This window comes from Amphibalanus amphitrite, unplaced genomic scaffold (genome assembly GCF_019059575.1).
Source record: "Amphibalanus amphitrite isolate SeventyFive unplaced genomic scaffold, NRLGWU_Aamphi_draft 000687F_arrow, whole genome shotgun sequence".
NCBI lineage: Eukaryota > Metazoa > Arthropoda > Thecostraca > Balanomorpha > Balanidae > Amphibalanus > Amphibalanus amphitrite.
The window spans coordinates 244047-314898 of record NW_024882181.1 but is presented as its reverse complement, the minus strand read 5'-3'; the positions used below and the strand labels follow the sequence as shown (position 1 = coordinate 314898).

The 70852-nt window shown below is 49.2% G+C and overlaps 4 protein-coding genes across 6 annotated transcripts in view; 1 reads left to right on the top strand and 3 right to left on the bottom strand.

Moving 5' to 3' along the window:
* The window catches only part of LOC122364631 (trichohyalin-like), a 65894-nt gene extending 65163 nt beyond the window's left edge, over positions 1 to 731 (bottom strand). The window contains exon 1 of the mRNA XM_043335203.1: positions 1 to 731. This exon is cut by the window's left edge and continues 1527 nt beyond it. Within this exon, the coding sequence (XP_043191138.1) occupies positions 1 to 628 (628 nt within the window). The 5' untranslated portion in view covers positions 629 to 731.
* Positions 732 to 17800: 17069 nt separating this feature from the next.
* Positions 17801 to 18604, top strand: LOC122364619. Its single transcript, XM_043335195.1, has one exon. The coding sequence runs from the start codon at positions 17801 to 17803 to the stop codon at positions 18602 to 18604; it is 804 nt and encodes a 267-aa protein (XP_043191130.1).
* A 19939-nt stretch (positions 18605 to 38543) lies between these two features.
* On the bottom strand, positions 38544 to 56205 carry LOC122364630. 3 transcript variants are annotated; one of them, XM_043335199.1, is made up of 4 exons: positions 53929 to 56198; positions 41634 to 42440; positions 41099 to 41452; positions 38544 to 39167 (listed from the first exon to the last, which is right to left on the bottom strand). In XM_043335199.1, exons 1-3 carry the CDS (start codon positions 56081 to 56083, stop codon positions 41109 to 41111), a joined length of 3306 nt encoding a protein of 1101 aa, XP_043191134.1. In that variant the 5' UTR covers positions 56084 to 56198; the 3' UTR covers positions 38544 to 39167; positions 41099 to 41108. The 3 variants fall into 3 exon arrangements, with proteins under 3 accessions (XP_043191134.1, XP_043191135.1, XP_043191137.1); XM_043335200.1 differs by lacking the exon at positions 53929 to 56198 and adding an exon at positions 42702 to 44914; XM_043335202.1 differs by lacking the exons at positions 38544 to 39167; positions 41099 to 41452; positions 41634 to 42440 and adding exons at positions 51554 to 51959; positions 52139 to 52495; positions 52676 to 53398 and having other exon boundaries at positions 53929 to 56205.
* Positions 56206 to 59785: 3580 nt separating this feature from the next.
* Positions 59786 to 66841, bottom strand: LOC122364629 (trichohyalin-like). Its single transcript, XM_043335198.1, has 4 exons — positions 64624 to 66841; positions 62307 to 63023; positions 60767 to 61144; positions 59786 to 59992 (listed from the first exon to the last, which is right to left on the bottom strand). Exons 1-2 carry the CDS (start codon positions 65816 to 65818, stop codon positions 62311 to 62313), a joined length of 1908 nt encoding a protein of 635 aa, XP_043191133.1. The 5' UTR covers positions 65819 to 66841; the 3' UTR covers positions 59786 to 59992; positions 60767 to 61144; positions 62307 to 62310.
* Positions 66842 to 70852: the final 4011 nt, after the last annotated feature.

Genomic DNA, 70852 nt, shown 5'->3' with positions numbered 1-70852 from the left:
TCATAATCCGACATAATTTTACCATTAGCTGGCGGATGGAGTCGGCCGGCAAGGCCTCCAGCGGCTTATCATGGCTGCATTTTGTCGTCTTGACCCAGTGCAGCGTCACAAAGCCAGGGTTTTTGGTCGGTCGAGCCCACAGCTGCGGTGCCGACTGTGGAGTAATAACGGCCGGCTCCTCTCTCTTTCCGAGTGCTGCCCATTGGAATGGTCCGTCGAACTCGAACATCAGATCAAAATCTGACGTTCCACCTACGCCCACTAACCCGTCCGTCAGCCCCTCGGCGCTGCTGCCTGATCTATTGATGGATGCTACTCTGAGGGGCTGGTCGGACTGACAGTGCCGACAACGGGCGGCGGAGGCGTCATTGATATCCTGCAGGGCTGCCATGAGTGGATAATCTACCTGCGTGGTGACAGTGTGTCTTACCTCAGCCTCGGTACAATAGGCCTGCCACCTGGTGGAGTGCTTGTCCCTAATGTCGGCTGCCAACAGCAGAGTGTCGGGGATGAGATGTGCACACGATCCATACTTGTCTGCTAGCTTCCTCACTCTCCAGTCAAAGCACCGTTCCAACCTCCTCTTCCGCTCCTCCTTCCCCGCACCGAACAAGTCAGCTCGTGACATGGCTGCCCGCTGCTCTGACTCTCCCGGACTGACTGAGGTCGGCCGACGCCGCTGTAGATATATACCAACCCCGACAGGAACACAGATAAGAGGGAACGCTCTGTGGCCGTGTCCGTCCAGTGACAGCGACTGACGCGATGCAGTGGAGAAGTCGGTGGCAGCGCTGTTGTTGGGGATATAGTTTGATGTAAATCCACATGTCCTTGTGTTGTCACTAGCACTGAGAGGTCTAATAACGTAATATTTCTCGGATTTAGGGCATACCGTTCATAACCAGCGTTCAAATCTCCAACTGTACATAGCCCGCGCCCTGGTGTGGGTCTGAGCCACCTTCGCCCTGGTGGGGGGGGGGCCAAAATGACCCCCCCCCGTCTAACTCGAAAACGAAGAGGGCTAGGAAGACGCGGAAAAAAGCAAACGAAAGCCCATAACAAGTACGTTCGAAAGTATTTCGGTCATTTTTTCGCTAAGGTCAATATTGAGGTCGCTAGAGGTCATCATAGGTCAAATTTCAGTGTTTTCGGTGTTGCCGGACATATTCCGCTGTAGCTCGGAAACTAGAAGAGCTAGAGAGCCGCAGAAAAAAGCAATCGATAGCTCTTTTCAAGCTCTTTCGCCAAGGTTCGTCAGATTTGACCTCAGCTCAACGGTTTGGCCTACAGAGGTCATGCAAGGTCAACTTGGCAAATTTCGTTGAAAATGTTTTTAACTATAGCATGCATTCACGAGAAAATAGAGAAACGATTCATGCACCATCGTGCTTGGCTCGTCGAGACGCGTCGAATGATATATAGTTTGACCTCGAAAGGTCATTTTGAAAATTTGACCTCAGGTCAAGGTCATGACCTTACCGAAATAGGTCATGCTGCATATCATTCGATCCGCATTGACGAGACAAACACGATAAACGTCGAACGGAGTCTCTATCTCTATTCAATAACAAGTAAGTGCAGAAAAACCGCTGGTGACCTCTGGTGACCAGGGAGATGACCTAGCGTGACCTCAGCGAGGTCACAAGCAAATGGTTTCACATGGGCTGTGATTTGCTGACCCAAGACACTTCAATAACGAAATATAGGAACAATCACGTCCGATTTAGCTGAAAAACAACTACTTTTCGATTCTCCCATTGACTTATAATGGGGAGCAGCGATGACCTGACCTGACCTTAGGTCACATTTATAAAAAATCCGAGATAGCCATTTTGTAGAGCTGGGCGACATCTTCAAGTACTGTAAATTTTACATCGATCGGATAAAAGCTGTGCCTTTGAGAGAGCTTTGAACTTTTTTAGAGGTGGTGTCAGTTTTGGTGACCTTGTGACCTGACCTGACCTGACCCGAACCCCCCAAAAAAGGACATGATGTAAAAATGTTGAATAAACAGCTATACAAAGTTTCAGGGCGCTAACTCAAGTGGTTTCTGAGTTATCGCTGAAAAACCACAGGGGGGGGGGGCCAAAATGGCCCCCCCACCAGGGCGAAGGATAGGGTCGACTGGTTCTAGGCCCTGGCCTAGGGTGTACAGTAAGCGTTAATTGAAACCCAAACACCGGTTCCTTTACACCGCTTCCGTAGATCGTCCGTTACATCCATTGTCATACTGCTAAGTGCTAACGACGACACCCGTTTTGAAGTATGGCCCAGAATGATGTTCACGTGATAAGGACACAGACCGAGCCCCGGAAATAACCGCTATGATTCACGAAAAAAAATGACTTGATTACCATAGCCCTAAGGAAATCACAATTTTGCCTTCTCCTCCGAGAAATTTAAACGAACAGTGATCCTTCCGTTGTCGTACGCACTACGCACACATCACGCAATTTTTCCCGCACCACATCGACAACTGGCCTTGTGTCCGGTCATCGAAAGATGGGGATGGGGACGGCTGCTTATATAGTATTTACAGAGCTTCACAACACTGCACAATACATGTGTCATGAAAAACAGCCCATAACCAATGTAAACGCCGGAAGCGTTTATTGTCTCCATTTGGTTTTGGTTTATATTCTCCTGTCCTTTCCTGTCCCATTGTGAGCCCATCGGCCCGTCTTGTTGAGCGAGCTGTAGGAAACGGAGAGCCAGTAGAAGGCTCTGCTGTCTGGTTGCAGCCAGAGGTAGGGGGCAGCACGGAGCACGGGTTGAGACGCTGATTGGTACTTTGGTACTTGCAGGGCACTAAAGAGTTGGTACTTGTGTAACGTCATGTGGAGGGGAACAAGGAACAAGGCAGTGTATGATGGGAATGTGGAATTGCGTCGTGTCGAATGGTTAGCCAAATACTCATGTTAAAATACGTTAAATTTGTGATTCGCGTGACATCTCATGTGATGCATAGGAGCCTTTTGCATTCAGAGAAAGACCTATTATAATGGACACGGTACTTAGTGTGGTACTGGAAATAGTGCTGGTACTCATACGCCAACACGTCAGATTTGGTAACCGCCCATTTCATGCCGCATTTTGGTTCTTGGAAAGCGTTTGAAGTATAAGAAGGCGATAGCGTTCAGGCGTGAAGAATATGTCTGCAGGTGGATAATGTTGGTGAGTGTTATCGTCTCTAGCAATAAAGAGACGCTTAATTGTTATCAATATTAGTATTCATTGCGCTGCATTGTTACAAACTGGATCTGAGAAATGCGCCGATTTGTGTCCATTTTTGCGTATGTGTTTAATCGCGAATATTCTGCAGGATTGCAGTGCAGCACTGAATAAGTTTGTCTGTTATAAGGCCAGAAACATTATCTCAGTGTTCAGGCCATTTAAGGCTATTTGATTGCAGTGGGAGAGCGACACTCGTACGACCTTGACCTTGGCCGCGCCATATTCGTCTTGAGCTCTGTGTTTGGCCCCCCATTGCCCTGTTTGTCTTTCGTTTCTGCTTTATTAATTTTGATGTATCCTTTCAGAAACCTTGCTTATTTGCTTACTTTGGCCTACTTGGATGCTTGTGAAGCTGGAGTCACAATACAGAGGCCAACTATCAAGTTGCACGAGTTTTGCACCACCAGACTGCAGAGTTTTGGAGACGCCTGGAGGCGACAGTTTCAACATCACCTTCATCTTCAGTTGAGTTCGGAGCAGCACGCCCAGCCAAGCTGACCTGCAGCAAGTTCGTCTCGCACACTGAGGTCAGGCCACTGTGCTGCCATATGGTTTCTTGGGGTCAGCCAGTGGACTATTGTGGTGTGTGATGGCTTGATGCAGTGGTCAGCAGGTTTGAGGCCCTGTTTTGATTGGATAGTAGCAGTTTGGTCAGACTGAACAAGTTGTAATATGTCATCATCATCATCATCACGTTTATTAAGAAACAAAAGAATACACAAGATCAAGATAAGTAAGAACTGGTGCAAAAGCACTCGAAAGTGCTTAATTCAAGGCACCAGCTCTGTTAACCCGCGCCCGGCTGGGGGTCCTGGATTTCCACGCCCTGCTGGGGGGGGGGGTGTTTGAACACCCCCCCTTCTAACTCGGCTCCTGGGCCACGTAGCGACACGCGGAAGGCGGCGTTCGAAAGAGCGTCAAAAATAATGGCGAAATCACTTCGGTCAATTTTTTGGTCAGGTCAAAGGTCAGGTCACCAGAGGTCATTGAAGGCAAAATTTCGCCGATTTCAAGGTCGAATGTCGACAATTTCCAAGAAGCCAACGTATAACTCGGGAACCAATAGAGCTACAGCGGCGCGGAAAAGCGCATTCGATAGCCCTATTAACGCCCTTTCTGAGTGATTCTCTCAGATTTGACCTAACGTCAACGGTTTTGCCTGCAGGGGGCAAAAACTGCAAAAATAGCCGATTTTTTCGGAAACAGTTTTTCTGCAATAACTTTTGACTCAAGCCTTGTACGAGCTTACTTTTACCGGCATCGTGTTCCTCTCGTCAAGACGCATCGAATGAACTATAACTTGACCTTGAAAGGTCAACTTGAAAATTTGACCTCAGGTCAAGGTCATGACCTGACCGGAAAGGGTCGTGTTGCATATCAGTCGATCCGTATCGTCGAGCTGAACACATCTAAGGCGTTTTCATCGCTCTAGCATGCCTCTATCAAAAGTTATTTGCGAAAAACTGTTAGATACTATTCGTGACCTTAGATGACCTCAGGGCATAAACAGGGGTCACGGACACCATTTTCATGTTCAGTGTGTCTAAACCACTTGTAATTCAGTGTTTGGGAGTGTTTATAATGTCTTTCGTCCAAAAGAGGCGCATTTGAATTTTCTCCCATTGACTTATAATTGGGAGGTCGCAAAATTGACCTGACCTTAGGTCATCGATATCAAAATTCTGAGATATACATTTTGTACATGCTATTGCTCTTAGCAATCGCTGAAAGTTTCAAAGCAATCGGTCACTCGGTGTAGCTATGACAGACATTGCATATTTTTATGAGGTGAGGTCACTTCAAGTGACCTGGTGACCTGACCTTGAATGACCTTGGTCTGAAATTTTTACAACATGTGTAGAATTGATGTATGATAAGGTATACCAAAAACGGCGGCGCTCCGCGCCGCCGTTTTTGAGATATTCGCGAAAAACCACAGGGGGGGGGGGTGTTCAAACACCCCCCCCCAGCAGGGCGCGGGTTAAAGAACATACAAGCAAATAAACACATACACACATATACAAGAACTTAAAATGGATTCAAACAAACTAAATCGCCGGTCGCCGCCACCAAGCCGAACGCGTCGCGCATTAGAGGTTGTCCAGAGAGCCCCGTTGCCGACGCCACCCCACCGAGACACGCCCATCCCGCCTCGTAATTAAATAGTCAGAGTGTTGGGATTGTAAAGCGCCCAGAATTAAGTAAGAACGTTTGGAAGTGTTGAGCCACCGCCCGGCCGTCGCCACTATTTAGGTTGGTGCCATGAAGAAGGATTTCCAATTTTTTATTAGTTTGGTATTCATGAAAGTTAGTATGGAGTGTTTGCGATACTTTTTGGTAAAGGATGCGTCTTTGAGGTAAAAACAATGGACATGCTGTGATGAAATGACGAACGCTTTCTATGCTGTGACCACAAGGGCATGCCGGAGAATCTTGTTTTTGAATGTTAAATTGTTGTGAATTTAAATCGGACATTCCATTTCTTAGTCGCGAATGTAGGATGTTGCCTGTCTTTGACCCAAACGAGTAGTATTTTGGTGGCTGGGGGGAGCCAATATGGTGTACAATGTGTTTTTTGAATTCTACTATGGATAAGGATTTAAATGTTGCCGGTAGTTCGTTGTACTCTTTGCTTGTGGTGATAAAGAATGATCGTTGATATGATGATGTTTTCGGACGTTGGATCGTGTGGTCATGGGCATTTCTTAAAACCAACTGTGTATCTGTCACCCTTGTGTTTGTTATAAGTTCTTGTATGTACTTCGGTAAAATTGGTTTCGATTTAACGAGTTTGTGATATAGTGACAATCTATGAATGCGTCTTCTTGTCGTTAGTCTGTCCCATCCTGTCTCGAGTCGTAATTTGTCGGAGGGTGTTCTAAAGAGTGCTCCTGTCGTCAGTCTAGCCGCTCTGTTTTGCAATGTCTCCAGTCGTGTCGTGTCCTGTACTGTGATATGTCCGTCGTAAACAGTGTCACAATAGTCAAAGTGTGGTCTTACATAGGTAGTATATATTTGGTGAAGGATGGGTCTTGGCAAATGTTGTGCAATAGGATACAATGGACTGAGGGATATGTTAACTTTTTTGCATATTTCGTTAATATGACAATGAAAGCGAAGATCGTCAGAGAAAATTAAACCGAGATGTTTGTGTGATTTTGCTAGTGGTATTGCTTTCCCTCCGAACGAAAGAGTCGGTGGCATTTTGGAATGTTGTCTGTGAGTGAATGTTTGTTGCACTGTTTTGTCGGCGTTGAAAGTGATAGCCCAATTTCTTCCGTATTCGAAAATAGAGTCCAGGTCTTTTTGGAGCTGATTGTTCTGTTTCGCGTAAGTCAGTTTCTGAGTGTGAGGCATAAAGTGATGTGTCGTCAGCGAAAAATAAAATATTGTGCTGTGTCTGCTTTGAAAGGCCGTCAAGATAGATAAGAGCTAAAAGTGGTCCGAGGACGGAGCCCTGCGGGCATCCTGCATTTATGGTCTGTGGTTCTGACAGTGTGTTGTTTATGCGTACCATTTGAATACGGTTTTTGAGATATGACTCCAACCATTCTAAAAGTTTTCCAGTTATTCCAAAATCATGTTCGCATTTGAATAACAAGCCTTTATGCCAAATTTTGTCAAAGTACTTTGCAATGTCCAAAAAGATAGCTGTGAATTGTTTTCCTGTGTCTAACGATTTATACATGTTGTTTGTTAGATAAAGAAGTTGTTGTTCAGTGCTGTGATTTTCTCTATAACCACTTTGTTTTTCCGTGAGGAGTGAGTTTTCTATAAAGTGAGAATACATTTTTCTGTAAACTGTTTTTTCGAATACCTTTGAAAGAGCTGATAAGATACTAATTGGTCTATAACAAGTAAAATCTGAGGGGGATCCTTTATTCTTGTAGATAGGTGTTATGTGGGCAGCTTTAAATGTTGATGGAAATTTGCCTTCTGCAAGTGATTTGTTAAATAAACGAGACAAAGGTTCTGCAATTAAAAGAGCTGTCATTTTCAATAATCTCACAGGAATTTCATCTGGGCCAGTTGATTTGTTGACGTTAACCCGCGCACCGACGGGGGTCTGCGCCAACTTAGTACCGACGGGGGGGGGCGGATGACCGCCCCCCCCCCTGAGATTTAGAGAACGAAGCAAGATAGCGACAAGCGGTAAACGGCATCGGATACGCACGGACAAGGTCTACAATTTTTACTAAGGTCATTTTCAGGTCAGGTCAAAGATGACGTCACAGGGGTCGAAAAAGTCAAAATGGCGGCGCTAGATATGGAGGTTTTTCTCGAATAACTTTCGAAGTAGTCAAGATAGGAACAAACTAAGGGCAGCATCGTGATCCTCTCGTCAATCCGCATCGAATGATATATATGTTGACCTCAAAAGGTCAAGGTCAAAGGTTGACCTCAGGTCACGTGACCTCGAGGTCATCATGTATATCATTCGATGCGTCTTGACGAGCTGAACACAATGAGACCATCCGCGCGGCTGTATCTTGTTCCTGTAAGGAGTTATTGGCAAAAAACCTTTGGTGACCTTTGATGACGTCACATGACCTTACAGCTGCCCAACAGCAAAACAGACCTCAAAGTAGTGAAGGTTGATCGTATGTGAAGTCATGTATGGTATATGGGGCCATTCCGACCCGTTTTAGTGGTAAAAACAGGGAGCTGATTTTTCCCCCATTGACTTATAATGGGGAGGTCGCGAAATTGACCTGACCTTAGGTCACCGACATCAAAATTCCGAGATATACAAATTGTAGCTACTAATGACCTAATAACATCCTGCGACTTTCAAAGGCCTCCGACATCTACTGTAGCTCTGGCACGGTGACAAAGTTGCAAAAAAGTGACTTGAGGTTGGGTCATTCAAAGTGACCTGGTGACCTGACCTTAAAAGTTAGGAGGTTCAAACTTGCACACCATGTGTAAAATTGATGAGAGAATAGTCATACCAAATTTCGCGGCGCTACGCGCCGCGGTTTTCCCGCTATCCGCGAAAAACCTCAGGGGGGCGGATATCCGCCCCCCCCGTCGGTGCGCGGGTTAAGACTGTTCAACAGTTGTAATACCTCCCTTTCACTTGTCCGGATGTTTTCGAGATTAGGTGTGGCTATTTGTTCGGGTGTAATATCTGGAAGCTGCTGCGAGTCTGAAATGTTGAGTGTCGATTGGGCGGCAAAGTGGTTGTTAAGTATTGCTGCTTTTTCGGGGTCCGTTATGATAATGTCGCCATTTGGTGTTTCTAGCGGTGGAATTATGTCAGTTCTGGATTTTCCCATTAGCTTACGCAATGTCTGGTGATATTTTAACGGATTGGGCTTCAACACCAGTAGTTTTTTAACTTCGTTCTGCATGTATGCATTTTTTAACCGTCTATTAAGCTGCGTTACTTTGTTTCGCTGGTATCTCCATCTGTCCCAGTGGTAGTCCAGATTTGTGTTCTTGGCTTTCTTGAATAGTCTATCCCGTTTCCTTATATTCCTCTTCAACTCAGAAGTGACCCATGATTTTTTGTTGGACTGTATTTTCACGCGTTTAGTCGGTATTGAGGCAACAGCTGCGTCGTATATTGTTTTCGTAAAATTTGTTGTCGCTGTGTCTACGTCACTGTCAAGTAAACGATCCCAGTCAGTGTCCATTAAAAGATTTGTAAGACGAGTTGTGTCCATATTTGTGTAGTCCCATATCAGTCTGGTGTCCGCTTGATTTTGTAAGGGCAACATGAAGTTTAACGTCTACGAAGTTAAGTTTAATGTCTGTGAATTTGGTTGACAAAGCTGTTGGTGATTTGTTTTGTAGTCAATGGAAGCAGTACTTTGACCTGGAATAGGCAGGTTGAATTTGATTGCGTATTGATGTTTTTGGATTAGGCTGTAAACTGTGCACGCTTGGTTTGAAGGTTGCGCAGCACTGAGCTGATTGGTTGCGTTGAGGATTTTTGGTTTATGTGGCTAAGGTTTTTGGTTTTTTAAGATTCCTTCACAATCCTTGCCTGAGATTTGGAATTGCCTATCCTATTTTCCTGTACATTACCATGGCCCTACCACTGCTAGCAGCTATTCAAGGTCTTCGAATCTCAGAACTGAAGGTTGAGCTTGAGAATCGTAACCTAGACAGCAGGGGAAACAAAGCTGCTTTGGTTGATCGTCTTTATGTTGCTATGGAGAAGGAAGGTGTACAGCCAGAACAGGTTATGCAACTGAAGAAGGGTCTATCTGTGGAGACGAGGACCAAAGAGGATGGGGCTGAACCACAAGATGAGACCAAGTCACAGGAAAATGCAGCCAAACTTCAAGATGTGACCGGAGCACAAGAAGATGTAACCACAGCACAGAATGTGATTACAAAACCTGAACATGCAACAGAGACACCAGAAAAGCTGGCCAGACAAGCTGATGGTGTGACCTTACCACTGCCAGACGTCCGTCCAGAAGACAGTGTCTCACAGCAAGGATCCAGGACATCTCGTCGTTCAAACCGGTCCAGCACTGTAAGATCAGTTCGGAGTGCTGCCAAAGAGGAACACATGAAGTCAGCCGCAAGAAAGGCAGGAATCTTACCCAAGATGGAAGTCCTAAAGGAACAAGCTACCCAGGAAGCTAAACTACAAAAGCTTATCAAAGAAATGGAGTTCAACAAGCAGCAAGGCCTGTTGATGGCGCAGTTGGCAGAGGAGGAAGCTCAGCAGCAGGTTTACGAGCAGTGTGGAAGGAGTGAGGTTGGGTCACTTCACAGTTCCCAGGGTCTGCCAACCCGACCCTCACCTCAGGTGTTGAATCCATAGGCCTCCGTCTTCCAGCCTCAGGGAAACCACGCAGAAGCGAGCCAGAAAGGCCAAGTGTTGGAGGAAAGGTACAAGGAGTCTGAAGCGCACTGGCAGACGGCTCATCTACCCCCAGCGGAAATCATCAAGTTTCAGGGCGATTCAAGCGAGTATTTTTCCTTCATCCGCTCATTTGACAGCCGTATTGGAAAGAAGGCTATATCTGAGGAGGAAAAGCTGTTCTACCTCCAGCAGTTTACTGAAGGTCGGCCGAGGGAGTTGGTCCGTGGTTGTCTCCACATGCCGCCCAGCAAGGCCTATCAAGAGGCGAGAAGACTGTTGCACAAGAAGTATGGAAACGAGGACAAAATCAGTGCAGCCCACGTAGAATTGTAGAAAAGCTTTTGTCGTGGCCAAACATAAAACAAGACAACCTGGAAAGCCTTGAGAACTTCTCTGTCGCGCTAATGGTATGTGAGAGCGTGATGTCAGACATGCCCGCCGGCATGCGGGAAACGGACCACCCGCGAACTCTTCGCAAGCTGGTTGAAAAGCTGCCCTTCCCGATGCACGACCGTTGGAGAAGACTGGCCGACTCAGTCATGGAAAACCAGCATCGGCGAGTGACGTTCTCAGACCTGGTGGCGTTTGTTGATAAGGAGACCAGGGTGGCAACAAACTCACTCTTCGGACGACAAGTGATGAACACATCGAAGGTGATTCCAAAGGAAACCAAGATGACTCCTAAGGATACTCAGCGTCAGAAGCCGAAGTACGGACTAGCGACTGCTGTACAAGTTCCCGCTGGCTGCGCTTTCTGCAAGGAAGGACACTCTTTGGAAGACTGTGAAGCACTCAAGCAGAAGGACCTAAATTCCCGAAGAGACTTCATCAAAGAAAATAGGCTATGCTTCGGATGCCTGAAGAGAGGACATGTCGCGAAGAAATGTCAGCAAAGAAGTACCTGTAAGGTCTGTGGTGGAAGACACGTCACGTTGCTGCACGAGGAAAGAAGCCAGAAAGATCCTCAGCACCGACAGACTCCTGAAAAACCTCAGGAAGCCCCATCTGTGAAGACGTGCCGAGTACAGCACTCCAAATGGAACACAGGCTTGGCAGTCGTACCTGTGATAGTCAAGTCAGGAAAGAAATCAGTAACTACACATGCTCTTCTAGACAGTGGCAGCACTGCGTGCTTCTGCCAGGAATCTCTGCTGCAGAAGCTGGGACTCGAGAACAAGAGTAAGAAGAAGCTGTCCCTGACAACAGTTTGCAAGGATCAAGTCGAGATTGAGAGTCAGATCATCACTGGGCTCGAAGTAGGTGACATCGATGGACAGCATACCCTCCAGCTGCCAGCAGTCTACAGCCTAGAGAAGGTACCGGTCGATGTGAACGACATACCAAGACAAGAAGATGTCAGCCGTTGGCCGTACCTGAGTGGTGTGAATCTGTCGAGCTTGGATGCACCAGTCGAATTGATGATAGGCAACAATGTCCCACTGGCGATGGAGCCGTGGGAGGTGATCCATAGCCAGGGAGGAGGGCCTTTTGCCACCAGGACACTCTTGGGATGGGCTATCAACGGTCCTGTTCGACATGAAGGAAGAGGTCTGGTGAAGGCAAATCGAATCAAAGTAGAAAACGTTGAAGACATCGAGGACATGATGATCCAGATGTACAACGCAGAGTTTACTGAGAAACTCTCAGACAGCTCGAAAGGACCTTCGATTGAAGACAAGATGTGGCAGAAAAAGGTAGAGGAGACCATCACGTTCACGAAAGGACACTACGAGATAGGTCTTCCTCTGCGAGACAAGGACACTCAGATGCCAAACAACAGGAACATGGCGCTGCGGCGACTCTCCACCATCCAGAAGAAGATGGAGAAGCAGCCGAAGTTCAGAGAGGACTACACTACTTTCATGAACAACGTGCTAGAAGAGGGCTACGCCGAGGAGGTGCCCGAGGAGAGCCGAGGAAGAGCGGATGGGCTGGTATGGTACATGCCCCACCATGGAGTCTACCACCCTCACAAACCTGACAAGATTAGGGTTGTGTTTGATTGTGCGGCTAAGTCTGACGGTGTGTCGTTGAACGACAAGCTTTTGCAAGGCCCAGATCTGGCAAACTCCTTAGTTGGAGTCCTACTACGCTTCCGCGAAGAACCAGTAGCCTTCATGGCAGATGTGAAGTCCATGTTCTACCAAGTAAAGGTCCCAGAGTCTGAAAGAGATCTGTTGAGGTTTCTATGGTGGCCTGGGGGCGAGATCAACGAGGAACCAAAGGAGTTCCGCATGACCGTCCACATATTTGGAGCTGTTTCATCCCCAAGCTGCTCCAACTTCGCGCTAAGACGGACTCAAAGGTCATAAAAGTGGGCGGGTGGCTACCCACGACGCTCCTGTTGTTACCCCGCGAGTTGCTGGGGGGGGGGGGCGTTAAACGCCCCCACTTTTTTCGCCGGGCCATAGCATAAAAACGGCGCGCCGCAGGCGCGCCAAATTCTGGGTACCTGTAGGGAATCGATTGAAGTTTATTGTGACAAAGTTTCAAAAAAATCGGTCGGAAAATTTTTGAGATATCGAGGTTTTAGTGACGTCATGATTTCTGAGTTTTCGACAAAAAAGGGTATATGTTCAAAAAATCATATAAAATCACAGAATAGACATACAGACATGCCGTAAACGCCATTAGACTGCCAATACCATGGTTAATCAAATGGCTATCTTCGATTATTGATTATCGTTCCGCATTTTCCATAATCTTGAACTGAATCTTGGCAATTTTTCGTGACTACTTCACGACCATGATACATGAATTTCTTAAATTGAACTTTTTGAGCCAAACACGTACACATATGATAAAATGAATGTCACCATCGTGTTCTACGCCCCAAATTACCTATAAAACATGTGTCATGGGCTGCGAATATCAGTTTTGATTTTCGGGGATATGTGCCTACCCGGTTGACCTGACCTTGACCCTGACCTATGCTTGACTGACCCCTACATGGAGCTGACACTCTTGTAGGCCTTATAAGATGGATTGTGCACCGTTTTGACAGAGTTTATGGCGAGAGGCGCCCATTGCGAAGTCCTGAAGTCCATACTATTGAAAGCCCGATTTCAGGTGTTTGACCTGACCTTGACCCGACCTGTGACCTCAAAATTCAACTTAAAAGTACTCATCTGAAGTGTCTCGTCGCGCTCTTTCGTTTGCCGCCTCGTGCGTTTCGCTGCGCCTATTGGTTCTCGAGTTATCGGCTGGGGGCGTTTAACGCCCCCCCCCCCAGCAAACGGTGGGTGGCGAAATACCCCAGCAACTGCCGGGTTACCAGGTGGCTACCTGAGCCTTTGTGTTATTGAAGCTATTGAAGCAAAACAGTTCGTAAAAACGGCTTCTTTACTCATTTGCCCTCTAGAGACTAAATCTTGACGTGGGGTCAACTATGAGGACACATTACGGATCGAGCGTTAAAAGGGTTATCGAATGCGATTTCCCGCAGCGCTGTAGCTCTACTGGTTCCCAAGTTATGCACCGGATTTTCGAAGAATGTTGAAGTAGGCAACATTTTACCTTTGATGGCCTCTGGTGACCAGACCTTTGACCTGACCTAAAGATGACCGAAATGTTTCGTCTTGCTTTTTGACGTTCTTTCGAATGCCACTCAACCCTCGCCGGTATTGGTGTCTTGCCAACAGCGAAGGTAGGGGGGGAGGGGGCCCGTTGGATCCCGCCTTGCCGTTTGGCCCTTGATCGAGCTAGAGCTTTGCGGTATAAACGAACGTGTTGCCCGTGACAAAAGGAAGCCGATGCTACCTGATTTTTAAGGTCCAAGGTCATTGGTTGACATTCCGGGTCAGAACAATGACGGCCAAACGACGGTAAAGTCGGGACCTGTTAGAACGTCGTTGAGTGAGAATATTACTTTTTTAGGGTTGCTGATCACGAATATCCTGTAAGTTTTGATAATCAATGATGTCTTCATCGACTTAGGTCAGGTCAGGTCAGGTCAGATCAACCAATAGCGGTCCTGCCAGGTATTCGCAGTAGGTGGCAACGGCCTCTGACAGCTGCGTAGCATGTTACGCACCAAAACTACCTCGTAAATGTTCAAATGGTTGCTCAATTCGAAATTAGCACCAAAAACTAGATTAGAAACAAGTAAAACTCGCGAGAAGTGAAACGAGGTCATCAAAAGTCAATGACCTGACCTGACCTCTGGGTCACCTTGACAGCTGACACCCACCATAATGCATGGGACCAGCATCATATCACATGTTTGTACTTACGCGTGAAAGTTGAAACCACGAAAGGACTGCAAGCGCGCGGCTAATGCGAGCCGTCATACGCCGAATCGCAATGCCGACCAAACATGGTCTAGATAAATAGATCACAGGTCAAAGGTCATTTGGGTCAGGGTAATGAAATCTTAAGAGAAGGTGCAGAATTGATTAACCTGAGGGCACGGAAAGTTTCGTCGCAATCGGCCACTGTTTACGCCAATTATTTGTGAAAAACCGAGGGGATCCATTCGACTGCCCCTTCGCCCACGTCGTATCGTGGCACAGGAGCCGAGTTTAGACGAGGGGTGTTCAGACGGCCTACCCCCCCTCCCCCCGGCCCGGCTCGGGCTAGAAACTAGAAAGTCCTTTTGTATGATTTCCGTCAGCAGTGTTTTAGTCAGATATAAAATGTCAATCTGTTTTGATTCCTGGAAAGCGTTGATTTGTTCCAATTTCGCAGTCATCGACCATATTATGTTCAGATGGCAGATGATCATTTTGGGACGGACCAGAACCCCGGCCGTCCGCGTCTGCTCCGTTGACAGCCGTGTTGGACGGCTCAAAGTCCTGCTGTGGGCGGACGGTCATAGTAGACGTTCTACACGGCGGTAGGTCCCCAGCAGCGTCCGGAGCGGTCAGCTGGTCACCATTCGCACTCCCTTGGCACGGCGGGTGAGCCGGCGCGCCGACCCACGCGCACCCGCGTCCCTGTCGCCTCTGAAGTGCCCGGAATGTTGACTTTAGCCGCCGGCGCCCGGCAGCGTCCCCCTGACCGTTGGGCCTCCCTCCGACGGCTCCGGTTGTCATGGTTACTGGTAGGGGAGACGACGGATTCTAGAAGCTACTCCGCGCGGTACCATGCGTAGGAAATAAATTAGTTTAAATAAAATTGTGCAGAACTTGCGGTAGAAATGTAGAAAAAACGCATAGGTATCCTATATTCACCTACTACAAAAATAATATTATGTTGCTAAAATTAAGTTCTTAACATGATATGGAAACTTCGGTTGGTATGGTACTATTGCTTCCAAATTAAGCTTGATTCGCGTCTGGCTCTAGTACTGCATTGAATACCCTCCCGAGCCCCTCCCGTATCGCCAGGGTAGCTGTCCCGGTGAGGTGCGTGTCAGACTGAAGCAGTGTGTCGCCCTTGTGACTGTCAGTCCGCGCCTGGGGCGGGGACACGGGTGTGACCTGTGATAATGGCGGGCACGTGAGCGTGACGCATAGCTGGGTCACATTCTAGCCAATCAGGGACGATGAGAGCGCCACAGTGCAGTGGCCAGGCCGATGACCGGGTGGGGAGCGCTGGTTGGGCTTGTTGTGGGCTAGAAAATATTGGGCACGCTTGGTAACTTGAGTTCTACACGGACTTACGCTTAGACTTTTCACATTTTTTGAAGCGAGGAATCAATTTATGTCTAAGCCGTCGCTGGCCGAGGAGAGTGCCTTTCCCGACATTTTTTTTTTTTTAATTGCACGAAGCATGCAGACAATAGTTTTTCAGATTTTCGGGCTCTTTCGAATGCCGCTTACCACGTGTCGCACACGTGGCCCAGGAGCCTAGTTAGTGTGGGGATGGGGTGGGGGGTGGGGGGTGCGACGTGGTTGGCGCCGAGCACCTGCCTGGCGCGGGTAAATAATTATCTGATAAATATTTATAATATATGTTACGATTATATTTGCATTATTGTTTTAAATAAAACTGTGGATATGATTATTAAACGCAATATTAAAACTAGCGCAGTCAAAGCACCCCGCAGCAGGAAAAAAAAAACATTCAGACACCGTCCAGGCCCGGGCCGGGATCGGATCACTGCCCTCGCCTCACAGCGACTTCTGTTTCGACCGCTGGTCTCGCCCGCCGGCCACATGTGCCCTTGACCTTTGACCTACGATGCGTGTCCTGGCTGAATTCCGTTCCGATCGCGCGTCCAGCTGCACCACGGTTGCGGCCCGTCTCTCGCCGGGCGCTACGCCCGAGTGCCGGGTCATGCCTCTGACGTCAGAGGCGCCCGAGGCCAAAATCGCCGAACGCTGACCGACCACAGGTCACGTCCGCACCCCTACCCGCGTGTTTGAAACTCCCGGATGTCACAAGGCCCCGGATGTTAAACCTCTGGCCTATCGTGCACGGCTCGCCGAGCCGGGTATCTCGGTAAAACTCGGGCTTCGGTAAGGTATTCACCAGGGGTGGAGAATTGTGCCGAGTTGGGGTAGCACGAGCCATCCCAATTCCACGCCGGCTGCGCCGGCTTGGCTTTGGAGCCGCACTAGACTGCGGAGGTCAAGGTCACCGCCAGGGCGGCGGCGGATTTGCTGCGCCCGTGCAACCCCAACTCGGCATGTTTCTCCACCCCTGGTATTCACTACAGTACTGGAGCGAAGTGAGGATCAAGCTTAATTTGGAAGCAATAATACCTACATAGGTAGGTCTAAGTTGAAGTGGCAGGCACCTGAATTGTATTCGACACATTATGTCTCCTCTCAATGAATTTACTTTAACACTCACCTGGTTTCCTGGACAACAATGAGCATGAGCCTTTCCTGAAGCAAATCCAGATCCAGCAACCCGCGTGTCACTAGCAGTCAAAATATAAGGATTTTTCTGTGCACCAATTGATGATGCCTCTTCGAATTCACGCCATAAAACTGCAGACCTTCCATGGTTTCGCAAGATCTGGAAGGCAGCACTTTATTTCCGCTCGTTGCATAGTCATACTTCAACTTTGGCGTCCACTCCTTGCACTTATTTGCACATATCCAATCACTCTCAAATGTTCCACGGCACATATACGCAACACCAAAGAGAAAGTCAGGGAAGACGCTAGGATTAGACGGTGACCGCCTGTAGTTTCAAACCCTTCCAAACAGCTGACGCCAGACTGGCCTCAGTCCGCCAATCAGACGCTGGCTACCTCGCTGTCGGCGGTTCCCATTGGCCGCTCCCCCTTGGGTCTCGGTGGCTACCAGGGTGGCTACCCCGTGGCCGGAAGGTTGGGGTAATGCATTTTCCCAGCTCTATTTCTCTGTTACTTGCTCGAAGATTGCCACAAAAAGAGCAACAAAACGAATTATAAATCCCTGTTTTAATGTTTTTTTATGCAAAGTCGTTTATAAATGCAAAAATAGAGACTCCAAATTTACCACAAACTGATCGTGTGATGAACAGACTTTGGTTACGCATATCTAAGTCCAAGTACTTGTACTTCCTTGCTACCTAGATGTGTAAATGTTCGTGGCAGGAAAGTTGCCGAGCGTGCTACCTGAGACCGGCGCTATCTCAGGTAGCACACGACATCACTTTTCACTAAATTTGTTGACTGTGCACCTTTCTTTTGAAGATATGAAAAAAATACTTGCTTTTTACAGAGTTAAGGAAATCAATGTTTGCTCTATATTCTAGCAAGATTTTTGCTCTTTTCTGACATGGCTTTGCCTTGAGTGGTTACCTGGCTTGTCAGTGAGAGACTTGAATTGGTTACCCACGGGTGTGGACGAGTTGGCGACTTTTATGACCTCTGGACGGACTGTCGAAGACCACCATGATGACTTCAGTGAAAAGGCACTGGAGACTGTCAAGAAGGCGTTCTACGTGGACGACTGTCTCCAGTCGGTGTCGTCAATCGAGACGGCGCAGTCGCTGGCGTCAGAGGTACAGGCCCTGTGCGCCAAGGGAGGTTTTCATCTGCACAAGTATGTGTCTAACAGGGAAGGAGTTCTCGACAAGATACCGAAAGAAGATCGAGACGAAGGTTCTTCTAAGAAAGGACTTCACTTGGAAGAAGCGACAAGCGTCAAGAAAGCACTGGGTATCAAATGGAACCTGGAGCAGGATACCTTCAGCTTCTGTGTCAGGGCAAGAGAGATGAAAGTGACCAGAAGAGAGATTCTTTCTGTCATCAGTGGAGTGTTTGACCCTTTGGGCTTTGTGGGGCCGTTCATTCTTACTGGTAAGAAGATCCTGCAGGAGCTGTGCGCCATGAAACTCGGTTGGGATGAAGATGTCCCGGAAAGTCCAGCTCTGATCTGGACCAAGTGGCTAAAGGACCTGCCGAAGCTGGAAGCGTTGGAAGTGGCAAGGTGTCTGAAGCCAGCGAGGTTGGGATCGATCGTCTCAAGACAGCTACATCACTTCAGTGACGCGAGCACAGTAGGTTATGGTGTAGTGTCATACCTGCGTCAGACGGATGACAAAGGGCAGGTACACTGTATGATCCTCATGGCGAAGTCGAGGGTCGCGCCGCTCAAGAAGATGACCGTACCTCGAATGGAGCTGGCTGCCGCAACAGTTGCAGTGCGACTTGACATGCGATGATCACAAAGGAACTTGAGATCCCTGTAGACGATGTTACCTTTTGGACGGATAGTTCGACAGTGTTACGGTACATCAACAACGAAGGGACAAGATACCAGACGTATGTCACGAACCGGTTGGCGGTTATCAGGGACGAATCTGCACCAGCGCAATGGAGATTCGTTAAGTCGGAAGATAACCCAGCGGACGACGCCTCGAGAGGGCTTATGGCGGGTGATCTTCTAGAGAACAACAGGTGGTTCCATGGCCCAGCTTTTCTGGGGAAAGAAGAGTCTGAGTGGCCTCGTCCGCCTGAAGGATTTGAAGACACACAAGAAGCTACAAGAGATGCTGATGTGATTCAGCCTGCTGTGGTTGGCTCGGTCTGCTTTGCCGAGGACGTACAGCCTAATCCGACAGATCGGCTTCTGTGCCACTATTCAGACTGGTTCAGACTCACCAAGGCAGTGGCATGGTTACTGCGCTTCAAGAAGTACCTGATGGCGAAGAGAATGACGGCAGAAGCAGCAAGGAAAGGACCGGTCACTCGATCCCAGGCTCGGGATAGGGAAAGGTCTGCTTGTCGGTTGTCAGTGGCCGAACTTGAAGAAGCGGAAAAAGCCATTCTCCGGCGAGTGCAGGACAGTGCGTTCGCATCGGAACTACAAGCGCTGAAGCCTCAGTGTTCTGATGGAGAGACCAGGCAAGATCCAGTGGACCGGGCGGTGAAGAGAAGAAGTCCTCTGCGGCAGTTGGATCCCATGCTAGAGGACGGACTATTGAGAGTCGGTGGCCGTTTAGCCATGGCCCCACTGGATTCCAAAGCAAGAAATCCAGTCATACTGCCCGCACGCCACCCCGTCTCAGAGTTGATTGTACGGCATGTTCACCAACAGGTGGGCCATCAAGGAAGAGAACATACATTGGCGGCGCTACGTGAAACTTACTGGCTGATTCACGGCAACTCGGAAGTGCGCCGGGTCTTGAGGCAATGCAAGCATTGCATAAGACGGCAAGCACGACCAGAAGAACAGAAGATGGCAGATCTGCCCCCAGAGAGGGTAACTCCAGATCAGCCGGTTTTCAGCAGTGTCGGTGTTGATCTGTTCGGTCCGTTTGTGACGAAGAGGGGCAGAGCCTCGGTCAAACGGTACGGGGTAATTTTTACTTGCCTAGCCACTCGAGCCATCCATATTGAGTTGGCGGACTCAATGTCAACGGACTCTTTTATTAATGCGTTACGACGATTCACAGCGAGGCGAGGGCCAGTCCGGATGATCAGGTGTGACAACGGGACAAATTTTGTCGGAGCGGAAAAGGAACTTCGCAAGGAACTTGAGCACCTAGAACAAGATCGCGTACACAAGAAATTGCTTGAAAGCAAGATTGACTGGATTTTTAACCCCCCAGGAGCCTCCCATTTCGGTGGGTTTTGGGAGAGGCACATTCGGAGCATCAGGAAGATACTCAATTCCCTCCTGACCAGCCACACCCTTGACGACGACGGCCTCACCACTCTCCTGTGTGAGATCGAGAGTATCTTGAACAGTAGACCACTGACGACGGTGTCAGCAGACCCGAGAGATTGTGAGCCGCTTACACCGAACCACTTGCTGCTTTTTCGCGGAGGTCATGTCACGCCTGGAGTCTTCTCCGAATTTGACCTGCATGGTAAGAGATGGCGCAAAACGCAGTATCTCGCGGACTGTTTCTGGACGAGGTGGAGGCGGGAGTACTTGCCGCTCCTCCAAAGGAAGCAGAAGTGGGACAGTGTCCGAAAAAAACCTGGAACCAGGAGATGTGGTCCTGATGATGGACGAGACACTCCCGAGAGGCCAGTGGCCACTTGGAAAAGTTGCTGAAGTAACGAAGGACCAGAAAGGTCTCGTGAGGCAAGTAGTGGTGAGAAGAGGAACTTCAACGTTCCGTCGACCAGTGTCGAAGCTGGTGAAGCTCGTGAGCGGCGAAGACTGAGCACTACATGGCTGAGGAAGACGAAGTTCATTTTTATTTAAGAGTGCAGTGTTGAATCGGAGATGATTCAAGGAGGAGGGTGTAAACGCCGGAAGCGTTTATTGTCTCCATTTGGTTTTGGTTTATATTCTCCTGTCCTTTCCTGTCCCATTGTGAGCCCATCGGCCCGTCTTGTTGAGCGAGCTGTAGGAAACGGAGAGCCAGTAGAAGGCTCTGCTGTCTGGTTGCAGCCAGAGGTAGGGGGCGGCACGGAGCACGGGTTGAGACGCTGATTGGTACTTTGGTACTTGCAGGGCACTAAAGAGTTGGTACTTGTGTAACGTCATGTGGAGGGGAACAAGGAACAAGGCAGTGTATGATGGGAATGTGGAATTGCGTCGTGTCGAATGGTTAGCCAAATACTCATGTTAAAATACGTTAAATTTGTGATTCGCGTGACATCTCATGTGATGCATAGGAGCCTTTTGCATTCAGAGAAAGACCTATTATAATGGACACGGTACTTAGTGTGGTACTGGAAATAGTGCTGGTACTCATACGCCAACACGTCAGATTTGGTAACCGCCCATTTCATGCCGCATTTTGGTTCTTGGAAAGCGTTTGAAGTATAAGAAGGCGATAGCGTTCAGGCGTGAAGAATATGTCTGCAGGTGGATAATGTTGGTGAGTGTTATCGTCTCTAGCAATAAAGAGACGCTTAATTGTTATCAATATTAGTATTCATTGCGCTGCATTGTTACAAACTGGATCTGAGAAATGCGCCGATTTGTGTCCATTTTTGCGTATGTGTTTAATCGCGAATATTCTGCAGGATTGCAGTGCAGCACTGAATAAGTTTGTCTGTTATAAGGCCAGAAACATTATCTCAGTGTTCAGGCCATTTAAGGCTATTTGATTGCAGTGGGAGAGCGACACTCGTACGACCTTGACCTTGGCCGCGCCATATTCGTCTTGAGCTCTGTGTTTGGCCCCCCATTGCCGTGTTTGTCTTTCGTTTCTGCTTTATTAATTTTGATGTATCCTTTCAGAAACCTTGCTTATTTGCTTACTTTGGCCTACTTGGATGCTTGTGAAGCTGGAGTCACAATACAGAGGCCAACTATCAAGTTGCACGAGTTTTGCACCACCAGACTGCAGAGTTTTGGAGACGCCTGGAGGCGACAACCAACATAAGGTGTCCAGAGAGCCAACATCAATGTCACCATCTATGTATAGCACTAGTCATTAACCCTATTCCTGGCGGGGGGGGGGGGCCTCAGGAGCCCCCCCCCCCCCTGAGGTTTTTTGGTTATATCTCCCAAACGCGTTGAGCTAGGAAGCTCAAATTTTCTGACTTTTCCTAAAAGGCTTCTACGCAACATGTCTGAAAATTTTGATTTGATCTGACCTCAGGTCAGGTCACCAGAGGCGGTTTGGTGACGCTACCTCAGAAAAGTTTGCAATCACGCCAGAGCTAGAGTTTTTGACCGATCAATTTCTTCTCTTCAGGGTTTAGTTAGGGTACCAGTATGTGCAATTTGTATATCTCGGAATTTTGATATCGGTGACCTAAGGTCAGGTCAATTTCGCTACCTCCCCATTATAAGTCAATGGGGGAAAAATCAACTCCCTGTTTTTACCACTAAAACGGGTCGGAATGGCCCCATATACCATACATGACTTCATATACGATCAACCTTCATTACCTTGAGGTCTGTTTTGCTGTTGGGCAGCTGTGAGGTCATGTGACGTCATCAAAGGTCACCAAAGGTTTTTGGCCAATAACTCCGTACAGGAACAAGATACAGACGCGTGGATGGTCTCATTGTGTTCAGCTCGTCAAGACGCATCGAATGATATACATGATGACCTCGAGGTCACGTGACCTGAGGTCAACCTTTGACCTTGACCTTTCGAGGTCAACATATATATCATTCGATGCGGATTGACGAGAGGATCACGATGATGCCCTTAGTTTGTTCCTATCTTGCCTAATTCGAAAGTTATTCGAGAAAAACTCTCTCCATATGTAGTGCCGCCATTTTGACTTTTTCGACCCCTGTGACGTCATCTTTGACCTGACCTGAAAATGACCTTTGTAAAAATTGTAGATCTTGGCCGTGCGTATCCGATGCCGTTTACCGCTTGTCGCTCTCTTGCTCCGTTCTCGAGATCTCAGGGGGGGGGGCCGAATCGGCCCCCCCCCCCCCGCCAGTTTCTTGTCCCGGCGGAGCCCGCCAGGAATAGGGTTAAAGCTACATTTTGCAGTCTTTACCCTCGCCGGCCGAGAGGGGGGGGACGGGTGCCGCCCCCCATAGGGTTTTTTCGCGATTGCTGAAAACATGCTGGCGATAGAGAGCTGAAACTTGACATACCTGACCTTTGATTCAAGCCAGATCTTTTGAAACCAGCCACATTTTTGGGTCAGGTCAGGTCACTGACCTATGACGTCATAAGTGAACCTCTGCACGGTCTTCAGATGTCGCAACTTCGCAACGCCCTCACTGCCAGAGGAGATGTAAGAAGGAAAGGAAACATGCAGGATGTAGTATCCATTATGAGTCTCACAACTTGGATATCTTGGATTTTTCCTTATGGTCATATGAGGTCAGGTCATTTTCGTGACCTCACCATTATAAGTCAAAGGGGAAAAATGAAAACTGCTATTCTGGCGCAGGGAGCGATCTCCAACTATCTCAAGCACACAGAATCGTGATTTGATGCACTCCTTGCAAGGTTAGATGCGTCACTTTTGCAATGTTGATCTTGCGTGACGTCATTTATGACGTCATCAAGGTCATAATAGTTTTCGTCAATAACTCTTGATCAAATTGAGCTAGCGAGTCGGGAAAGCCACCAATGGACTCAAGATGACCTGCCAAATCGAATGATATGCGACATGACCTCTTTCGACAAGCTTCGTGACCTAGGGGTGTTGACTTGTCCTTGACCTCTGGTCAACACCCTAAGTTGACCGGACCCGAACAAAAAGTATATCATTCGACGCGCCTGAGCGAGGCAAACACGATGCTGCCAAAATCGCGGCTCTGCGGCCGTGTTTTGCGCAGTTATTCACCAAAAACTGAACCGTACCTTGGGGCACTTGACCTGACCTCAGAGGTCACCGGTTGACCTAGGACCTTAAATTCGGGTACCAATCTCTGCGTCTCGTAACGGCGCACACGCTTGCTTTTTCCACGACGCGCTAGCTCCACCAGCGGCGAAACGGCGACGGGAGGTCATACCCGCCCCCCCCCCCTTCTCGGCCGGCGCGTATGTAGAAAACCAATAGGTCCGGCGAGGGTTAAAAACAACACATACCTCACATCAACTATGACTATACAAACGCTATACGCATTGCTAACATCACCATCACATGAGCTCTGACCTTATAAGCATTAATAAAAATGCACCTGGTCTCGTTTTATCAATCTCAGCATCTACACTAGCGGCATATTTCCATGCTGCCATGTCTGATGCTACAAATATCTCGCTCTCGACATGTTCTCCGAGTGGCGCCTCCCTGAGTTTGTCACCGTGACTCCGCTGGTATCCTGAAACACAAACAGAACAGGATTGGATAAATCAAATATGAGCCTGGCCTTAGACAACCGAAACAACATGAAAAATACAATACACGTAGTTAATTATTAGTATTTGTATTTGTATTTGTATTTAACATCTGGGGGGCATCCACAGGTAGTTGTGGCTATTACGCTCCCGCGTCATATGATTACCTACGTATTTTACATTATTAGTACATATTTTTACAGTATTTTCTCGTTACTATGTAATGAAAACGTAGAACACTGCTAAAATTTTCCACAAAGAAATCACCTCACGCCGGTCACTGTGGGTGGCGCCGCTCCTGGCCGTGCCGCCGGCGGCTGAGGCGCCGCTCCAGATCCTGCCACTCCTGCCGGTGACGTCTCCTCTGCTCCTCCAGCTCCTGGCTGTGCCGCTCCTGGAGCTGGATGAGCTGCTGGCGGTGTCTTCGCGTCACCTCTACCAGGTTCCGCAGGTGTTGACAGCGCCGGCTCGGCTGCCGCTCCTGCTGTCGTGGTTCTGGTTCATGTTGTTGTTGTTGACGTCGTCGTCGTTGTTGCTGTTGTTGTTGTTGTTCTTGTTCTTGTTGTTGCTGTTGTTGTCGTCGTCGTTGTTGTCGCTTTTGCTGGTCTGAAATCAGAAGGACATGGTTTACAAAAATCCTCAATAAAGGGGTTTTTAGGTTGTAGGTACCTGTTTTTTTTAAGTCTCCGGCTATAAAATCAACATAAAATATGTAAAGCACGTGACTAAGCGCATGATTTAGCTGCAAAATTGTTGCGAAGCAATGACCTTACCACGCTCAACTGGCTTATCCTCCTCCTTCTTCACTTTGAGGTTCTTCTCCTGCACCTTCCTGCTTTCCTTCTCCTTCTCCAGCTCCTTCTTCAGCTCCTTCTCCAGCTCCTTCTCCAGCTCCTTCTCCAGCTCCTTCCGCAGCTGCCGACGCCTCCTGCTGCACTCCTCCATCAGCTGATCCAGCTCCTCCCCGGACTGCATGTTCGGGTATCTCTCCTCCAGCTCTTGTGACTCCCTGAGGTGTTTCTGTTTCAGTTTGTTCCACTGCGTTTGGACCTTCTGCACCAGGTCTTCCCACTCTATTTGGTGCTGTCGCTCCAGTACCGCGCACTGCCTTTGGTTTCTCCGGTCCAGCAGCTCCAGCTGCCTCTGAGGTCTCTCTTGCTGCGCCTGTCCCTGATACTGCAGCTCCACGCACCTGTTAACACTCTCGTGCCGCTGATGGAGCCTCTTCAGCTCGTCATGGTGCAGCATTTCCATGCTCCGCCACTTCCTGTCATGAATCCGCTCCAGACGCCGGCGCTCCTCATCATGCTGCTGGTTGAGACTCCTCCTTTCCCCGTGACCCCGCCGCTCCAGCTGCTGCCACAGCTGCTGGTGCTGTCGCTCCAGCTGCTGCCATTTCTCTCGCTGAGGGCTGGGCAGACCCCCTGATGTCTGGTCCTCGTCTGCGCTGCGCCGTTCCTCCCCACCGGCCTGACCGTCGTCGTCATCCTGCTCCGAAACTGAAACATATCAGTTGGGTAGAAAATATTTGATTTTTTGGCGTTGAACCGACGAACTGCTTAGTACTAAACAACTACAACCGTTAGGCGGCACGGGTGGACATCGATAGCAGCGCCTCTATCGGTCACTAAGGAAAGCTGGGCTGTAGGCGACGAAATACCGGCTGAGTTGTCACACGTTGAATAGGTTGATAGACATCCGTCTTGTGAAAAAGTTGAACTTTTGCCTTCAATATTTCTACAGGCAACTTTAGAAGTGTCTTCACATAGATTACAACACCGTTAAGATTATTGTATTCACTTCAAGCCTTCCCTATTGTTCTTGATGATGCGGGAACTATTTCTAATTAGTGTTTCTATTTAAAAAAAAGAACATTTTGTGCAAACGATGAAAAACATAGATGGAAGATTTTAAATGCAATTTTCTCTAGCAATTAATGGTAAATTATCTACAGATCAAGGAAAAGATGCATGCTAACTGATAATTTAAAGTTCTTGGGGCCAGTTGTTTTCTTCTTTTCTTACGTCGCCCCAATGACCGCGAATACACTTGTGATAACGCCTATCGCTCAATGATTGAATGAATAAACAGGATCTCGTCTCGGGAAGATCACAAAATTGGACGCGCATCGATTTTCATCCTTTGCACTAGTAGGTATTTCTCAGTCGTTTCTGGAATGAAACTGGAACTTGGAAGCGAATGAAACGAAGGATTGGAGCATTGGTTGGCGTCACTATCGTCTTACCCTCTGAGTCGGCCTCGTGCACCGCCAGGTAGTGCGACGTCATCTCCCACCGGTCCGGCCACCAGCCGGTGATAGCGTTGTACATCGTCTGCAGCCGGTCACCGGACAGCAGCTGCTGCAGTCGGCGGCGCCAGAGGCCGGCCGTGGCGTCCACAGACGCGGCGTCCATCTCTTGTAGTTTGACATGGAGCAACATATTCAGGTTAGTGTTGATGTGCTGCTCCAACTTTTCTCGAGTCTTCTTGTAGGTAAGCATTGGTCGGAAGTTTTTCATCCACCTGTTCTCCACTGCCTGGTCTATATCCCGCCAACAGGCCATCTTACCCGGCGCATTCACTCGGACAGCCTGCAGTAGCAGCTCGGGCCGCAGCAGCAGCTCGGCACGGCCTCGCGGCGTGTCCAGCTCGGCGGTCAGTCCGGCCGGCCGTTCCTCCAGCGGCCGCCGCAGCTGCTGACTCCACCAGGTGGCCACCTTGTGAGGGTCACCGAGCAGGACATCGAGGTCAGATCTGGTAAGGAGTTGTATCAGGGGGCCCACGTCCAGCGTGACGATGTCGCTGACCTGTGACGTCATCGGCGTCCCTCCCTGCATGTCTGCTGTGTCGACCACCATCCATGCCATGAACAGATAGCATTGCTGTTGGTATGCTCCTGATATGGCGTAATGCCACCACTGTAGTAGAAGTGGGGCTGTGCGGACCAGTGGAAGAATGGTCTGCTTCCACCAGCTCTTCCACCACGGGGCTGTGTGGCGGTAATAGAAACCCTCAAAGACAGCCTGTCGGACGAGCGTCCTTCCGAGTCGGAGTCGCAGCTGGCGCTCCAGCTGGCGCTCTGCGAGCGGCTCCAGCCCGCCCTCCAGCAGCAGATTTTCGCCCCACTGATCCACACAGCTTGCCATCAGGAGACGTGTGACATGATCCCTCATCAGCTGTACTGTGTCAATGATAGCCCGCCGCTCTACGGTGCTGAGTTCAGCTGCCACATCGATGTTATGATCGAAAAAACACGGAATTTTCCCGGCGATCAATTTGTCCTCCAGCCAGTCAAGTATTTTGTTGACACCGTCGGTGACGCCTTTCCACATCAAAGCTGGCGTGGTTTGAGCCAGCCACAGCCCGGCCGTTTTTATGAAATATGACTTAATTGGTACATCATCGCTCATCACTTTGTACTTTTTCAATGTATTTTTCATGGCTTTCACAGCCACAATAGCCGCTCGTATGACTGGAGCGAGATATCGAACCGTGATCACCTCCGCCCGTGAGAAGGAAATCCGAAACTCGATAAACTCGGTGTCGCTGCCGTGCCGGCCGGTCGGCACAAGGTGAACTCCAAATCGTCGGATGTCAGCCCTCGCTGCCGCTGGCGGGAAGTCCACCTCCAGGTGACAGCCGTCGAGCTGGTCTTCAGCCGGCCACCACCCGCGCACAAGAATGCACGGCACAAAGTCGGTGCCACCGTCTGTAACGTCATTTGATGTCTTGACGTTGACAGCTGGTCCGGCGGTATCGATCTTGCCTTCCATAACCGTAAGGACATTCAGCATTAGCCGGCGGAGGGAGTCGGCCGGCAAGGCCTCCAGCGGCTTATCATGACTGCATTTAGTCGTCTTGACCCAGTGCAGCGTCACAAATCCAGGGTTTTTGGTCGGTCGAGCCCACAGCTGCGGTGCAGACTGTGGAGTAAGAACGGCCGGCTCCTCTCTCTTTCCGGGCGCCGCCCATTGGAATGGTCCGTCGAACTCGAACATCAGATCAAAATCAGACGTGCCTCCTTCGCCGACTATCCCGTCCGTCAGCCCCTCGGCACTGCTGCCTGATGGATTGATGGAGGCCACTCTGAGTGGCTGGTTGGGCTGACAGTGCCGACAACGGGTGGCGGCGGCGTCACTGATATCCTGCAGGGCTGCCATGAGTGGATAATCTACCAGCCAGGTGACAGTGTGGCTTACCTCAGCCGCGGTACAGTAGGCCTGCAACCTGGTAGAGTGCTTGTCCCTAATGTCACGTGCCAACAGCAGAGTGTCGGGGATGAGATGTGCACACGATTCGTACTTCTGCACCAGATTTCTCACTCTCCAGTCAAAGCACCGTTCCAACCTCCTCTTCCGCTCCTCCTTCCCCACACCGAACAAGTCAGCTCGTGACATGGCTGCCGGCTGCTCTGACTCTCTGGGACTGACTGAGGCCGGCCGACGTCGCTGTAGATATATCCTGGCATACCTACTGATATACCCGGTACACCTGCCTGATAAACCCCGGCGGGGGCCGAGATAAGAGGGGACGCTCATCGTCCGTCTCAATGTCCGCCGGCTACGACAGACACACCCTGACAATGTAAGTGTCTCCATCATCATGTGTATAACTCTCAGTGTGATAGACGTCACGGAAAACATTATAGTTAATGAGAGGTAAAGCCAGGGCACATTAGGTTGGGAGCCAGCGCATGCCTGTTTCGTTATAACGAGCGCTGAATTTCCTAAATAACCTCACGTAGAATGAACAATAATTATTTAACCGTATTAGTGGCAGGCTCCTGGCTACCCCTACTAGTGGCGGGGGGAGGGGGGAGACTTTATACGACCCTCCGTTGATATTCGAGATTTAATCGGCCGATTTTCAAAACTCTAAAAGCATTCGATTCCTCTCAACGTGATCTACATGTCTATAAAAGAAAAGTCCAAAAATGATAATTGGGGGGGGGGGAGCAGTAGGAGGTAAAAACTGCAAATTACAGATGCTTATTTGACTGCTTACCACGGCCACCTTTTTTTTACCAATTTTGACGCAAATGCTGCCGATCGATACAGAATGAACCAGAAATTAGCATGTATCTATTATAAAATGAGCATTTCGAAAACTACTTGGGAAGTACACAACACGCAAAATAAGTTTTTTTTTTAGTTGGTGCTCTAACTAAAACGGACTGGCAACGGTCTTGCTATGCTACAATAACGTTTACGGTGGAATAAAATGAATAAAACTATATAGGTCATTCACAGGCGGCGCCAGGGCACCGAAGGAAGGAGATGAAATCAGTCTCCCTATCTTTTTCCTGGAACCACCTATGATCCACCTCTTGTTAACTTGTGAACATGTTATGCCTACAACACATATTTATTTCAATCGCTATTACATTTGTTACTTTACATACCGAACGTCATGATCCAAGAAGCAAACAATTGACGGCTCATGAACCCGATCATGAGCCGAGGAGGATCTCTCTCTCTCTCTCTCTCTCTCTCTCTCTCTCTCTCTCTCTCTCTCTCTCTCTCTCTCTCTCTCTCTCTCTCTCTCTCTCTCACTTCTTCCCCCACAAAGTCGCATCTCTTCACGTGTATTATCTGCTCGGTCCATCTCAGTAAAACATACCAGCTCCCCACAATCCCAATTAAATTCACATACAATGGGTGGATATTGAACACTGAAACACTTACATAAGAGAGACGGACAGACAGACAGACAGACAGACAGACAGACAGAGACTGAGAAAAAGACCCAGAAAATGGGAGACAATTAGCGAGATTAAGAGGGAGTGAGAGTGAGAGTGAGAGTGTGTGTGAGAGAGAGAGAGAGAGAGAGAGAGAGAGAGAGAGAGAGAGAGAGAGAGAGACCCTCCTCGGGTCATGACCGGGGTCAGAGGTCAGCCGTATCGTCGGCCCCTTGACCACTAGTGCACCGTGCCTGAAGCCAGGGGCGCCGCCACGGATTTTTGACTGGGGGGGACGGACTGACCGACTGAAAACCCATGAAAGTAGGCATTCTTACCGTGCCTTTTTTGGTCCGATGCATTCAAAGTTTAAAGCAAATATGCCACTTTTACCATTGGGTTTTGAACTGAAGTAACAGTTTTGTAGCCTGAGCTGAGACGAGAACAAATCAGGAGCTTTTATGGCTCAACGATCACCCTAGCCAAATATATCTGTATCGATTTTAGGTTTGAAGACTGAAGTCATTCCCATAATTACACTTTGTCATTCCCTTACCGAGGAATCCATTCCCTTACGGAAAAATGCCAGCCAATCAGCATTCAGCTGGTTTGAACTACGTAATCTGATTGGTCAACGCGTAATCAGCTTCCGCTGCAATATAGGTAAGGCCTCTACGAAAGACGGAAATTGGTTCTTATGTAAAAATAAAAAAACATTTTGCAAATATTCATTATGTTATTTCCTGACCATTTTAAGCATAAAAACTCATAAACCTGTGGCAAAACAACTGGTTTGAGGAAAGTAGTTTAGGCATTTCCTTTCGGTAATGGCTGTAGACCGAATTCCCACCGAGTACCTACCTTTATACACATCTGTTGTCCGATTCAATTTTGACATGGCAAAGCCTCTAGTGCCTCATCATCAGGGTATAATTGCTGATGTATGCCACTAATCTGATCGGTAATGCATATTGCATAGGTAATGCATATTGCATACCCTCGTGGGGGAGGAAGCGTTGTATAGTTACAATCTCTCTGTCTGGCTTGTGCATGAATCGGCGCGAAGCGCCGCGAAAATTGGCAAAAAACATCAGGCAAAACTGCTCTAAAATACGAATTTTGCAGCCGTTTAACAAGCTTGATACCAGAAAACCTTAGGTCAGGTCACCAAGTCAAGTAGTCAAGTCGCCTCAAAGTTTTGTGGCCCTGTCAACGGTATAGCTTATTTCCTAGAAGCTGAAAATTTAGTGTAGTGTGACTGCAGAACTGTGGGGTCGGAGCCGGAATCAGTCGGAGTTGACAGTTTTGGCCAGAGTCGGAGTCTTGAGTCGGAGTCTTCGAAATTGTTCGGATTTTGACTCCGAGGTCGGATTGGTTTAAAGTCATGCTCTTGGCTGGTTAGACGAAATATACTATGCCCGTTTTCAGCCAGTCATGTTATACGACACACGTTGATCACGATATCAAAAATCGGCAGTTCCGCGATGACAGGTCGGATAAGAGCTGGAGATTTTGTTGGGCGAGGTGGCAGGGGTCAGACCAATGCATGTAGGCCCATACCCCACATACTGAGTGTCTAAACCTCCTGAACCCTCTCAGATTCGGCACCGTTCCATCGCTTCCATCCTCAGGACAGTCAAATCCTTCTCCTCCACGCTGCGATCCCCTGCTCCGGGCTGGACGGGCAACTCTATCCCATGCGGGAATGACTCCACTGGAGCTATAGTCCGTTGCAGGGCTGGGAAATCTCTCATACTTTCATACCCCAGTAGGTAGCAGATATCGTTTTATTGTTCCATCAATTGTAGCAAAATCAACATTTCTCTCTTCCGTACATCATAAAGAAAAATACAATAAAAACATCAAAAATCGCACATTTTTAAAATAGAGGTACCACCAGCCAGTGATCTCGTCGGCGAATAAGAACAAAACATCAGTAAGACTAACACAAGTTCAAAACGTCAGCTTTGTGCTCCATTTTATGACGAATCTGGCGGCTCTTTGTAGCAGTTTCCATTGTAGCATCACTAATTCTTCATACTCTGAGTCGTGTAACAAAAGGTATCTGCTACGCCTTTTTATGCGCTATCTTTCTTATGAATATTGCAAAAAGGAGTTTCATTATTTGTGAAATATTCAAATGACATATTTACGAAACAAAACAAATTGTTTTTAATAGGGCATTGTTCAATGATCAATAAAAATACGAAAAGAATCAACTCATTCTGCCCATGGCATCTCTAAAAAGCCATCTTTTATGATGCAGTGTCCTGCAACGTCTTAAATCCTTTTTGATGACGTCATTTACAATTTTGTTCAGTTTTTTAATGCATTTTGTTGTTAAAATCATACTAGATTGAACAAAATTAGAGTTTTAAAGAACTAATGAACATTTTTTGTAAGTTTTATAAAGAAATCTTGTCAAAAATATTCAAAATACGTCATTGCTGTTTGTGTATTTTGTTGATGCATTGTTTCCGGCGCATTTATTTATTTATTTATTTATTTATTTATTTCACATCGTGACTGTCCTTTCCATCATACAATGGCTGTTCTTGGCAGTCGTGTCCAATAATCACGGAATTGGGAATCATATGCACATCATTCAGGACAGACAAACAATATACGACCATACAGCGTGTAAAAATATACCTCATCATGCAGTGTTCTTCTTAAACAGGGAGAACTAGTCATCGCCATACTGTTCCCTCAGCAGCATCGCCCGGTACTCCTTCTTAAATCTGTGCAGGCCTAGCTCGCGGAGTGCTGCTGGGAGGCTGTTATACATGGTCACAGCGCTATACAGAAATCGACGGCGGCCGGCCTCCGTTCGGATCATAGGCGTGTCCAGATGATCGGCTTGTCGAGTGCCGCGGCCATGCACGCTCCCTCGACACGCTATACTAGCACGCAGAACCTCGGGCTGTCCCGTGGCGAGCATCTTCTTCAGCAGCATGACTGATTGAAATCGCCACAAGTTCTCAGCTGAGAGCCATCGCAGTTCTCTCATGACGTCACTTATATGATCGAACTTTCGGCGACCCGAGACAACGCGAGCGCCGAAGTTCAACAGCCTCTGAAGCCTACTGGTCTGCGTGACACCGCAGACACCGTAAACACTGATGGCGTACCGAATCGTTGACACAGCCAAAGCCTGCACGAGCGTGACTAGCGTGTCCCTGGGTAGGTAGTGTCTGGTGTGGCAGAGGCCACTCAACACTCCTGTACAGCGGCGCACAACCTCGGATACGTGAGTGTCAAACGACAGGTGTGCATCAAATGTGACGCCAAGGTTCTTCGCCGTCGGTGACTGCTCTATGGTGGCGCCCATAAAATCGACCGTGATGGGTGGAAGTTGCCGTGTGTTTTGGCGTGTGCCGATGACCAATAATTGAGTTTTGTCTGCGTTAACTTTGAGACCGTTTTTACGAAGCCAAACTGCGAGCGCTGCTAAATTTTGCTCCATGCACGCCACCAGAGCGTCAGCGTCCCGGGGGCTACCGAACACGGCCAACTGAGTGTCATCACAGTACTGCACTAGACACGTGGCATGCGAGACACTCTCAGGCTGAAACAACGGCATGTCATTTGCATATGCACTGTACAACAGGGGGCCCAAGGCGGATCCCTGGTAGGTGCCAATGGGGTTGGCCAATGGTTGAGAGAGCATGCTACGACCGTCCGGTGTCCGCGTCACAACCTGTTGAAAATGGTCACCGAGATAGCTAGCAAACCAGCGAGTATCGACACCATAATGTTGGAGTTTCTCCAGTAGCCGGTCGTGAGGGATGACGTCGAAGCATTTGGACAAGTCCAACATGCACAGCAACGCCACCTGCCTCCGGTCCATCGCCTCAAACATCCTGTCAGTCATGGTGAGGAGTGCTGTCTCTGTCGAGTGGTTTGTGCGGAACCCGTGCTGACATGTGGAGAAAAGGTGATGTTCGGTGAAGTAGGAATAGAGCTGCTCATAAACGATTCGCTCTGTGATTTTGGCTATAGTAGGAGACATTAGAGACAATTCTAGTTGTCGTTTCGCGTGGATAGTTCAGTTGAATTTGATGAGTGTTTCTGGGTGTTTTTGAAATATTTCAGCTATTTTAGCTTTTATTTTGCCTCTATTTTAGGAAAGTGGGATATTCCAGGCCTAATTTCAAGTGTTGCAATAACAACTGTCCCTAAAGCGGCGTGCAGTACACAGTTAAAGAGCAAGGTAGCCGCCCAGCACGCAAAGCAAGATGTGTGAAGATATAGGGAGATACCTATGATCGAATTTGCGCAGAAGGTGAGATCTGATTGAAATTTTGATCAAGTAATGCCCAGAAAAGAATTTTTTATTTACTTCATTACATGTTCAATTATTGTATTAACTCTAAACCTTGATTGGTGGCAACCGGCAACTTTTGTACAGCGGGTTCGGCATGCACAATGATTGTAAATTGTTGACCAGACTGAGCAGCTAAATCAACCTGATTTCTTTCAAATACTTTCTGCCTGAGTAGGCTGATACCATCTGAATCCTGAAGTTGCTGGAATGCTGATAGGAAAATTCTAGGGCTCACTGGAGCTTCTTGGTGCTCTCAGGTGTTGCTGGAACTTGCCCTGAGAAAGCCCTACAGCACCTTATTTTGATATTTGTATGCTTTTTCTAAACCTGAGTAGTGAGTACCTACAAAGAGTAAAAAATAAGAAAAAGAACATTCACAGGGGGCATAAGCAAGACACTGTATCTGTTTTTGTTTGTGCAACCAACTAAATAAAAACATTCAAAGCTCAATTTGAGAATAGATAGAAAATGAAAGTGGAAAGCTCTGTCCAGAATTTTGATTACTTGTAAAATCATTTTCTCTAGCAGAAATGATGTGAGGAACATTTGTGGCAATGTAGCTAATAAAGAGTTTCTCGTAATATCTGGTATGTAGCAGTTTCAGCATTTTTCCCAGCCCTGGTCCGTTGCCGGGTACAGTGAGTGCCAGTGGGCTGGGCTGCCTGTTCAATTGGTCGAGTTCAGCCCAAGTGGCTCACTGGGGTGGCTGCCCAGACCAATTTCTCCCACTAATTCTCTCATCCTTCCGGCTCTGAAATGGTCTCATTGGACCGAAGGGCCTATTCAAATTTCGAGTAGGAAAACAACCAGTAAAACGCCTTTTGGGGCGACCAACGGAGCGAGCGAGGGGGTGGGCCTTTCACGTGCGAAATTGCGAGGGGGTACCTCCAACCAACTTGTGCACTGCACCCTACTAACCGGTTTCTAACGATGTGCCAAATTTGAGCGCAATCGGCCTAGCCGTTCTCGAGATCTGTAAGCGGCACCCTGCACGTGCGCACTTGCAAAATGGGTCCCAACTGACTTGCACGGCACCCTAATAACCGGTCCCTAACCATGTGTCAACATTCAGCACAATCGGTTCAGCCGTTCTCGAGATCTGGAATCGACCCCTGCACGTGCGCACGTGCAGCAGCACCCCAACTGTGGCACATGGTCATGGATATGCATTGCCTGGTGGGTGCCTAGTGCCTACCTACCTACCTGCCAACTTTCAGCGCAATCGGCCCAGTATTGTTACCGAGATACCTATTGCAATTGTTACAAAACTGACACCTCTTCGTTTTTCAAGTGGCGGGTGCATAATGGGTCACCCACATGCATCGAGAATAGTTTAATACTTGTTAGAAGGAATGAAGCTACCCTACAAAAATTACCGCATGTAAATCAGTCAAGTGGTTCCTGAGACAAAGTCTCGCAAAAGCGTGACCACGGCCGGCCGGCCGCTCGTACTCAGGAATTTCCCGAAAGACTACGCTCGCTTCGCTCGCTCCGTAATGAGTTTGGGGGGGACGTCCCCCTTCCATTCTGAGAGTGGGGGGGACGCGTCCCCCCGTCCCCCCGGTGGCGGCGCCCATGCCTGAAGCCCCCCCTCCCTCCCAGACGCCAGTCGAGCTCACGTGGTACAGTATAGATTAGGGGAGAGTGGGGCACATTCGTGCAAAAAATGGATAAACCCATATATCTGTTCTTTGGTTAGTGCAATGGCAAAATTGTTGATTGTAGTATGGAAAGGAACTATTGCAGATAGTTTTCCTCTTTAAAAGTTATCCTATAAAATTATTGCTTCCATTAGAAAAAATGACTTTTATTAACTCTGAACATTTGCACGAAACTGCCCCACCTATGGGGCACATTCGTTCAAGAGATGGGGCACTTCCGTTTACCCGGCAAAATTCGAGAAATTACCGGGCATTACCTGAAATTTACCAAAGGAAATTGGCAGGGGGTTATTTCACCTGATTCCTTTCGACAAGAATGCATTGCACAACAAATGTAGAAAGAATGGGCTGGCCAACAAGAATGTGCCAACTGCCGGCCTCCGTGACCTCGCCATGTTCGCGTGAATTGCTTGTCACGACGTCGCAAGCAGTCGAAACTGAGTCAGGCGTGCGTCATTAGAGAAACCTACTACAGATAAAGTCATAAATCGCAAAACTAAAAAAAAAAAATATGCACGAATGTGCCCCCAGGCAGTGCGTACACGAACCTGCCCCACAACGTTATTAGTAATATATTTCAAAATTTCTTTTTGAAAAAATGACACTTTTTCAACAAACAAGTTTGCAGCAGTTCCGTGAATAGAGTGGGCTTCTTCATCCCCAATTTTGAAAAGCTGAACCACATTTTCGAGTCAGGATCACGAAAATGGATGATATGAGAAAAGTTTGGAAAGCTCACGAATATTACAAATTTGCGTTTTTATCAAGCATAACAGCAGGTACAGTGTTGTCTTCTACGGTGAACGAAGGGCGGCAATGATAGACATATTTCCACAATTTACCTTGAGCTCGTGCAGTCATTCGTTTTCCCATAAACTGCTGAAAACGAATGTGCCCCATGCACGAATGTGCCCCACTCTCCCCTACACCAAAAGACACACCTTGTTCGGATTAAATAAGTCGGGCTGGATATAACCAGGCATTAGCTTTATCAGCACCGGGCCACATATTGCAGTGATGAATTGTCCGTTGGAGAGCCGCTTGCGCCATGCATTGTTTGAACGACGCCGCGTTATCAAGCCCACCTCGGCTGTGCCGTCGGCAGTGTCAACAGCACTACAGAGGTCCAGGCGCGTCGCCACTCTGAAAAGCGGCGGGGAAGGCGGCTCCCTGCAATCGGCGGATCAGCTATCGTCTCCGTCGGTTCTCGGCTATCGTCTGACGGGGCTCCTCCGACGGCCGGCACTAGCCGGAAGTGGTGTCTCAGGTCAAACTCGGGTCACCTCTGTGACCTCTGGGGCTCGTTAACCCGCGCCCTGCTGGGGGGGGGGGTGTTTGAACACCCCCCCCTTGTGGTTTTTCGCGAATATCTCAAAAACGGCGGCGCGGAGCGCCGCCGTTTTTGGCACACCTTATCATACATCAATTCTACACATGTTGTGAAAATTTCAGACCAAGGTCATTCAAGGTCAGGTCACCAGGTCACTTGAAGTGACCTCACCTCATAAAAAGTTTCAATGTCTGTCATAGCTACACCGAGTGACCGATCGCTTTGAAACTTTCAGCGATTGGTAAGAGCAATAGCATGTACAAAATGTATATCTCAGAATTTTGATATCGATGACCTAAGGTCAGGTCAATTTTGCGACCTCCCCATTATAAGTCAATGGGAGAAAATTGAAATGCGCCTCTTTTGGACGAAAGACATTATAAACACTCCCTAACACTGAATTACAGGTGGTTTAGACACACTGAACATGAAAATGGTGTCCGTGACCCATGTTTATGACCTGAGGTCATCTTAGGTCACGAATGGTATCTAACAGTTTTTCGCAAATAACTTTTGATAGAGGCATGCTAGAGCGATGAAAACGCCTTAGATGTGTTCAGCTCGACGATACGGATCGACTGATATGCAACATGACCCTTTCCGGTCAGGTCATGACCTTGACCTGAGGTCAAATTTTCAAGTTGACCTTTCAAGGTCAAGTTATAGTTCATTCGATGCGTCTTGACGAGAGGAACACGATGCCGGTAAAAGTAATCTCGTACAAGGCTTGGGTCAAAAGTTATTGCAGAAAAACTGTTTCCGAAAAAATCGGCTATTTTTGCAGTTTTTGCCCCCTGCAGGCAAAACCGTTGACGTTAGGTCAAATCTGAGAAAATTACTCAGAAAGGGCGTTAATAGGGCTATCGAATGCGCTTTTCCGCGGCGCTGTAGCTCTATTGGTTCCCGAGTTATGCGTTGGCTTCTTGGAAATTGTCGACATTCGACCTGGAAATCGGCGAAATTTTGCCTTCAATGACCTCTGGTGACCTGACCTTTGACCTGACCAAAAAATTGACCGAAGTGATTTCCTCTTTATTTTTGACGCTCTTTCGAACGCCGCTTTCCGCGTATCGCTACGTGGCCCAGGAGCCGAGTTAGAAGGGGGGGTGTTCAAACACCCCCCCCCAGCAGGGCGTGGAAATCCAGGACCCCCAGCCGGGCGCGGGTTAACAGTCACAAGGGTGACCCCGGGTGATCCGGTACAAGCTGTCTGAAGTGTGGAGAATGGAACAGTGACCTGACGTGAATGACTCGCCATATGACGTCATATTAAAAGCAGTAGGTTAGGTACATTTGACTTTGCCAGCCCTCCTATCTGACGTCCTTCCTGGCCAGCTGTGGCTGCAGTGGCCGTCACCCTTCCTGTGTTAGACGCTGCGGTTCGGAGCAGCGCTATCGGTGGAGCCCGGCCGGCCCCGTGTCTCGTCGCTGTTGTCTTGTTTCTGTGTGACATTTTATACATTAAAACTGCTTCCAGTAGCCACTACATTCAACGGTTTCCATGTAATTGTCTGGCACAGATTCGCATCACCCCAGTAACAGCGGGCCTTGTGTTAGGTCGTCGAAAGACGGGGATGGGAACGGTTGCTGACGTCATAATATTTACAAAACTTTCTCAACAGTGCACAATACATGTGTTGTAAAAACGAGCTTATAAATAACAGAGGGTTTTTGCTGAGCCCCTCTCAGTCACCATCCATTGTATGACTCAATTCGACTACATTTTGACAATCGTAGAAAACAAGGGTCATATCTCATATACATACATACAATGGTACACACGCTACGGCTACGCTATACCTATACATTGCTAGCCTAGCATCTCAATATGTAAAATTACACCAGCTCAGTCAGCACTGACCTAATAAACACATTTGTTTAGCTTTCGAATTTTGTGGAACTGAAGTCTTAACAGTCAAACATGTGAATGATTTCTTTTCCATTTTAGTACCTACACAGGCGACACAAATTGTAACATGTCTGATAACTGTACTACAAATTGCTGTCCCTCGACTTGTTCTCCGTAGTGGCGCCTCCTCGGGATGGTCCGCGACTCCGCTGATGTCCTGAAACACAAACAGAACAGGCTTGGATACAGCAAATGTGAGCCTTGGGAGACCTAAGCAAAATACAGAGTGCAATCTTAACCCTCGCCCGTATAGGGGGGGTCGAACTGACCCCCCTCGGTTTTTCGCAAATAACTCGCGTAAAAAGCAGCCCATCGCGACGAAACTTTCAGTACCCTCGCGTTAATCAATTTTACACATACCCTAAAATTTTCATGACCCTGACCCTAATGACCTTTGACCTGTGACCTACTTTTCGAGACCATGTTTGGCCGGAATCGCGATTCGGCGTATGTCGGCTCGCATTAGCCGCGCGTTTGCAGTCTTTTCGTGGTTTCAAGCGTTCAAACATAGGATATGATGTTGCTCCCATGCATTAGGATGAGTGTCAGGGTCACCGGAAGGTCAGGTCAGGTCATTGAACTTTGATGACCTCGGTTCACTTTTTCGAGTTCTACATGTTTCTAGGCCAGTTTTTGGAGCTGAATTCGAATTTAGCAACCATATGAACATTTACGAAGTAGTTTTGGCACCTTCGTAACATGTTACGAAGCTGTCAGAGGCGGTTGCCACCTACTACGAATACCCTTACTGGTTGACCTGACCTGACCTGACCCGACCTGGCCTATATGCATGAAGACATCATCTGTGATCAAAACTAACATGATATTCGTGATCAGCACCCCCGAAAAACCCCATAGCAGCCACGCTTTACGACTTTCTAACAGGTCCCGATTTTCCCGACTTTTGGGTCATTGACCTGACCTGGAAGGTCAACCGATGACCTAGGACCTTAAAATTGGGTAATCATCGCCTTCCTCTCGTCACGGGCAACACGCTCGTTTTTTCCGCGAAGCTCTAGCTCGATCAGGGACGAAACGGCAAGGGGGGGTCCACCGGACCCCCCCCCTTATACGTTCGCGGCTGGAAAAACACCAATACGGGCTAGGGTTAACCCTCGTATGCGTGGGGGAGGGGGTCGGATGGACTCCCACTGTTTTCTTTCGCGAATAACTCGCGCAAAAAGCGGTCGATCGCAACAAAGCTTTCAGTACCCTCGAATTGATCAGTTTTACACCTACTCTGAAAATGTCATGATCCTGACCCTAGTGACCTTTGACCTGTGACCTCTTTTTCGAGGCCATGTTTGGCCGGAATCGTGATTCGGCGTATGTCGACTCGCATTGGCCGCGCGTTTGTAAGCATGTCATGGTTTCAAACGCTCAAACATGTGATTTGATGTTGTTCCCATGCATTAGGGTGGATGTCAAGGTCACCTGAAGGCCAGGTCAGGTCATTGACCTTTGGTGACCTCGGTTCACTTTTCCAGTTTTGCATGTTTCTAGGCTAGTTTTTGGAGCTGAATTCGAATTTAGAAACCATTTGAATATTTACGAATTAGTTTTGGTGCCTTCGAAACATGTTTCGAAGCTGTCAGAGGCGGTTGACACGTACAACGAATACCCGTCACGACCCCTACTGGTTGACCTGACCTTACCTGACCCGACCTGGTCTAAATGCTTAGACACCATCTGTGATCAAAAGTAACAAGATATTCTTGAACAATACCCTGGAAAACCTCATAGCAGCCACACCTTACGACTTTCTAACAGGTTCCGATTTTCCCGACTTTTGGGTCGTTGACCTAACTTGTAAGGTCAAACGATGACCTAGGACCTAAAAATTGGGTATCATCGGCTTCCTCTAGTCACGGGCACCACGCTCGTTTTTTTCTGCGAAGCTCTAGCACGATCAGGGGCCAAACGGCAAGAGGGGGTGGCGGGTTCAGCCGACCCCCCCCCCCCACCTACACAATAGAAGCTGTCAAACGCCGCGTGCGATGGTTAATAATATTTTTACAATATTTAACATTATAAGGTATGACTTATGAAAAGGTATAACACTACAGCGATTTTCCACAAAGAAATTACCTCACGCCGGTCACTGTGGGTGGCGCCGCTCCTGGCCGTGCCGCCGGCGGCTGAGGCGCCGCTCCAGATCCTGCCACTCCTGCCGGTGACGTCTCCTCTGCTCCTCCAGCTCCTGGTTGTGCCGCTCCTGGAGCTGGATGAGCTGCTGGCGGTGTCTCCGCGTCACCTCTATCAGGTTCCGCAGGTGTTGACAGCGCCGGCTCGGCTGCCGCTCCTGCTGTCGTGGTTCTGGTTCATGTTGTTGTTGTTGACGTCGTCGTCGTCGCTGTTGTTGTTGTTGTTGTTGTTGTTGTTGTTGTTGTTGTTCTTGTTCTTGTTGCTGTTGTTGTCGTTGTTGTTGTCGCTTTTGCTTGTCTGAAATCAGGAAAAAAACAAGACTTCAAAAATACTGAATAAAAGGGTTGTAGGGTGTTTCTATTCATTTTCAAGTAGTCTCCGGCTATAAAATCAACATGAAATATGCAAATCAGGTGACTGCGCACATGATTTAGCTGCAAAATTATTGACAAGCAATTTTATTAACAGTAGACCTTACCACCCTCAACTGGCTTATCCTCCTCCTTCTTCACTTTGAGGTTCTTCTTCTGCACCTTCTCCTTCTCCTTCTCCTTCTCCAGTTCCTTCTCCCTCTCCTTCTCCTTCTCCTTCTCCAGCTTCTTCTCCAGCTCCTTCTTCTCCTTCTCCAGCTCCTTCTTCTTCTCCTTCTCCTTCTCCTTCTCCAGCTCCTTCTCCAGCTTCTTCTCCAGCTCCTTCCGCAGCTGCCGACGCCTCCTGCTGCACTCCTCCATGAGCTGATCCAGCTCCTCCCCGGACTGCATGTTCGGGTATCTCTCCTCCAGCTCTTGTGACTCCCTGAGGTGTTTCTGTTTCAGTTTGTTCCACTGCGTTTGGACCTTCTGCTCCAGGTCTCCCCACTCTATTTGGTGCTGTCGCTCCAGTACTGCTAACTTCCTTTGGTTTCTCCGGTCCAGCAGCTCCAACTGCCTCTGACGTTTCTCTTGCTGCGCCTGTCCCTCATACTGCAGCTCCACGCACCTGGTAACACTCTCGTGCCGCTGATGGAGCGTTTTCCGCTCGTCATGGTGCCGCATTTCCATGCTCCGCCACTTTCTGTCATGAATCCGCTCCAGACGCCGGCGCTCCTCATCATGCTGCTGGTTGAGACTCCTCCTTTCCCCGTGACCCCGCCGCTCCAGCTGCTGCCACAGCTGCTGGTGCTGTCGCTCCAGCTGCTGCCATTTCTCTCGCTGAGGGCTGGGCAGACCCCCTGATGTCTGGTCCTTGTCTGCGCTGCGCCGCTCCTCGCCACCGGCCTGACCGTCGTCGTCATCCTGCTCCGAATCTGAAACATATCAGTTGGGTAGAAAATATCAGCTGCATGGGCGTTCAACAGACGAACTGCTTAGTGCTAAACGACTACAACTCATTGACAGTATGAATAAACAGGATCTCGTCTCGGGAAGATCACACATTGGACGCATGTCGATTGTCATTAATTGCACTAGTATGTAGGTATTTCTCAGTCGTTTCTGGAATAAAACTGGAACTTGGATGCAAATGAAACAACGGATTTTAGCATTGGTTGGCGTCACTATCGTCTTACCCTCTGAGTCGGCCTCGTGCACCGCCAGGTAGTGCGACGTCATCTCCCACCGATCTGGCCACAAGCCGGTGATAGCGTTGTACATCGTCCGCAGCCGGTCACCGGACAGCAGCTGCTGCAGCCGGCGGCGCCAGAGGCCGGCCGTGGCGTCCACAGACGCGGCGTCTATCTCTGGTAGTTTGTCAAGGAGCCACTCATGCAGATTAGCGTTGATGTGCTGCTCCAACTTCTCCCGAGTTTCCCGGTAAGAACGCATTGGTCGGTAGTTTTTCATCCAACTGTTCTTTACTGCCCGGTCTATATCCCGCCACCAGGCCATTTTACCCGGTACGTTAACTCGCACAGCCTGCAGTAGCAGCTCGGGCCGCAGCAGCAGCTCGGCACGGCCCCGCGGCGTGTCGAGTACGGCGGTCAGTCCGGCCGGCCGGTCCTCCAGCGGCTGCTGCAGCTGCTGACTACACCAGGTGGCCACCTTGCGAGGGTCACCCAGCAGGAAAACGAGGTCAGATCTGGTGAGGAGTTGTATCAGGGGGGCCACGTCCAGCGTGACAATGTCATTGACCTGTGACGTCATTGGCGTCCCGTCCGCCAGGTCTGCTGAGTCTACCACTACCCACGCCATGAACATGAGACACTGCTGCAGGTATGCTCCCGATTCGGTGTAATGCCACCACTGTAGTGGAAGTGGGGCTGTACGGACCAGCGGAGGGATGATATTGTTCCACCAGCACTCCCAGCACGGAGCTGTGTGGCGGAAACGGACACCGTCAACCACAGCCTGTCGGACGAGCGTCCTTCCGAGACGGAGCCGCAGCTGGGACTTCAGCTGGCGCTCTGTGAGTTGCTCTAGCCCGCCCTCCAGCAGCAGATCCACGTCCCACTGAACCTCACAGCTTGCCAACAGGAGACGTGTGACATGCTCCCTCATCAGCCGTACTGCGTCAATGACAGCCCGCCGCTCTACGGTGCTGAGTTCAGCTGCCACATCGATGTTATGATCGAAAAAACACGGAATTTTCCCGGCGTTCAATTTGCCCTCCAGCCAGTCAAGTATTTTGTTGACACCGTCGGTGACGCCTTTCCACATCAAAGCTGGCGTGGTTTGAGCCAGCCACAGCCCTGCCGTTTTTATGAAATATGACTTAATTGGTACATCATCGCTCATCACTTTGTACTTTTTCAATGTATTTTTCATGGCTTTCACAGCCACAATAGCCGCTCGTGTGACTGGAGCGAGGTATCGAACCGTGATCACCTCCGCCCGTGAGAAGGAAATCCGAAACTCGATAAACTCGGTGTCGCTGCCGGGCCGGCCGGTCGGCACAAGGTGTACTCCAAATCGTCGGATGTCAGCCCTCGCCGCCGCTGGCGGGAAGTCCACCTCCAGGTGGCAGCCGTCTAGCTGGTCTTCAGCCGGCCACCACCCGCGCACAAGAACGCACGGCACGTAGTCGATGCCACCGTCTGAGATATCATTTGATCTCTTGACGTTGACAGCTGGTCCGGCGGTACTGATTTTGCCGCCCTTCATAATCCGACATAATTCCATCATTAGCTGGCGGATGGAGTCGGCCGGCAAGGCCTCCAGCGGCTTATCATGACTGCATTTAGTCGTCTTGACCCAGTGCAGCGTCACAAATCCAGGGTTTTTGGTCGGTCGAGCCCACAGCTGCGGTGCAGACTGTGGAGTAATAACGGCCGGCTCCTCTCTCTTTCCGGGGGCCGCCCAGTGGAATGGTCCGTCCAACTCGAACATCAGATCAAAATCAGACGTTCCACCAACGCCCACTAACCCGTCCGTTAGCCCCTCTGCACTGCTGCCTGATCTATTGATGGAGGCTATTCTGAGGGGCTGGTCGGGCTGACAGTACCGACAACGGGCGGAGGCAGCGTCACTGATATCCTGCAGGGCTGTCATGAGTGAATAATCTACCAGCCCGGTGACAGTGTCGCTTACCTCAGCCGCGGTACAGTAGGCCTGCCACCTGGTGGAGTGGTTGTTCCGAATGTCGTGTGCCAGCAGCAGAGTGTCGGGGATGAGATGTGCACACGATCCATACTTCTGCACCAGATTCCTTACTCTCCAGTCAAAGCACCGTTCCAACCTCCTCTTCCGCTCCTCCTTCCCCACACCGAACAAGTCAGCTCGTGACATGGCTGCCGGTTGCTCTGACTCTCCCGGACTGACTGAGGCCGGCCGACGTCGCTGTAGATATATACCGACCCCGACAGGAACACAGATAAGAGGGAACGCTCTGTGCCCGTGTCCGTCCAGTGACAGCGACTGACGCCATGCAGTGGTGAAGTCGGTGGCAGCGCTTTTGTTGGGGATATACAGGGTGTCTCAAAAGTTCGTTCACAGGTACCAGCCATGCTTTTTTTGTCAATAATTCTGAATCAACAATTAATTAACGGTCGACATTTTGCATGGTTATTTGCAACAACCTTCCTCAAGCAGTCTCATTGTTTTCAAGCGCATTCGACCCTTCATGAGCTCACAAAAAGAGTTCATGTCTGACCATGGGTCAGGCATGAAAATGGAGGTCGCAAAATCGGGTCGGCTGAGAAACTCTCTATTTCAGGAGTAATGGGAATGGTAAGTCGGAAATGACCCATTGGCAAACTGTCGGCGAGGATGAGTACAACATGATGATCATCTAATCAAAACGGTGGCTAAAATTTTTGAAGGACAAAACCATGCGAGACTAACAGCGTTTTGAACGACCCTCGTACGGCAGCAGACTCGTGCTCCGGAAAGCAGCTTAAAATGAAGTCATAACTATTGAAAACTGACAAGAAGCTCACAGACAGAGGTTACCCAGTTTAAAAAATTGCAGGTCATCGTAAAATAAAGACAAAGTATCATTTCAAATTATTTATTATATCTATAACGCTAAATTTTGGTGGGAAATAACACGAAAATCGTCAATGCCAAGGACAACTGACCCTCCAAAAGTGTCAATTGATGTAAATTTTTATCTTACGAAGTTTCAAGAGGCAGATCTGGAGCGAATAGCTTTCTTTTAGACACAAAATCCCGACAAAACCGCACGATGGACAGGTTTTGGCCGTTTACAAAGCAGAACCTCTCCTGAGGAAAACACTCCGCAACCCAGTGAAGATCTTGTCATGGGGAATGAAGAGCGTTTGGGATTTGCAAAATTTGCACAACGTGTCAAAGAAACAGATGGCCGACACATTTTTCTACGATATGCTGCGAAAAATTTGCCCCTGGCACTTCCCATTTGTTCAGGGATGGGGTTGTTTTGAAAAGGAAAATGGTGCTTGGGAGGTCGGCGCAAGTCATTCATGAAGGAGTTAGCGCCAGAGAAGACCTACAAAATACTCACGGATGGTGTCGATGCAAGCTGTCGGCTTTCAGGGACAAGCGGATGTTGCCGGGGAGCTCGTCAAACCTAAATCCGACGCAGAAACTGCAGGGGATTCCCCTACAAGAGATTGAAAGCTGGTAACCTTTTATCAGCCTCCGTCAGCTGACGGAGCGACGAAAATCGGTATGGACAAATATTTTTGGAGATACAGCAAATAGTTTGACCTTCCGAATCAGCTGTCAAAGCATGCATATTTGTCTAGTGTGCACACAGACACCAAAACCTTAGATTTTTGGCCGGTTCTTATATGCTTTTTGGGCATGGGAAATGTGTGAACGAACTTTTGAGACACCCTGTAGTTTGATGAAAATCCACATGTCCTTGTGTTGTCACTAGTACTGAGAGGTCTAAGTTGTAGTACTGAGAGATCTGAGTTGTCACTAGTACGTGGGAGATCAGCAGCCGACTAGATGGGATATGGTTCCGCATCACACTAATCGGTACACTCTCTGATACCCCAGGCCTGCCACGCTTCGGTCCCGGTATGAGCGCGGATTCTGCGCTCAATAGTACAGACCACAGCAGAAGTAATGTGGAGTTTCAGTCATGGGTATGTTCTGCTTCTGAAGCTTAGGAACGATTAGCCAGACTACAATGAAACTTTGAATGTAGCTTATATGTATCGTCACCCTTGCAGCTGGAACTTTAGCTATTAACATCTTCTTTTCGATCACTCCGCATTAACCCGCGCCCCACTGGGGGGGGGGGGCTATTTATAGCCCCCCCTCCCGTTTTTCTGCAATAACTTCCAAACCGCTTGACGGATCGACGCCAAACTTTCAGTACCTTCGGCTGCATCAATTTGACACCTTGTGTCAAAATTTGAACTTCGTAGCTACCATAGACCGGCCGGAAATGACGTCAGAAAGACGTCATGTTCGTCCGATTTCGACGCAAAACATTGAACCACGGCAATCGCTCCCAAGAGCTCAGTTTTTAAGCTAGATCCCATTTCTTTGCATGAAAGGACTCAGAATTGACCGCGCTATCAAACTGCTATCTCGGATTTTCAAAATTTCGAAAATTTCGAAAATTTTATATAAAATTATTCAAAATTTATATTTTTATATTTTTTCAAAAAGTTTTTGACTTTTCGAAAAAAAAACGGAATATATGTGACAGAACGCATGATAATGACTAACTCTAGCAAGTTTTAGCTAAATATCTTCAAAAATGGCCAAGTTATACGCATTATTGCAAAAAAATCACAATTATTAATTTTTCAAATCATTTTTTCAGTACGTATTTGACACCGTACACCAATATAAATGGTACCATCGTGTTCCTGAGCTCAAACTGCATCCAATAGACACCTTTTTTGTTGAAAAATTTTAACTTCAAAATTTGACCTTTTTTGACCTGAAAGTGACCTGACCGAAGCTAAATTCGACTCAAAATGACTTCGAATGACACAGACGACATCAAATTCGAAATCCATGGCCTAAATGGACCATAAAACATGCATCACGTGACCGACGCATGATATAATATTTTCGTGACCTGTGATGACCTGACCCTGACCTGAAAATCAAAGTACAAGTTTGGTACCCTCAAGGTATCTAGAGCATCTGTTGACGAGTGTGGAAACCAAAAATGAGCCTGACCTGACTTGTAAGACGGCGGCCAGAGCCCAAAATGTGAACAGGCCAAAGTGCTAATAATTTTTACTTTGACCTGACCTGTGACGTCATCGGTGACCTCGAGGTCAATGAAATTAGGTTTCGCAAGACAGTTTTTCCGGGGCTATCAGACGCCGTTTGAATTTTGACGATCGGTCCAGTAGTTTCGGAGTTAGGACGCGAGCTCAGAGGCGGCGGACAGTGCAGAAGGGTGGAAACCAAGCGACAGGCTGTGGAAAATGGTCGTGGTCTCGGAGGCAACGGACAGTCGAGAGGGTGGAAATCGAGCGAATGACTGTGTGATATGAGCGAGCAGTGGGCGAGGACGGGAGACAGGTTTGTGGCACGACAAAGTAGCTGGTGCTCAGCAGAGGGAGCACAAGAGAACATACATGGCCGGTAAGTCAGGCTAGCGTGCTAGCGAGACTAGTGATAAGGGACCTGCATGGTTGACCCGCTCAAGAGTCAAACGAATGGAATATGCCGTGAACGAACCCAGACCATTGTGCAGAGACGCACTTGGCAAGTGAGTGTACGTATGTATGTATATGTTAACAGGAAAGCCGCAAGGCACATACGAGACTCTAGGCATCAGGAACATAACAAATCGGCTCGGCTGACATGACATGTGCAGCGATGATACGCACTCTGGCTGGCAGAGTGCGCCGGGGTAGAGCGAGCTCAGCTGGCTATGTGTGCCGAGTTGATCGTATTTTAAGTGCCGAGAGAGAGAGAGAGAGAGAGAGAGAGAGAGAGAGAGAGAGAGAGAGAGAGAGAGAGAGAGAGAGAGAGAGAGAGAAACATAGTGGCCCTCGGCTGGGTGCGTTCGCCGGGGTAGGATCGCGATCGGCTGGCTAGGTGAGCCGAGTAGATCGACATGGTATCCCGGCTAGCTATGTTCGCCGGGTGGTCCCGCTCGGCTGGATGTGTTCGCCGAGTGGTTAGATTTCGTGGGTTTCCCGGCTTGCTGTGTGCGCCAGGTGGTCCCGCTCGGCTGGATGTGTTCGCTGAGTGGTTATTTCTCGTGGGTCTCCCGGCTAGCTGTGTGCGCCGGGTGATCCCGCTCGGCTGGATGTGTTCGCCGAGTAGTTAGATCTCGTGAGTACCCAGGCTGGCTGTGTGCGCCGGGTGGTCCCGCTCGGCTGGATGTGTTCGCTGAGTGGTTAGATTTCGTGGGTTTCCCGGCTTGCTGTGTGCGCCGGGTGGTCCCGCTCGGCTGGATGTGTTCGCCGAGTGGTTAGATTTCGTGGGTTTCCCGGCTAGCTGTGTGCGCCGGGTGGTCCCGCTCGGCTGGATGTGTTCGCTGAGTGGTTAGTTCTCGTGGGTCTCCCGGCTGGATGTGTTCGCCGGGTGGTCTCGCTCGGCTGGATGTGTTCGCCGAGTGGTTAGATTTCGTGGGTTTCCCGGCTTGCTGTGTGCGCCGGGTGGTCCCGCTCGACTGGATGTGTTCGCTGAGTGGTAAGTTTTCGTGGGTTTCCCGGCTAGCTGTGTGCGCCGGGTGATCCCGCTCGGCTGGATGTGTTCGCCGAATAGTTAGACCTCGTGAGTACCCAGGCTGGCTGTGTGCGCCGGGTGGTCCCGCTCGGCTGGATGTGTTCGCCGAGTGGTTAGATTTCGTGGGTTTCCCGGCTTGCTGTGTGCGCCGGATGGTCCCGCTCGGCTGGATGTGTTCGCTGAGTGGTAAGTTTTCGTGGGTTTCCCGGCTTGCTGTGAGCGCCGGGTGGTCCCGCTCGGCTGGATGTGTTCGCTGAGTGGTAAGTTTTCGTGGGTTTCCCGGCTAGCTGTGTGCGCCGGGTGGTCCCGCTCGGCTGGATGTGTTCACTGAGTGGTAAGTTTTCGTGGGTTTTCCGGCTTGCTGTGTGCGCCAAGTGGTCCCGCTCGGCTGGATGTGTTCGCTGAGTGGTAAGTTTTCGTGGGTTTCCCGGCTAGCTGTGTGCGCCGGGTGGTCCCGCTCGGCTGGATGTGTTCGCCGAGTAGTTAGATCGCGTGAGTACCCAGGCTGGTACCCAGGCTACCCAGACAGTAACCCCCTCCCCCCAGTAGGGCGTGTTATACACAGACCCCAGTGGGACGCGGGTTAACCCTATTCCTGGCGGGCTCCGCCGGGACAAGAAACTGGCGGGGGGGGGGCGATTCGGCCCCCCCTGAGATCTCGAGAACGAAGCAAGATAGCGACAAGCAGTAAACGGCATCGGATACGCATGGACAAGGTCTACAATTTTTAAAAGGGCATTTTCAGGTCAGGTCAAAGATGACGTCACAGGGGTCGAAAAACTCAAAATGGCGGCGCTAGATATGGAGAGAGTTTTTCTCAAATAACTTTCGAATTAGTCAAGATAGGAACAAACTAAGGGCATCATCGTGATCCTCTCGTCAATCCGCATCGAATGATATATATGTTTACCTAAAAAGGTCAAGGTCAAAGGTTGACCTCAGGTCACGTGACCTCGAGGTCATCATGTATATCATTCGATGCGTCTTGACGAGCTGAACACAATGAAACCATCCACGCGTCTGTATCTTGTTCCTGTACGGAGTTATTGGCCAAAAACCTGTGGTGACCTTTGATGACGTCACATGACCTCACAGCTGCCCAACAGCAAAACAGACCTCAATGTAGTGAAGGTTGATCGTATATGAAGTCATGTATGGTATATGGGGCCATTCCGACCCGTTTTAGTGGCAAAAACAGGGAGTTGATTTTTCCCCCATTGACTTATAATGGGGAGGTCGCGAAACTGACCTGACCTTAGGTCACCGATATCAAAATTCCGAGATATGCAAATTGCACATACTGGTACCCTAACTAAAGCCTGAAGAGAAGAAATTGATCGGTCAAAAACTCTAGCTATGGCGTGATTGCAAACTTTTCTGAGGTAGGGTCACCAAACCGCCTCTGGTGACCTGACCTGAGGTCAGATCAACTCAAAATTTTCAGACATGTTGCGTAGAAGCCTTTTAGGAAAAGTCAGAAAATTTGAGCTTCCTAGCTCAACGCGTTTGGGAGAAATAACCAAAAAACCTCAGGGGGGGGCTCCTGAGCCCCCCCCCCGCCAGGAATAGGGTTAAACAATCGCCAGTCAAAGCCAACCGTTGAGATTGGTAAAACCCTACATTACTTTAGCGGTGGGCTGTACCTATTGGGACACTCGGCACAAACTTTATCAATCCTCTCGTATGTCTGAGGCAATGGTCATGGAGGCGAGGACCGCTGCAGCCACGGTGGACTGGCGGCCGGGGTGACGTCACTGCTGACCCTTAGGTCACTGAAGGTCATCGAAAATCAAACCGTTCAAACACATGGAATAGTTTTGACAATTGCATTTGCAACTAGCAATGTGTAATGTGTATGTACATGTACCGTAGATCTGTTTCACCTTCTCAAATTTCACTAACCTGACCATGAAGCAACAGGCTGTCATGATCATGTGACCTCAACCGGGCAAGTCGCGTCAGCTCTATTTTGCACAGTGTTTTCCAGATTGGATGATGTCACCGCCCCCCCCCCCCCGGACCGACATCACGCCAACCGCACCATCCTGCCTGCGGCTATAAGGTATACGGCGGTGCCATCCCTCCTATCTGACGTCCTTCCTGGCCAGCTGCGGCTGCAGTGGCCGTCACCCTTCCTGTGTTGGACGCGGTGGTTCGGAGCAGCGCTATCGGTGGAGTCCGGTGTGGGTCGTCGCTTTTGTATAGGTTACTCGTATTTCGTTCTGATATTATGTACATTGCTTCCAGTAGCCCACATATTCAATTGCTTCGATGTAACGGTTCGTTACACAGATTCCCATCACCACACCGACAGCTGGCCTTGTGTCCGGTCATCGAAAGATGGGGATGGGCACGGCTGTTTATATAGTATTTACAGAGCTTCACAACAATGCACAATACATGTGTCATGAAAAAACAGCCCATAAACAACATCAGGTGTTCGGAGAGCCAACATCAATGTCACCATCAATGTATAGCATTAGTCATTAAAACTACATCTTGCAGTCGTAAAAACAACACATAACTTGTATCAACCATGACTATACAAACGCTATACGCATTACTAACATCGCCATCACATGAGCACTGACCTTATAAGCATTAATGAAAATGCAACTGGTCTCGTTTTATCAATCTCAGCACCTACACTACCGACATATTTCCACCATGTCTGGTGCTACAAATATCTCGCTCTCGACATGTTCTCCGTAGTGGCGCCTCCCTGAGTTTGTCACCGTGACTCCGCTGATATCCTGAAACACAAACAGAGCAGGCTTGTATAAGCAAATATGAGGCTGGCCTTAGACAACCGAAACAACATGAAAAATACAATACACATATTTACTAGTACATATTTATTAACAGTATTTTCTCGTTACAATGTACATAATGAAAACGTGGAACACTACAAAAAAATCAATTAAGAAATCACCTCACGCCGGTCACTGTGGGTGGCGCCGCTCCTGGCGGTGCCGCCGGCGGCTGAGGCGCCGCTCCAGATCCTGCCGCTCCTGCCGGTGACGTCTCCTCTGCTCTTCCAGCTCCTGGTTGTGCCGCTCCTGGAGCTGGATGAGCTGCTGGCGGTGTCTTCGCGTCACCTCTATCAGGTTCCGCAGGTGTTGACAGCGCCGGCTCGGCTGCCGCTCCTGCTGTCGTGGTTCTGGTTCATGTTGTTCTTGTTGTTGACGTCGTCGTCGTCGTCGTCGTTGTTGTTCTTGTTTTTGTTGTTCTAGTTCTTGTTCTTGTTGTTGCTGTTGTTGTCGTCGTTGTTGTTGTCGCTTTTGCTTGTCTGAAATAAGAAGGACAAGACTTACAAAGATCCTGAATGAAAAGGTTGTAGGGTGCTTCTATTTATTTTCAAATAGTTTCCGGATATAAAATCAACATAGGATATGTAAAGCACGTGACTGCGCACATGATTTAGCTGCAAAATTGTTGACAAGCAATGTTATTTAACAGTAAAGCTTACCACGCTCAACTGACTTATCCTCCTCCTTCTCCACTTTCAGGTTCCTCTTCACCTTCCTGCTTTCCTTCTCCTTCTCCTTCTCCTTCTCCAGCTCCTTCTCCAGCTCCTTCTCCAGCTCCTTCTCCAGCTCCTTCCGCAGCTGCCGACGCCTCCTGCTGCACTCCTCCATCAGCTGATCCAGCTCCTCCCCGGACTGCATGTTCGGGTATCTCTCCTCCAGCTCTTGTGACTCCCTGAGGTGTTTCTGTTTCAGTTTGTTCCACTGCGTTTGGACCTTCTGCTCCAGGTCTTCCCACTCTATTTGGTGCTGTCGCTCCAGTACCGCGCACTGCCTGCGGTTCATCCGGTCCAGCAGCTCCAGATGCTCTTGACATCTCTCCGGCTCCGCCTGTCCCTGATACTGCATCTCCACGCGTCTGGTGTCACTGTTGTGCTCCTGATGGAGACATTTCAGCTCGCCATGGTGCAGCATTTCCATGCTCCGCCACTTTCTGTCATGAATCCGCTCCAGACGCCGGCGCTCCTCATCATGCTGCTGGTTGAGACTCCTCCTTTCCCCGTGACCCCGCCGCTCCAGCTGCTGCCACAGCTGCTGGTGATGTCGCTCCAGTTGCTGCCATTTCTCTCGCTGAGGGCTGGGCAGACCCCTTGATGTCTGGTCCTCGTCTGTGCTGCGCCGCTCCTCGCCACCGGCATGACCGTCGTTGTCATCCTGCTCCGACCCTGAAACATACCAATTGGGTAGACAGTAGCCGTTTTCACGACGGGCTATCCGGTAAATGCACCTGATTCAGATTTGATCAAATATGCACCTAATCTCTTTTACTGCAAAAATCTTCATTTTAGCAATTTATTTCAGTGCTTTAATCGGTGATGCTCTCTGATAATATGACAAGGCAGGCATATAAGCAATTAGTGAAACTCTAGCTGATAGCTGCTTAGAGACACACTAAACATGATTTGACCAGATCTGCACCTAATCTGCACCATATGTGCACCAAATGTGTACCAGATGGCCGTCGTGAAAACGACTAATATCAGCTGGATGGGCGTTCAACAGACGAACTGCTTAGCACTAAACAACCAAAAATCAATGGTAGAATGAATAGACAGGATCTGGTCTCGGGAAGATTGGACGCATGTCGATTTTCATCCATTGCACTAGTTAGGTATTTCTCCACCACTTCTTGAATGACGCTGGACGCAAATGAAACGACGGAATTTAGCATTGGGTGGCGTCACTATCGTCTTACCCTCTGAGTCGGCCTCGTGCACCGCCAGGTAGTGCGACGTCATCTCCCACCGGTCCGGCCACCAGCCGGTGATAGCGTTGTACATCGTCCGCAGCCGGTCACCGGACAGCAGCTGCTGCAGCCGGCGGCGCCAGAGGCCGGCCGTGGCGTCCACAGTCGCGGCGTCCATCTCTGGTAGATCGTCATGAAGCCACTCATGCAGGTTAGTGTTGATGTGCTGCTCCAACTTCTCCCGAGTCTCCTGGTATGTACGCATTGGTCGGTAGTTTTTCATCCAACTGTTCTCCTCTGCCCGGTCTATATCCCGCCACCAGGCCATTTTACCCGGAGCGTTCACTCGGACAGCCTGCAGTAGCAGCTCGGGCCGCAGCAGCAGCTCGGCACGGCCCCGCGGCGTGTCCAGCTCGGCGGTCAGTCCGGCCGGCCGTTCCTCCAGCGGCCCCCGCAGCTGCTGGCTACACCAGGTGGCCACCTTGTCCGGGTCACCCAGCAGATACTCCAGGTCAGATCTGGTGAGGAGTTGCATCAGGGGGGCCACGTCCAGCGTGACGATGTCATTGAACGGTGACGTCATCGGCGTCCCGTCAAGCAGGTCTGCCGAGTCGACCACCACCCATGCCATGAACAGATAACATTGCTGTCGGAATGCTCCTGATTCGGGGTAATGCCACCACTGTAGTAGAAGTGGTGCCGTGTGGACCAGCGGAGGGATGGTCTGTTTCCACCACCACTCCCAGCACGGGGCTGTGTGGCGGTAACCGACACCGTCAAGTACTGCCTGTCGTACGAGCGTCCTTCCGAGTAGGAGCCGCAGCTGGGACTCTAGATGGCGCTCCGTTAGGGACTCTAGCCCGCCCTCCAGCAGCATATCCACGTTCCACTGATCCACACAGCTTGCCATCAGGAGAAGCGCGACATGCTCCCTCATCAGCCGTACTGCGTCAATGATAGCCCGCCGTTCTACGGTGCTGAGTTCAGCTGCCACATCGATGTTATGATCGAAAAAACACGGCATTTTCCCGGCGTTCAATTTGTCCTCCAGCCAGTCAAGTATTTTGTTGACACCGTCGGTGACGCCTTTCCACATTGAAGCTGGCGTGATTTGAGCCAGCCACAGCCCGGCCGTTTTTATAAAGTATGACTTCAGCGGTACATCGTCGCTCATGGCCTCGTTCTTTTTAAAAGTATTTTTCATGGCTTTTACTGCCACAATAGCTGCTCGTATGACTGGAGCTAGGTATCGAACCGTGATCACCTCCGCCCGTGAATAGGAAATCCGAAACTCGATAAACACGGTGTCGCTGCCGGGCCGGCCGGTCGGCACAAGGTGTACTCCAAATCGTCGGATGTCGGCCCTCGCCGCCGCTGGCGGGAAGTCCACCTCCAGGTGATAGTCGTCGACCTGGTCTTCAGCCGGCCACCATCCGCGCATAAGAATGCACGGCACAAAGTCAATGCCACCGTCTGTAACATCATCTGATCTCTTGATGTTGACAGCTGGTCCGGCAGTGCTGATTTTGCCGCCTCTCATAGTCCGACATAATTCCACCATTTGCCGACGGATGGAGTCGGCCGGCAGTGCCTCCAGCGGCTTATCATGACAGCATTTAGTCGTTTTGACCCAGTGCAGCGTCACAAAGCCAGGGTTTTTGGTCGGTCGAGCCCACACCTGTGGTGCAGACTGTGGAGTAATAACGGCCGTCTCCTCTCTCTTTCCGGGCGCCGCCCAGTGGAATGGTCCGGCGAACTCGAACATCAGATCAAAATCAGACGTTCCCCCTCGGCCGACTATCCCGTCCGTCAGCCCCTCGGCACTGCTGCCTGATGGATTGATGGAGGCCACTCTGAGTGGCTGGTTGGGCTGGCAGTACCGACACCGGGCGGCGGAGGCGTCACTGATATCCTGCAGGGCTGCCATGAGTGGATAATCTACCAGCCCGGTGACAGTGTGGCTTACCTCAGCCTCGGTACAGTAGGCCTGCAACCTGGTGGAGTGGTTGCTCCGAATGTCATTTGTCAACAGCAGTGTGTCGGGGATGAGTTGTGCACACGATCCATACTTGTCCGCTAGTTTCCTCACTCTCCAGTCAAAGCACCGTTCCAACCTCCTCTTCCGCTCCGCCTTCCCCACACCGAACAAGTCAGCTCGTGACATGGCTGCCGGCTGCTCTGACTCTCCCGGACTGACTGAGGCCGGCCGACGTCGCTGTAGATATATACCGACCCCGACAGGAACACAGATAAGAGGGAACGCTCTGTGGCCGAGTCCGTCCAGTGACAGCGACTGACGCGATGCAGTGGTGAAGTCGGTGGCAGCGCTTTTGTTGGAGGTATAGTTTGATGTAAATCCACGTGTCCTTGTGTTGTCACTAGTACTGAGAGGTCTAATAACGTAATATTTCTCGGATTTAGGACATGTCGTTTATAAACAGCGTTCAAATCTCCGACTGTACCTAGGTTCGACTGGGTCTAGGCCCTGGCCTAGGGTGTACGGTAAGGTGTTAATTGACACCCAAACACCGGTTCCCTTACACCGCATCCGTCGATCTTCCGTTACATCCGTTGTCATACTGCTAAGTGCTAACGACGACACCAGTTTTGAAGTATGGACCAGAATGATGTTCACGTGATAAGGGCACAGCCCGAGCCCCGGAAATAATCGCTATGTTTCACGAAAAAAATGGCTTGATGCCCATAGCCCTAAGGAAATCACAATTTTGACTTCTTCTCCGAGAAGTTTAAACGTAGCATTGATCCTTCCGTTGTCGTACGCACATACAGGACAATTTTTCACGTATATGCAGATATTGTGCATGCTGTTACGTCCAATCGCCATTCTGGCCTGACATGGTCTCGAGAGATGTGATTGCCCAATGGTTATTGCTATCAGGGTCATTCGATTTTCAGTTCGAGAAGTTGTAGAATCGATGACCACGATGTCACTCAAAGTTTTGTCACCTTCCTGCTATTTTACATGAGCTATATGTGGAAATCCGAAAGGGGGATCTCCCTGCTCAGTGTGATGCTGTAAATAAAAGTACAAATGTCAGAACTGGACTGTTCGGACAGCTCTGACACTGGCTATCCTCAACTAGGAGGTATTTTGAGCTGGATGTCACCCGTGGTGACGTCATTCAGTGATCTCTGTCCCATTCACTCACGGTGCTGTACAAAACGCTGCGGAGTCCGGGTGTTCTGTGGGTCAGTGATCCACAGCCCGTGGCGGGTCAGGTGTGCTGTGGGTCAGTGATCCACAGCCCGTGGCGGGCCGGGTGGTCTGTGGGTCAGTGATCCACAGCCCGTGGCGGGCCGGGTGGTCTGTGGGTCAGTGATCCACAGCCCGTGGCTGGCCGGGTGTTCTGTGGGTCAGTGATCCACAGCCCGTGGCTTGCCGGGTGTTCTGTGGGTCAGTGATACACAACTCGTGGCTGGCCGGGTGTTCTGTGGGTCAGTGATCCACAGCCCGTGGCAGGCCGGGAGTTTTGTGGGTCAGTGATCCACCCACAGCCCGTGGCTGGCCGGGTGTTCTGTGGGTCAGTGATCCACAGCCTGTGGCTGGCCGGGTGTTCTGTGGGTCAGTGATACACAACTCGTGGCTGGCCGGGTGTTCTGTGGGTCAGTGATCCACAGCACGTGGCGGGCCGGGTGTTCTTTGTGTCAGTGATCCACAGCCCGTGGCGGGCCGGCCCCGGGTGTTCTGTGGGTCAGTGATCCACAGCCCGTGGCTGGGTGAACCTCGTGTCTGGTGGGAATGGAGCGTGACGTCACCGATAAAGTTGCCGCCGGCACCTCCGGTTGGCACGTCCAAACCAGTGTGTGTGACGTATAAGACAATAGCACGATAATATTTCGAGAATGGCTGTTTCGTGACGGTGCTAGACAGTCTCACAAATCCAAACTAGGAGAGTCTGTTGTTACACTCAGTTCCGTTCTCTCTATGAACCCTCTGGTAGTCTGAGGCAATGGTCAGAGAGGCGAGGACCGCTACAGCCACAGTCAGCTGGCGGCCGGGGTGACGTCACTGCTGACCCTTAGGTCACTAAAGGTCATCAAAGGTCAAACTTCGGAAGGAAATACAAGAGCGTTGCCAAAATACCCTTTCAACCAGCAAGGTGTATGCTACGATTGCCATACTCAGAGCTCTTTCACCTTCCCAAATTATACGAACATGACAATGGGCCATGAGCTGTTATTCTCCTGTGGCCTTACCCTGTCAAGTCGCGTCAGCTCTATTTTGCGCAGTTTTTTTCCAGACTGGCATGATGTCACCGCCCCCCCCCCCCCCTTCTCTGACCGGCGCCAGGCCAACCGCACCACCCTGCCGGCGGCTATAAGGTAGACGGCGGTACCAGCCCGCCTATCTGACGTCCTTCCTGGCCAGCTCTGCGGCTGCAGTGGCCGTCACCCTTCCTGTGTTGGACGCGGTGGTTCGGAGCAGCGCTATTGGTGGAGCCCGGTGTCTCATCGCTCTTGTATAGGTTACTCGTATTTCGTTCTGATATTATGTACATGGCTTCCAGTAGCCCACATGTTCAATGGCTTCGATGTAACGGTTCGTTACACAGATTCCCATTATCACACCGACATCTGGCCTTGTGTCCGGTCATCGAAAGATGGGGATGGGGACGGGTGTTTATATAGTATTTACAGAGCTTCACAACACTGCACAATACATGTGTCATGAAAAACAGTCCATAACCAACACAAGGTGTTCGGAGAGCCAACATCAATGTCACCATCCATAGCATTAGTCATTAAAACTACATTTTGCAGTCGTAAAAACAACACATATCTTATCCCTCGCCGGCCGAGGGGGGGGGGGGGCGGGTGCCGCCCACCCCCCATAGGTTTTTTTTTTCGCGATAGCTCCGAACACGCTGGCGATAGAGAGCTGAACCTTGGCATACCTGACCTTTGATCCAAGCCGCATCTTTTGACACCAACCACATTTTTGGGTCAGGTCAGGTCACTGACCTATGACGTCATAAGTGAACCTCTGCACGGTCTTCAGATGTCGCAACTTCGCAACGCCCTCACTGCCAGAGGAGATGTCACAGGGAAATGAAACTTGCAGGATCTAGTATCCATTATGAGTCTCACAACTTGTTATCTCGGATTTTTCCTAAAGGTCATATGAGGTCAGGTCATTTTAGTGACCTCACCATTATAAGTCAATGGGGAAAATTCAAACTGCTATTCTGGCGCCGGGAACGATCTCCAACTATCTCAAGCACACAGAATCGTGATTTGATGCACTCCTTGCAAGGTAAGATGCGTCACTTTTGCAATGTTGACCTTGCGTGACGTCATTTATGACGTCATCAAGGTCATATTAGTTTTTCGTCAATAACTCTTGATCAAATTGAGATAGCGAGTCGGGAAAGCCACCAATGGACTCAGGAAGACCTGCCGAATCGAATGATATGCGACATGACCCCTTTCGACCAGCTTCGTGACCTTAGGGTGCTGACCTGACCTTGACCTGAGGTCAACACCCCATGTTGACCTGACCCGAACAATAAGTATATCATTCGACGCGCCTGAGCGAGGCGAACACGATGCTGCCAAAATCGCGGCTCTGCGGCCATTTTTTGCGAAGTTATTCACCAAAAACTGAACCGTACCTTTGGGCACTTGACCTGACCTCAGAGGTCACCGGTTGACCGAGGACCTTAAAATCGGGTACCAATCTCTGCGTCTCGTAACGGCGCACACGCTCGTTTTTTCCGCGACGCGCTAGCTCCACCAGGGGCGAAACGGCGAGGGGGGGGGTCGTACCCGCCCCCCCCCCCCCTCGGCCGGCGCGTATGTAGAAAACCAATAGGTCCGGCGAGGGTTATATCAACCATCATTATACAAACGCTATATGCATTGCTAACATCGCCATCACATGAGCACTGACCTTATAAGCATTAATAAAAATGCAACTGGTCTCGTTTTATCAATCTCAGCATCTACACTAGCGACATATTTCCGCCATGTCTGATGCTACAAATATCTCGCTCTCGACATGTTCTCCGTAGTGGCGCCTCCCTGAGTTTGTCACCGTGACTCCGCTGGTATCCTGAAACACAAACAGAGCAGGCTTGGATAAATCAAATATGGGTCTGGCTTTAGACAACCGAAACAACATGAAAAATACAATACACGTATTTATTAGCCCTGCGGCCGCTGGGCCTCCGCGCCACCCGCCGGCCGCTGGGGGGGGGGCATATAGTTGCCCCCCTTACTTCTGCGACGATATCGTCGCAACGCGAAGAGATAGAGAAGCAAAACTTTGCACACATCTTTCTGAATACCTAGCCGAGGTTGTGTCCGATTTGGTGTCGACCCCATTTGAAATGACGTCACAGCGACGTCATAAGTGAAATTATAGATTTGCGACTGTCAAGTCTCATACTTCACACGATATATCAGATATATGGGACCGAATATAAAGGGTCGATTATTGGTCAGAAACTAAATGGAAGTGTAGTTAGATGTTTTAGGATGACAGCATGTGCTGTCTAGTTCATTTACAGTTGAGTTTCATGCTCAGCGTCATCAGAAACGTCCATATCGGAAAACGACAAAACTTAATGACGTCACTGTTACGTCATATTAGGTGCTACAACCACCAAACTTTCCTCAAACATTGCCTAGGTATTCATTTGAAGCTATGCCAAGTTTCACGTTCGCAGCTCATCAAGTTTCGGAGATATTTCACAAAACGTAAAGGGGGGGCAACTTTATGCCCCCCCCAGCGGCTCGTGGTTTAGTATATATTGATTAACAATATTTTCTCGTTATTATGTAATGAAAACGTAGAATACTGAGAAAAAATCCACTAAGAAATTACCTCACGCCGGTCACTGTGGGTGGCGCCGCTCCTGGCCGTGCCGCCGGCGGCTGAGGCGCCGCTCCAGATCCTGCCGCTCCTGCCGGTGACGTCTCCTCTGCTCCTCCAGCTCCTGGTTGTGCCGCTCCTGGAGCTGGATGAGCTGCTGGCGGTGTCTTCGCGTCACCTCTATCAGGTTCCGCAGGTGTTGACAGCGCCGGCTCGGCTGCCGCTCCCGCTGTCGTGGTTCTGGTTCATGTTGTTGTTGTTGTTGACGTCGTCGTTGTTGTTGTTGTTGTTGTTGTTCTTGTTCTAGTTGTTGTTGTTGTTGTTGTTGTTGTTGTTGTTGTTGATGTTGCTGTTGTTGTTCTCGTCGTCGTTGTTGTCGCTTTTGCTTGTCTGAAATCAGAAGGACAATAGTCAATAACCCTCGCCCGCACATGCCATTTTCCCATCCTAGAACGCACATGGGGGGGGGGGTGGTTGCCACCCCCCCGCGCCATTTCGTTCCTGTTGGAGATAGAGCTTAGCAGTAAAGACTAAAAAGATTCTTTGGGAAGAGACGAATCCAATGATATCCAGTTTTACCTTCTCAGGTCAGTCATTGACCTTCCAGGTCAGGTCAAACTAAAAAAGGTTGCTGTTTTGGGTCACCGTTGGATATCAAGTGCGCTGCTTATCAAATACCGATGACGATGCTGTTTTCTGGTGCCAAGCCAGCTAGAACCTCTTTGTCACACTATCCGACCAGGATTTTGCTGCTGAGGTCATTTCAGGTCAAGTTAGGTCAAGGTCAATTATATGTGTTTGTATGTCTGTGTGTGTCTGTGTGTATACTGATGTGTGCACCGATTGTTTTTGGGTCCATATCACATGAAATCATGATCTGAGAAGCTTTTACCAAAAATGCAGTCAAAAAACTTCAAAAAAGTAAATTCAGCTTGCCTAAAACGCAATTATCTTAGATGACCTAGGTTGACCTTGACCCTGACCTTGACCCTTGTTCATCGTCGAACAACATGTTCCATGATAGGTGGGAGGTAAGACTGGCAAAAAAGGCCGAAATCAGAGTGTCAAAAGCTCACAAGGCCCATGGCAAACGCAAGATGTTGAGAATTGGCCATTTGGGTCATGACATGACCTGAAAAACAAGGTCATATCTCCGAAACTAAAAATCACAGAAACTTGAAATTTTCAGTGGACATCAAGAAAGGATAGACGAGCAGCTATACGAAAAATCAGCCTTCTAGCTCTAAAAATGTTGAGTGCAGAGCAGAAAGACTACCTGGGGGGGGGGGGTGGCAACCACCCCCCCCCCCATGTGCAACCAGTGAAACTTCTCATTTTGACGGAGATATCGGTGCGTAGTCCGGTAATTTCCCCTTTTTTAGTGCTAAATAGCCTGCGCTACATTTGCCTCGCAAGTTGCGACGAAACTATTTGAAAATTAATAAAAACACCGTACAACCCTTTCATTCAGAATATGTATAATTATCCCTCGCCCGCACATGGGGGGGTGGTTGCCACCCCCCCCAGGTAGTCTTTCTGCTCTGCACTCAACATTTTTAGTTGAAGATCTTCTCCTGCACCTTCCTGCTTTCCTTCTCCTTCTCCTTCTCCAGCTCCTTCTCCAGCTCCTTCTCCAGCTCCTTCTCCAGCTCCTTCTCCAGCTCTTTCTCCAGCTCCTTTCGCAGCTGCCGACGCCTCCTGCTGCACTCCTCCATCAGCTGATCCAGCTCCTCCCCGGACTGCATGTTCGGGTATCTCTCCTCCAGCTCTTGTGACTGCCTGAGGTGTTTCTGTTTCAGTTTGTTCCACTGCGTGTGGACCTTCTGCTCCAGGTCTCCCCACTCTATTTGGTGCTGTCGCTCCAGTACCGCGCACTGCCTTCGGTTTCTCCGGTCCAGCAGCTCCAGCTGCCTCCGACGTCTCTCTTGCTGCGCCTGTCCCTGATACTGCAGCTCCACGCACCTGTTAACACTCTCGTGCCGCTGATGGAGCCTCTTCCGCTCGTCATGGTGCAGCATTTCCATGCTCCGCCACTTTCTGTCATGAATCCGCTCCAGACGCCGGCGCTCCTCATCATGCTGCTGGTTCAGACTCCTCCTTTCACCGTGACCCCGCCGCTCCAGCTGCTGCCACAGCTGCTGGTGCTGTCGCTCCAGCTGCTGCCATTTCTCTCGCTGAGGGCTGGGCAGACCCCCTGATGTCTGGTCCTCGTCTGCGCTGCGCCGCTCCTCGCCACCGGCCTGACCGTCGTCGTCATCCTGCTCCGAATCTGAAACATATCAGTTGGGTAGAAAATATTAGATGGGTGGGCCTTCAACAGACGAACTGCTTAGCACTAAACAACCACAACTCAATGATATAATGAATTAACAGGATCTGATCGCGGGTAGATCACAACATTGGACGCATATCGATTTTTATCCATTGCACTAGTAGGTATTTCTCAGTCGTTTCTGGAATGACACTGAAACTTGAAAGCAAATGAAACGACGGAATTTAGCATTGGTTGGCGTCACTATCGTCTTAGGGTAGTGTGGGGTAATTTGAACATATTTTTACGTCTTCTCCGTTGTACCAAATTCCAGTTCAACCCTGGATGAAGAAAAACTGCTTCAGTAGCGCAAGTGTCACTTGCTTTCACCATGCAAGCCTCATTTTTGGACGAGCCGAGCATACCTTGAATAGCATAGCCTCACTTCTCCACCAAGTCACGGTGTGTTCAAACTGCCCCACCGTGGGGTAATTTGAACATACTGCCTTTACCTGTCATAAAAACGATAGTCTCGCCAACACCGATGTTGTTTGACCCATAACCAAATAGGCAGAGCAATTCTAAACATACCTTCACTTGAAAAATCAACACAACAGCAAAAATAACAGTTGCAGAGTATCAATATCTGCACGCTGCACACCGGTCAGTTGACAGAATTCGCCCCTCTTCAATTAAAAGAACGTCTATCATTTTTGTTCGATAAAAACTCTCCCAACCGTACTACATCTGTTAAAGTGGTGCCAATCGATACCTGGACATTTGGAGTTCTGATTTTGTCCAATGTCCAATTCGGAATTGGTTGGACAAAGGTAGCAGACTGGACAACATTGGACGATGGCTTGCTACACTTCAGCGCTTTTTATAAAGTAATCGTGCATAGCATTGATTGGCGAATGGAAAGCTTGTTAAGCTCTCAATATAATGAACACTTTTCGGCTGGTAAAATTATATGACAAGCGATATAAATGACGGTTTTGAGTGTTGATAGCTGCATAATTTTTGGACATATTTGGACAAATAGTTGACTTTAAACATTTTTGGACGGAAAATCAACAAAAATGCCGGACATTAGACGGATATTAGACGTAAATTTTCTAAAACTGGCATCACTTATCTGCTACTGCCTTGGGTCGAAAATATTGGCAAAAAAAAACTGGGAGCGTTGTTGTTTCGGAGCTATCCCTGTCTTCATTCAAATTCTCACACTATGTTCAAATTACCCCACGCTAAAAGTTATTTTGCCATTTTAAAAAACAGGGTTCAAAAGCAAATTTCTTGGATTTACGGCACTGATTAGGTCATTATACAACAAAAGCCGTTGCGTATTAGGCGCTAGCAATGCAAGATTTTGCGCTGCAATGAAGTTGCAATGACGTGTTGTTAGGCGTTTTTCCTTGCGAAATTGATTTTTTACACTGTGCGTCAACATCTTCATTCCCTGAAACTTTAAACCCCGTTCATATGATAGCCCTTTTAGTTACGATAATTTCTCTCATTGGTCTTATTGTCATGCCACTTATGGATTTTCCGTAATTTTCTGTTATTCACACTATGTTCAAATTGCCCCACATGTTCAAATTACCCCACTCTACCCTACCCTCTGAGTCGGCCTCGTGCACCGCCAGGTAGTGCGACGTCATCTCCCACCGGTCCGGCCACCAGCCGGTGATAGCGTTGTACATCGTCCGCAGCCGGTCACCGGACAGCAGCTGCTGCAGCCGGCGGCGCCAGAGGCCGGCCGTGGCGTCCACAGACGCGGCGTCCATCTCTGGTAGATCGCCATGAAGCCGCTCATGCAGATTAGTGTTGATGTGCTGCTCCAACTTCTCCCGAGTCTCCCGGTAGGAACGCATTGGTCGGTAGTTTTTCATCCACCTGTTCTCCACTGCCTGGTCTATATTCCGCCACCAGGCCTTTTTACCCGGTACGTTCACTCGCACAGCCTGCAGCAGCAGCTCGGGCCGCAGCAGCAGCTCGGCACGGCCCCGCGGCGTGTCCAGCTCGGCGGTCAGTCCGGCCGGCCGTTCCTCCAGCGGCCGCCGCAGCTGCTGACTACACCAGGTGGCCACCTTGTCCGGGTCACCCAGCAGGAGATCCAGGTCAGATCTGGTGAGGAGTTGTATCAGGGGGCCCACGTCCAGCGTGACCATGTCACTGACCGGTGACGACATCGGCGCACCACCCACCAGGTCTGCCGAGTCGACCACTACCCACGCTATGAACATGAGACACTGCTGCCGGTATGATCCTGAATCGGTGTAATGCCACCACTGTAGTAGAAGTGGTGCCGTGTGGACCAGTGGAGGGATGTTCACCTTCCGCCAGCACTCCCAGCACGGGGCTGTGTGGCGGTAACCGACACCGTCAAGTACTGCCTGTCGTACGAGCGTCCTTCCGAGACGGAGCCGCAGCTCTGACTCCAGCTGGCGCTCTGTGAGTTGCTCCAGCCCACCCTCCATTAGCAGATCCACCTTCAACTGATTTACACAGCTTGTCATCAGGAGACGCGCGACATGCTCCCTCATCAGCTGTACTGCGTCAATGATAGCCCGCCGCTCTACGGTGCTGAGCTCAGCTGCCACATTGATGTTATGATCGAAAAAACATGGAATTTTCCCGGCGTTCAATTTGTCCTCGAGCCAGTCAAGTATTTTGTTGACACCGTCGGTGACGCCTTTCCACATTAAAGCTGGCGTGGTTTGCGCTAGCCAGAGTCCTGCCGTTTTTATAAAGTATGACTTTAAAGGCACATCTTCGCTTATCACCTCGCTCTTTTTCAACGTATTTTTCATGGCTTTTACTGCCACAATAGCTGCTCGTATGACAGGAGCGAGGTATCAAACCGTGATCACCTCCGCCCGTGAGAAGGAAATCCGAAACTCGATAAACTCGGTGTCGCTGCCGGGCCGGCCGGTCGGGACAAGGTGTACTCCGAATCGTCGGATGTCAGCCCTGGCCGCTGCTGGCGGGAAGTCCACCTCCAGGTGATAGCCATCCAGCTGGTCCTCGGTTGGCCACCACCCGCGCACAAGAATGCACGGCACGAAGTCGATGCCACCGTCTGTAACATCATCTGATCTCTTGACATTGACAGCTGGTCCGGCGGTACTGATTTTACCACTTTTCATAACCCGACATAATGCCACCATTAGCTGGCGGATGGAGTCGGCCGGCAAGGCCTCCAGCGGCTTATCATGACTGCATTTAGTCGTCTTGACCCAGTGCAGCGTCACAAAGCCAGGGTTTTTGGTCGGTCGAGCCCACAGCTGCGGTGCAGACTGTGGCGTAATAACGGCCGGCTCCTCTCTCTTTCCGGACGCCGCCCAGTGGAATGGTCCGTCGAACTCGAACATCAGATCAAAATCAGACGTTCCCCCTAAGCCGACTATCCCGTCCGCCAGCCCCTCGGCACTGCTGCCTGATCTATTGATGGAGGTCACTCTGAGGGGCTGGTCGGACTGACAGTGCCGACAGCGGGTGGCGGCGGCGCCACTGATATCCTGCAAGGCTGTCATGAGTGAATAATCTACCAGCCCGGTGACAGTGTCGCTTACCTCAGCCGCGGTACAGTAGGCCTGCCACATGGTGGAGTGCTTGTCCCTAATGTCACGTGCCAGCAGCAGAGTGTCGGGGATCAGATGTGCACACGATCCATACTTCTGCACCAGATTCCTTACTCTCCAGTCAAAGCACCGTTCCAACCTCCTCTTCCGCTCCTCCTTCCCCACACCGAACAAGTCAGCTCGTGACATGGCTGCCGGCTGCTCTGACTCTCCCGAACTGGCTGAGGCCGGCCGACGCCGCTGTAGATATATACCGACCCCGACAGGAACACAGATAAGAGGGAACGCTCTGTGCCCGGGTCCGTCCAGTGGCAGCGACTGACGCAATGCAGTGGTGAAGTCGGGGGCAGCGCTGTTGTTGGGGATATAGTTTGATGTAAATCCACATGTCCTTGTGTTGTCACTAGCACTGAGAGGTCTAATAACGTAATATTTCTCGGATTTAAGACATGCCGTTCATAACCAGCGTTCAAATCTCCAACTGTTCATAGGTTCGACTGGGTCTAGGCCCTGGCCTAGGGTGTACAGTAAGGCGTTAATTGACACCCAAACACCGGTTCCTTTACACCGCTTCCGTCGATCGTCCGTTACATCCGTTGTCATGCTGCTAAGTGCTAACGATGACACCCGTTTTGAGGTATGGCCCAGAATGATGTTCACGTGACAAGGACTCAGCCCGAGCCCCGGAAATAATCGCTATGTTTCACGAAAAAATCACGGTGACTATAAATACGGTGATCTCATCTGGATTTGGTCACGTGATCATTTTTGAGCGCAGCGCGCGTGCAGTTGTGGCGAGGGCACTTCCAGAAATTCTGGATCCATGCGATTTTGGAGCCAATGTAAAGTCTATGGGGTAATGGTTCATTTTTATTTGTTTTTCTTATCACACCTAAACTTTCAAGTTTTTCTCAAAGATACACCCTGATTCATGTGTAGAATTGATTGGTCTTTCATATGGTATCAATTTTAGATTTTTATCGGATAATTTCAAAAACTACTTACCATTTAAACTACAAAAAGAGGTGATTGCGGCTAAGCATTGCGACAGCCATGTCATGTCATTGGGAAATTACGATTTCTTGTGCATCTTCATTTTAACTGTTCTCGAAGCCAGTACCTACTGGATGATTCATGCGTAGAATTTGTTGAACTTTTGTCTTTTGTCACTGTTAATGCCTTTATGAAATAATTCATCAAATCATTTCGCCCCGGCCGACATGAACGCCGCTGTGAGCCGGTTTTGGCGTCGGGGAGAGAGAGAGAGAGAGAGAGAGAGAGAGAGAGAGAGAGAGAGAGAGAGAGAGAGAGAAGACCAGGGGCCATCGGTGAGGCGGCGTACCCGCGCGGGAGCTCCACGCCAGGTACTGGGAGCGGGCTCGCCTTTTCCTCGTAACAGACATGTGCATGGATCCGAGTGATGGATCTATGATCTCAATGGATCTCGAAGAAAACTGCAGGTTCGGATCTATGATCCCACCGGATCCGGCGTGAAAAATGTATCCTGGATCTATGATCTTACAGGATCTGATGATAAACCAAGAACATGGATCTATGATCTGAGTGGATCCCACCATGCACAGCATTTGAAACCAAGTTTCCAAGTGTTCTGTGTTTCTATGTCAATAAGTGCCATAAAACTATGGCTTATGATGTGCCATCACATAAATCACTAAAAAAGAACGGTTGTGAGTTGCAACGAGTGATTTTTTGGGATTTCTGTGTTGACAAAAAATAAATGAGGATCTCACTGGATCTCAAGAAAAAATATGAGACTCGGATCTATGATCTCTACGGATCTCTCGATAAATTTAAGAACTGGATCTATGATCCCGACTGATCCCAGATCAGGATCCGTGGGATCAGATCCCAGATCCATTTTCTCGGATCCACGCACATGTCTGCCTCGTAGTGACCCATCAAGGCTGGGCGGCGGCGGTACTAGTTTCGCAAGGGACAGACATGGAGCGACTCGGGACTCGTCTCAGTCCGGCCGCTACCCAGCCGCCCGCCGCGCCTGGCCGGGCTGCTGCTTCGCCGGCCGGGTGGCGCAGGCGGCCCTCCCGGCTCCCGCCCGTCTGGGATGCGCTCCCCAACCGCAGGGCGTCGGCGGCGCCCAAGAGGCACAAGAATAACGGCGGTGCTGCGGGCGGCTTGTGGGGTGACGGTGCCGCGCTCCTTCCCCGGCTCCTCGCCGTCCGTCCCCCCTCCCCGATGCCGTTTTATTCCAGCCTTTAAGTACAGCAAGATATTCACCCAGGCTAGATTAAGGTCACAACAACCTAGGATTAAGGGTGGCTACAGACTTCAGACTTAATGCAGACTTAACATGAAGGTATTATAGGTATATGCAACTAAATGACACACATGGTATTTGTTCTTACCTTCTCAACAGAAAGTGAACATGTCAGGACAGCACCCCTCGATGACCATTATACTCAAGGGGTGTAGGCACTGATTCCCCAGGGGTGAAGTGATAGGAGCACAAACATGAGTCACTAGTTGGCTCTGTGTCTTTCCTCCTGCAGGAAAAAATATATGTGTGATGCCCAATGTGAGGTAACTGCATACTATAAAGCTGGAAATATTGTACAAAGTTATGACAACACAAGCAAACTATGCATGTTACTGCTCTTGTTATTGCTATATTGATATGAGACCTCACAAGACACAAAAATATGCATGGTAAAAAAGGGAGCAACGATACATTTCAAATGTAGTTAGCTTGTCATTAAAATGATCATGAATTTCACTACATCAAAAGTGAATGAAATTAAGTGATAATCAAAGACTGGAAAAGAAGATCAGCATAACTACATAATATGTCTTGTTTCCAAAGCTAAAGTATGATCCTCAATGTTGCAAAAGTTGGTTGACTTTAACAGTAACTTTGAATAAAAAAACAACATATGGTAAACAGTCACACTTCAAGGAAATCGCAAGATCCATCCAACCTTTGACATGCCCTGTTTAGAATGTTGTTAACATGCTATGATCTTCACAGAATAGGTAAAATCAACTCAAAATAATACATTCTTTTATTACAAATCATATCTTCCCATGAACTTCATTATTGTGACCGCAGAGCTCATTCAGTCAATCAGAGACTGTGCAGAGACTTCATCATTCAAACAATCAGAAAATCAATGTGCAGAGACTAACACTTTAACATCTAGTGACTTTTCACAAACATCTTTTATGCTACAAGCTTATGCTTACCAAACACTTTTTCATGACTCAAATATGGTGGTGTTTATTTTAAGTGAAAACATTCATCCAGCACTAAGCAGATTATTTCTAAGCTCCACGAAGTCCCAATTTCTGTTATATTTCGCTTGGAGTCACTTCATAGTTTGAACTCAAAGTGCCTTGTGGATTTACCTCAGTTATGTAGGTAAATCCACAAGGATTGATGGGCTTTACCTCAGTTATGTAGCTGCTCCCTCAATTTAAGTTTCTCGTTAAATTTCATTGAGGCGTTGCAAGATGGGCTGTAGCCAAATTCACTTCCCTGTTTGGCTGATGCTCATAATACCTGAACATTTTTAATTCCAATTTTTGTAGCTGTTAACAATTGATGAAGGCCCAAGTACCTAGACAACAATGACGTTACAGAGGAAACCCCTGGCTGTGTTTCACGGGCGCGCTGGCTCTGCCAGCGCATTCTGTGAGCTAGCGTCAACCTCTGGTAGTGTTGGAGGTATAGGCTTGTTGATGTCTCTATGGAAATCAAAAGTGGCTGGCAAGTGTCGCGAAACACCACAGTCGGGGAAACTGTGGTAAAATCTGCCATTTTTAGCAGTCTGCTATTTTTAGCAGAAATCTGCTAAAAATGGGTACGGACCTGCTAAAAATGGGTACGCACGTGACGTCATCGTACCCAAATATAGCAGATTTGGGTACGGACCCATACAAAAACAGATTTGCGCACTACTTGAAGCAAATGCGCATCAAATGCCTGGCAGATTCATGATGAGAATAGTGCTGAGAGTGTCCTCTTCTATTTTCTTTTAGATCCGACTATTTTTTAATAAGATATTGCCATTGGAAGATGAATGCACTGAAATTTCCTAGAAATTGGTCATTGTTTTAGGTATTTAATGTTTCTTCTATTAAGAATAGACAGAAAATAATGTTGAAAACAAAATCTAGCAAAAAAATACATAAGGTTGAGATTCATTACTAGAACAGGCCATCACTATAACAAACACAATTTGGCATGATTGGTTGACACACATGTTATCAAGGTCATACCATTGAAGG

Coding starts and splice junctions, on each gene's coding strand:
- LOC122364630 (XM_043335199.1), bottom strand. CDS start 56,083: ATGTCACGAGCTGACTTGTTCGGTGTGGGGAAGGCGGAGCGGAAGAGG. Junction 42,441..53,928: donor GCACGAGGCCGACTCAGAGG/GTAAGACGATAG, acceptor GATATGTTTCAG/ATTCGGAGCAGGATGACGAC. Junction 41,453..41,633: donor GGATAAGCCAGTTGAGGGTG/GTAAGGTCTACT, acceptor TCCTGATTTCAG/ACAAGCAAAAGCGACAACAA.
- LOC122364619 (XM_043335195.1), top strand. CDS start 17,801: ATGACCTCTGGACGGACTGTCGAAGACCACCATGATGACTTCAGTGAA.
- LOC122364629 (XM_043335198.1), bottom strand. CDS start 65,818: ATGAAAAATACGTTGAAAAAGAGCGAGGTGATAAGCGAAGATGTGCCT. Junction 63,024..64,623: donor GCACGAGGCCGACTCAGAGG/GTAGGGTAGAGT, acceptor GATATGTTTCAG/ATTCGGAGCAGGATGACGAC.